Below are 71,860 nucleotides of genomic sequence, written 5' to 3'. Positions count from 1 at the left end.
TCTGCAGCTTTCACTTGTGCAGCTAAAAAATGATTTTCTCTCTGTAAATTGTGAGCAGCTCCATGGGAATCTTTTTAATATGTGTAAAGCAGGGTGAGCATAGCAATAGCAAATGCACTGCTACCACAGTGCAAACACTTTGGAGCTGGAAAACAACGTTTTTCAGCCTGTTTTATTTGTTTCAACTAACTCATCTGCAGCGTCAAAAATGATGTCCCAGACTAACTTTGAATTCTTGAAAAGCCCCCGTACTGCATTAAACTGCAGCAAGGGGACGATGAATCAGTGTGAGAGCGAAGGAAATCTGGCCCCGTGCATTATGCTCTCCTGTCCTTTGTGTATTTACGCCTTCGAGACTTGTCGTGGGTTATTGGCTGTTTGGGGAGAACAAAGAGCTTCTGCAATGAGTGCTTGCACCAATAAGTTGTCACATTGATGGTCTTATCAGGGCACGTTGCTGAGGAAGGAAGGCACTTCAGAGACTGCTGACTAACGACTTATGGTGCCTGGGTAGCAATTGACTCAGTGCTACCGGGCCTCCTTGTGCAAAAGCTTCAGCGAAGCAGCTCTTGCATTGTGACTGTGGGCTCTTGGCTGGCCAGGAAGGCCAGCTGCAGGGCGATGTAGCTGCTGGTGGGACACTAGCTGCATCTCCTGTGTCAGTGCTGGCAGGACACTGCATGTCCTGGTGAAAGCTGTAGGTTAGAACTGCTGAGACTGGGACGTGACGCTTCCTAAAAATGCTTCACTGCAAATGTGTATTTGATATCAAACGTTGAGATGCATTTGCAATGTATCAGTGAAGCTTTGGGCAATGATGATTCTTTAAAGCTTTTCATTGCTGAGGTTGTACAAAAGCCCAGCCTTTCAATGACTGCCATGTTGCCTCTCAGCACTGGTGGACTCCATGCCTTCTTTATTTTGTTTACTTTACTGCTTCTGCTGTTTTCTCATAGGATTTGGTAGGCATGCACTAATTTTTATGTATGTGATGTATCTTCTGTGATATCCTAGATCTTCAGAAACATCCTGGTAAACTTTCAGCAGTTGCGCTTCAGGTGTTCTTGCACTGTGAGCAGCCTTAGATAGATGCTTTTCAATATTCTTGGTTTCTTATTCCACTTACCTGCAGGACGTGACTGCCTTCTGGCATGCTGAGTAGTCTTCCAGCAGAAAAAGAAGAAAAGGAAAGACAGTGTAACATCCAGGTGTTTTACTCTTTCTGCCCAAATATTATTCTCTGTTACTAAGTGAAGCAGAACTCTCTCAGTTTGTAGGCTTAGCATTCCCTTTATGCAAGAGCTCCTTTTGTTATCTGGATCATGTTAATTTTTCACCATTCTCTGAACATAAACTATGAAAATTGTCCCTTTTCTTCCTCCCTACCTTGTGAATCCCAATTATAAGTTGTGGGAGGGTCATGATCAAGAGATACAGGATACAAGATGTTGCATTATAAAGGTTTTACTGACACTCATTTGGGATGACCTACATAAGTCACTGGTCATGTTAATGCTTTAGAAAATTAGAAGGAATTAATTCGTAAATGAAATTAATGGAAAAAATGACCATGAATTTTAATAGAAGTGTAATATTAACAGGAATGGAACTCATTAAACTTTGAAATATGAGGCAGCTTTTTCATCCACCAGACTCCACAGCTGTGATTATAACTGATGGTGATTCAGAGGTGTTGCATGGGCTGCACAAAGGCTTTCTAACTGGCCCATGAATAGCACAGAAGTAAGGGGAAAGGAGGGAGATAGTTGCAGGGGAATAGCAAAGAAAATGAAGAGTGAGGGCAAAAATACTGAGCTTATACAATGCCTGTTCTCCAGTTCGTGGTGAGTTACAGTGTCGTCATCTGCACTACCCAGGGGGTTGGTTTCTCCAGTAAGAAAGCTGGAGGAGTTTTTCTAACCTCTTATACCCTTCCTTGTGTGTGCAGTATTATATGAAAAACATTCCACTGTAGGGTCACACCACCTGACACATTCAACTGAAATGTATGTGCGTGTGTTGTCTATCTGCCTATCTAGCTACTAACAACTATCTTTTGTTTCTTAAAAAAATAAAGCTCATCTATGTCTTGCTAATTTGTTCGGCTTCGTGACTGAAGTTAGTTTCTTTTCTGCTCGTGCTTTTCTTGTGTGCCTGGTTGGTGCATAGTTCTTGTTCACTTAATATGCATTTATACACCTTACTTTGCAATTGAACTTTTACCCGTCACGGGCTGAGAGGCAAGTTACATTGCCGGGCCTCAGTTAATTACCAGTGCCATTATTTTTTTATTTGCAGTGCCTGAGCAAGCAAGAGAACAGCAGGTTAAGTCATATTTGCAAGAGATCATGACTCAATTAGTCCTTATGAGTAAAAAAGGAAAAAAGGAATAATTAAGGGTATGGCAGTAACAGCATTATATGCCTAAGTGCTAAGGAACCTGCTCAAAATAGAAGCCCAATAAAAGAACGAAGGATTAGAAGGGATGTGTATAAAGCCTGAATGCAACAGGGAATTTGTGCCAGAGACTCTTCACACAGAGGAATTAGAGTTAAGGGAGCTTGTTAGAGCAGGACACAAAATCTTGGCTCCGGTTTTCCAAAATCAATGGACTCAAATGCCTTGGTTTTGGAGGGTTTGTTGGGTGGCTAGTTTGATTTTGGTGAGAAAGAAAAATAAAAAGCGCCAGATATTCACTGTCCACTACAATCAGAGAGGCTGAAAAATGTCAAAGTTTTAATTATAGAATCATAGAATGGTTTGGGTTGGAAGGGACCTCAAAGATCATCCAGTTCCAACCCCCCTGCCATGGGCAGGGACACCCTCTGCTACACCAGGTTGCCCAAAGCCTCATCCAACCTGGCCTTGAACACTTCCAGGGATGGGGCATCTACAGCTTCTCTGGGCAACCTGTTCCAGTACCTCACCACCCTCTGAGTGAAAAATTTCTTCCTTATATCTAATCTAAATCCCCCCTCTTTCAATTAGTTTCAAAAGTTTTGCTTATAAGATCTGCTGTCTCTCACTAGGAAAACTGTTTTTCCCTTAAGGTTCAGCTCTACTTCTGCTACCTCCAGCTATATATAGTTATACCAATCCATGTTATTGTTAACTACTTGCCTCAGAAAGTGCCAAACTGTAAACTCAAGAACTGAATGGATCACTGCTTGGGATTGGATTAATTGGTGATTTTGCTCTTCGCTGGATGTACTTACAACCTGGTGGTTCTGACAGTCTGGACTCTGATGTAAAGCTGGCTACAGGCAAAGACGTGTAGCTCCCCTCGAAGCAGGAGAGCTACAGCAGTTGGAGCCAGTTGAAAAGCTAGTTTTTGGGGTTACAGGTCCTTCCCTGAAAACTGACTTGTGTACAAAAAAAAAAAAAAGAAATAACCCCCCAAAAACCACAGACCTCCTTTTCCACTGAAGAGGCTGCTCTGACTTGTCCTCTGCTTCCAGGCTGCGAGGAAACAGCCCTCGGCTGTGGTCTGCTCCTCCTCACACTGCGGATTTTTCTTCCAATTTTGTCAGCTTGCACACTGATCGGGGCAATCTGTCTCCTTGTGCAATACACAGCTGCTTGCCTTTGCTACAGACTGCTGGCTGGGAAGATAAGACGTCCTGCACGAAGGGAATCCAGCCACTCTTGAACCCGGTGCCTCCGGCTCACTTCTTTGTGGCACAGTTTTGCTCTTCATTCTCAGTTTTTTCAAAACTTCCATACAGCCCCCGTGATGTGAGTGAGTAATCGGACTGGCAGCAATACACAGTTGGATAGGGAAGCTGAGTTGCACGTCTAGTGCAGCAAAATACTATGCTGGCACCATCCCAGTCTGCGGCAATGACTAGATGGTGGGTTCTTTTAAGCGTGGATGCATTACAGTGGCAGAGCTTGGGTTTAGTTTGTTGGGTTTTTTTTCCCCTCTGTGTGTGTGTATACAGATCATCACAAAAGGCAGATGATGGTGAATGTGATTTTTTCGCCGAGTGACAGATCCATCCAACGACAAGACCCTGGAGGAAGTTGATTCTGCGGTGGAGAATGGCCACTCTGCTGTTGCCATTTGAATATTCAAGTGCCAAGAAGTTTATACCCCATAGTGCCATGTAGCATACGTAGGGAGTATGCTTCTCCTACTGGGAGAAACACAGTTTGGTGCTGTGGCGTTCTACCCTAGCACTGCCATGAAGCAGGGGTTACTATTTCGAGAAAAATTAAATTTTTGTGCAAGTGGATTGCAGCAAATTAGCATGTCAACTTTTTCTATGGGACAGGAGTTTCCAGTAACCCATGAGGCTTCTCAAAGCTCGTGCAAGGGAAGGACTGTCCAATAATTTTTTTTTTTTTTTTTGCTGGAGCGGGTTTCAAATTGCATGTGTGTCGTTGCAGCTGTTTGCAAATATTTTCTGAAAACTGATTAAGCTGTGTGTTCCTTCATAGAGCCTGCAACCCCGTGGCAGGTGAGCTCAGCGCAACCTCAACCAGCTGAGGGCTGCGGTGGCTGCAGTAAGGTGGACCTTTCATGTGGATCTAAACAGGCCTGAGGGTTTGGTCACATTGGCTTTTGTTATGAAAACATTGGCAACAATCTCTTCCCTTGACAGACAAAACACAAGCGGACCAACCATACACAGAATTAGCCATTTTTCCATGTAGGACCTGGAGCAGAGGGCAAATTATTTTGTAAGAGGACACGGTCCTGAGTTGGTGGGTGCTGAGTGGGATCTTTCCTCTGATACGTACCTTAGTGGAGGAGGATAAAGAGTTTTGCTTACTGCGTGTGGGAAATGGAGTAGAGAGGTGTCTAGCGAGAGTGCTGAAAAGTGCATTTCCTCATCCTCTGTTTCTTTAAACAAGCAGCAGGATGCTCTTGTGCCTCCCAGCTGGCCTTCAGCAGGGACAAAGCATTGCTACTAGAGAGCAAAGGAGGAACACTCGTGTCCCAGAGTCACGGCACGTGATGGAGAGCCCTGTCAGAAACGTCCGCTAGCCGAAAGCCAGGTAATGGGATGGGGATGGGAGAGGCTGTGATTCCTGCTGCTCCAGAAGAGCAGGAGCCTGTTGACCTTCAGGGGCAGGCTGCCAGGTCAGCTACGCTCCTTCACCCTTGAGCTGCAGATCAGGAGCTGGAGATTCATGGCTTCAAGGGATGGGGTAGGTCAGCTGGCTTTTGTTGCTTGCACGAGGGGCTGTGCTAAGGGTATGTTCATGACTGGAGAATTAGGGGTTAATAGGGCACAGGGAGGTGTTTTAATATATGGTTAATTAGTTATCATGCAGGCTGATTGATTGCCTATCTATTAAATCTTCAGTTGATGGACTTATAAAATGTATTACTCATCTGTAAAATGGTTGTAACAGCTATAAATCATTTAAGAAACCCTATAATTCATTTATGAACCTACTCTTCAGAGTAAAGACAGAGTGATCTTCATCTTCCTGCCTTGTCTTTTAAAATTACACGTATGATGACAGAACCTCCTAAGAGCATGTCTGCCATATAGCGCAATTGAATAGAAAGGACCCCATGTGTTTCATAGGGGTGAAACTTGTTTTCCTCTCCAAGTTTTGGTCCTTGTCTTTGTCAAAGTTATCACGCTGCCTTTCAAGATGCTCTGCAGTGTCTGCTGCAAACCCTTGGATGGCTGGTGGAGCCGACTGGAACACAGCCGTTTGCTCAGTCTGCAGGAAATAACTGCGTTTCGGGGCCGCTACACCGTCATGAGAACCCAAGTGTGTGGCCAAATGCCAGGTGGTCCTTTCCAGTGGAAGCTCGTGGGGTTCCTGTTGGCTTCCGGGGAATAACGTGAGCTTTTGGCCAACCTTGTCTCGGTTTGATCAAGTCGCGAGTAGCTTGGTTTGACCTGGTGGTACTGGAGGGCATCTCTGGGGTCGCGCTCACTTACATCATTTGTGGGGTTGAGCCATGCTACCAGGGACTGTGGAAACTGGGGAGTCAAACGTGTTCTGAAACCCTCTGTTTCCCAGTAACCCCACTCTGTCTGAAGGGGCGAGGGCTGTGCCAGCTCTGGGCCACCCCGTCGTGCCCCTGCTTTTGCAGAGACCCGCGGGGGACTCGCAGACCCTCGTGCTGGATGGGGCCGCTGGGCTGGCGGTGCAATTCCACCTGGTTTCACGGCCGCAGCTTCTGGCCCAGTTTGGCTCTTCCTTCGTGCACTGGGACTCGGACCGGTGTCACTGGTTGCTGGTGGTGGGGGTCGCTGTGTCCCGGCTGCACCAGTTGCCCGCAAGGCCTGGAGTGTTGGGGGGGGGGGGTCTGCCTCTGCGGTGGGGCCTCAGGGAAACTCATTGATGAATCTTTTCCCTTTTTCCTTTTTATTTTTTCCCCCTTTATTTTTCTTTTCCTCCCAATTCACCTAGAAATGTGCCACCCAGCCCTACCACCGCTGCTGGGAAGTGAGTGCCAGGGCATTTTTGAAAAAGAAATTTTCAAACGCTTCCCTCCCACTCCTTTACTTTTTATATTAGCCTCTTGGAAATTGGAAATTGAAATATGTTTCCTCCCTCAAGTTTTCTTTCTTTTTTTTTTTTCCCTTTTCTTTTCTCCCTTACATTGCTTGAGCATTTGATGGCTGCTTTTTAAAGGCAGCCTTTAAGTTCACGAAATGAAACAAAGAGAGAAACAAACTGTACTATTTTGAGACGGGGAGGATGTTAATACATTTTTCAGAAAGGCTTTGCAGACTTCAGACAGGAAGGTAAGGACACTACAGGTAATACTAGCACAGGCTGTATCCCGTAAATACCTGTGCCGCTCCAGCACAGATGTGGGTTGCCAATAAGCAGCGGGTACCAGACAATGAGGTCCACAGACCCTATGTAATTCCATGCAATCCTCTATGCTGTGTGATGAAGACGTTTATAGCATCATGTCTCATACATCTTTCAGGAGGTTGTTCACATAGTTCTGTCCCTTGTCCTGAAGACCTTGTTCACTTGCAGAGCAATAAAGAGTCCCAAATGAAACGTGTCTCATTATGGCATATACTATGTTACGCCTCAGGACATGTTGTCGTGAAGGCTGGACATCACAACATTAGTCCAACGAACGTTGCCAGTTTCTCTCCGTGCCCTGGTAGTGCAGTGGGGTGTGCTGTCATGCAGCTGCCCGGAGGGGACGCTGACTCAGCCGGGGCTTCCTGGCACCGTGCCCCCAAACCCCATCGCCTCTCAGGATGCACCAGCACCACAAAGCAGGCGATGAGCCTGTGCTGCCCTTACTTCCCTTTCCATGTGCCCTTCCCTTCTGTCCACGGATCAACTTTAGGGATGAGATACTCAGAAAGTCAGTTTCTTCTTTTGTAATAAAAACCTGGTTTTATTACAGTCAGTGTTGCTGGCTTTGGGGATTTCATCACAAAATTCAAGCAATTTGTGTGTTTTCGTTACAAAAGAAGCTCATCCTTTCGATTAGTTAGAGAGACAAGTTTTTCATGACTGAGAGCACTGGGACCTGAGCTCCAAATTTGCTGGTGTTAGTGGCAAATTGTTAAAAACAAAATGTAATATTTCTTAAAAGAAAAATGTATTATGATGAAGCAAAAAAAGTTTAATAGTTTGGGAATAGCTGACTTGTGCTTTTTTGAGTGCTTGTAACTGGTATAACTGTTCCTCCCTACAACAGCAACCACAGGGGTACAGAAGGATTAACTGTCCTCCGTGTCTCCTAATTCCAGTATGATTTACCCTTCATCTGCATACTTGGTATTAATGACACTAAAACCAGAAATCAGTGGGGTTATTTTTGTTGTTGTGCACCTTTTAGCTTCATTATTGAATGCTTACCAGAGAAGTGCTTCTGCAAATGTTCAAATTAGCAAGTACAGGTCTAAGGATAAGGGCCCCTTTTTCTCCTGGCCCATGGCTTTACATCACTGTGTAACCTCCTCACCTGCATCAGAAATTCCAGCATGGAGTAGCTGCTGCAGCCATCGATTTCTGTTCATCCTCAGATCTGCGTCCAGGCATTTCTAACATGGTCATTACTTCACTGTCTGCTCCTTTTCCTCTTCAGCTGAAAGGATGTGAAGTGGGATCAATGCTTTCCTATTGTTGTTGTCCTGTCCTCATGTTTTGAATGCACTCTTTGCAAGGATAAACTGAACACCCTTACAGCTGAATACCTCCAGCTTCTCTCCTCTGTCTGATTCCCAGCCCTGTCCGATAGTGCTTTCTGTCCCATGCGCCCCAAATCTCATGAGCACACAGCAGCTTCCCTTCTGCTTCCTGCTGCTCTTGGATCTGCACGCTCCCCAGCCCTGAGAAGCCAAGTCCTGCTTTTTCACGCGAGCTGAGCTGCCCCTTGATACGAGTCCACGCACACATCTCAGCCGTGTGCCCTTGTGCCTCGGCTGACCCATTGCGTGTGTCCCACGGGCCTGCATGAAGCGACAGGGAGAGGCTGGTTGCACCCCACGACAGTTTGGGATTCGTGCAGCCTGCATGGGGTCTTGGTTCATGATCAGATGCGTTCTGACCCTCTCTGATGTTGGTGTTTCCAGATGGAGCCCGCTCACTCCAGCACAAGCCTCTGGAGTTAATTACCCTTTGCCAGGGCTGTCATGGGTGCAAAGCGGTTGTTATTCACGGTGAACTCTGCCTTGCCGGTCCCCTGCAGATGATCCCCTTATCTGCCATCCTTGAGGCAGTTCAGCACTGAGGGAAGTCCTGAGAATGATTAAAACAAAAAAAAAAATAAGCCCTGAAGGCAGGAGCCTCCAGCCACGAAAGACTTCAGTTATAAACTCAGCTTGTCCAAGCACCTTAAAAATGTCACCAGGCTCCACAAATACTGCTGCCGGGTGTCAACCCCGATTGCTTGTCGCAGGAAAAGCAAAGCTTTTCCCATTTTCAGAGTGATGCCGTTGGAGGGGTTGTAGGGTCGGAGTGGACCTCATTAGCTACGTGGAGCATCAGGGAAGTCAGAAGGGATGTGGGGACGCAGGAGGCCAGCAGGTGCAGTGGCCCAAAAGTTGCAGTAGAGCCCAACTATGTTGTGACTCCTGATCCCCTGACTCGTTTTCAGCAAAGGGAGATGCTCCAGCTTTTAGAAGGTATTGATTAGTGGGGGAAATAACACGCGTGGCAGCGCCGTCCGTAGGCTCTCTCTGCGAAACTTTCCAGCCAAAACCAGGTCAGGTTTAAAAGCCTAACGTGTGCACTGGAGTGCAAAGGCAGCGAGAGAGATGGCTCGTTCCCAGTAATGATGTTTTAACCAAGAGGAAAGAGCCACACTCTGTGTGTTTAATGGCTGCCAGCTGATGGGGGATTTCGCTACAGCTGTGTTTCGCTCCACGATGCTCTCGCAGCATTTACTTGCAGAGACAGCACAATGAGCTGCAGGCAGAGGCTGGCAGGGGGGATGCTACAGCAAAAATAGCTAAAAAGTGTAATTTTTCTTGTTATAATTCTGTTACATTGCAGTAGCCATTATCCACACACAAAATGAGAGATGCTCCCCTGGCCTTACAGGCAGAGTAGCTAAGCTGGAGGAGACCATTATCTCTGTTTTGTGGACAGGGATCTGATACTAATACAACAAATGACTTGCTACGGGTCTAAAGAAAGTCTTTACCACAACTGTGTACACAACCAGCGCCATGTTCTCACATCTTGTCTTCAGCACAAACATCTTAAAAGAGAGATTGGCCAACTTGTTTTTGCCACATGTCAGTTTGAGCAGCAGAGGTGGTGGCAATTGGTGCTGACAGCAGGTATATCCACTGACGGTGACAGGTCTCACCTCTTTTCTGGGCTGTACACCCCTGTGAAGTAGCGTGTGTAGCACTGCAGGTACCCAGCCCAGCAATTTGGGTTCCTCCAAGATTTTACTCTTCCCTAATGTCTCTTGCACTACTGCCTCAGCGAAAGCCCTCTTCAACCCTGCTGGAGATGTGCAGTCAGAAGTCAGGACGCCTTCAGCAGTCCCCTGGGCACCTCTGGCCCATGTGGACACCTCCTGTGTGGCCAGCAGCTGATGGTCTGGAGAGAGAAAAACACGTCTCCAGGGGCCAACTCTTCCTCTCCTGAGAAGGGTATCTAAGGTAACATGGTTTTCTTGCTGTGGAATCCTTGTCTCTGTCTATCGTCTATAGAAAGAGCTTAGACATTTAATTTTTAGATCTGTTCTACATTTTTCTGGAAAAAAACAGTATCTGCTGTATTATTGGTCTCAAATCCTGCTGGGCTGCACCAAGACACTCAGCTGATTTTCTTCAGCAATAGTATTAACGTGTAATACTCTCCAGGGGATACTGATAACACAGTCACCATACACACATCAAGGATGCTGTGCTGGTTCAGTAATTCGTATTTACTGTGTGCTTTGATCTTTTTGGAGAGAAGGTCTGACAAAGAAGCAAAATATTGTGACTACAGCTGATAAAGTGAGACAAAGGGAATGGCTCAGGATCTGGCTTGCTACAGCATTTTGCTCAAGTCTATTCTAGGTGGGCTTCAAGGGAGACTGCATCACTACAATCTCTGAGGGCCTTCCAGCAGTGCATTAGGAGATGCTACCAACATCTGCTACTTGTGAGTTATCCTTCTTTTCCTCTTTTCCCAGACCTAGAAGGGTACGTGCTTTTTGAAAAGAAATATGCAGCTTTATATCCTATCTAGCATGTGCCTGGGGATCTAAGATGCTTAACAAATAAATGCTAAAACTCTTCACATTGTTATGCTACTTTAGAGTGGGTAGAAAAAGATGGTTATGCCTGTGGTATGCCAGGTGGAGAGCCACAATACCCAGAAAGATTGTGAAAACTTGTCATATGTGCACGTAGCATCAATGTCAGAGTCAAAAACACGCCCCAAATCTCGTAGTGCCTCGCTGTTGCTTGTCAGGGATGAGCTGGGGAGGCACATTTGGCAATACATGGCTTATACAGGGTTATGGCTGTTCCCCAAAGTGTTCCAGGGAGATGCCTTGCTTTCTGTGAGCCCAGATGCAAAAATACGATATTGGGATCATTGGAGAAGGTTTTCAACCTTCCCTTCTCCTTCACTAGACATGTCGTTGGGGTGGCTGCTGCAGTGGTTTATACAGCCTAGCTCTACCTGTGGGATGGAGCCATTTTCCCTACTGACATCAGTTTTTCTTGCACCAATCTGCAAATGAAGTCAGGGCTGGCAAGAAAATGCTGACAGAAAACGCTTGTTTTCTTTGGTCTTGTTCTAAGCAAAGCCAACAGTTTGCCACATCTTTGAATGTGCTGTTCATTTATCAAACAGATCCATGAGATGGCTGAAATTTTTCAGGGAAGTTGAAGGAGGCTCAGTATCTTATAAATCAGTCAGTTTTGAGCTGACGCTGTGAGTGATGTTTCTAAAATGCTAACATCATCTCTAATTTCTCAAAATTAGACATAATTTATGTTGTGGTTGCTCACTACTCCAACAGTTTAGGAAAACACTTTACAATTAACTCTGGATGATAAGATTTAATAAGAGCTTTCACACATTTTTATCCTACTCATCTGTTTTGAGTTGTAAATGCAACATTGACTTTTGATTTCTTCAGTGGTTGGACAGCTGCCTAAATAGTAATTGAGAGTTTCGAGTATACAGAAATCATGAAATGAAGTTTCCTTGGATTAGCAGCAGAGATAATTTTCTGTTGTGGGACTATATTTCTCATTTAGCCCATAGCCATGTTTATATTATTAGGAAAAAATTACTTTGCACCTGAGCTATAGCTCAAAATTCCATTGCCCACCTGCCACCTATGCCATAAGTCATAAGAGGAAGTTTGCTTAGATCAACAGACTGTTGGAACAGGTTTCCATTTCTACAGTGATTCCCTCTGAAATCTTTGTATTTTTTTTTAAATTTCTCTGTGGTTCATAGAATCATAGAATGGTTTGGGTTGGAAGGGACCTTAGAGATCACCTACTTCCAACCCCCCTGCCATGGGCAGGGACACCCTCCACTACACCAGGTTGCCCAAAGCCTCATCCAACCTGGCCTTGAACAGTTCCAGGGATGAAGCCCCCACAGCTTCTCTGAGCAGCCTGTTCCAGCTTCACCACCCTCAGAGTGAAGAATTTCTTCCTTAGATCTAACTGAAATCTCCCCTCTTTCAGTTTAAATCCATTGCCCCTCCTCCTGTCACTACACGCCCTTGTAAAAAGTCCCTCTCCATCCTTCCTGTAGGCCCCCTTTAGGTACTGGAAGGCTGCTAGAAGGTCTCCCCAGAGCCTTCCATTTATTATAAACAAGAATTTTCTAAACCAAAAGGATCCTCCAAGGTTAGAAGAGGTGTATGCAGGCTGGGGCTCTGTTTCTGTTACCATTAAAAAGTCATTGATGACTTTGTACCTCTTTTTACCTACTTTTTCCATCCTTGATGCCCATGATCTTACAGAATAGTTAGTTGAGGCTCTTCAAAAAGAAATGGCCTTTCTGGATAGGTTATCTCACTTTGCTCCAAGAACAATGCATGCAAAAAGAAAAACAAATAAGCTCAAACGATCCATCCTGTGTTAGCACCACCGCTTGGGAGAAGAGCAGCTTTTCTCCTCTGAGCTTGGAAACGCTTTTCTTGTAAGTTCATGACGGTACATGCTATATCTCAGGAGGGCAAATGAAGGTTATAAGGCTGTAAAAATTCTCCTGTTCTGAACTACATTCCAGGCTATTCAGGAGCAAATACCTCTGTGCTTGAAGGAAAAAGGGGATTCTTGTTTGTCCTGATTTCTCCATCATAACTGATTTGAATGAGGGTCAGGTTAAGGCAATCTGGGGCGCTTAGAGACCCACTGGGGACCACCACCCGTGGCTCTGATGCTCTATAGTGATCATGGCAGTGAACTCTCTTCCCATTGTAAGGGGGAACAAGAGGTGCAGAGAGGTTTTACTGTATCTGTAAGAGTGGCATCAAGGAGAGTGGGAGCAAGAGGGAGGACAGCTTCCCTTGGCCATGGGTTATCTTCACTACTGGCTTCAAGTCAATCTCTCTTTCCCATTCTTTGTCCTTTCCATCTGAGAGGGGTGGACCTTGTGCTGAAGGATGGGTGTCAGTGGAGCCCAAGAGCATTTAGCTGTGCTGGGAGGAATGGGGCACCGCACACTGCTCCAGGCTCTCTGCATGCTCCAGACAACATGCAAATGACATTTTCCACATTTTTCTTTTTCTAGACTCGGTGGAAAAGACAAAAATCTCCTATTCTTCACTCATTGTGTATGCAGGTGCTGAGGAGATCACGTTGTACTCTGACTTATCCACATTTACTTGGCAGGATGAAGGCCTGGAAATAATAAGTCTTTAACCAGGGGTTCAGCTTCCCAAATCCTATGATGAGTCCCTTCCCACAAAACAGGAACAAAATCTGACCTCCTGTCATGATAGACATTGTCATTTTCATAATTTTTTTGTTATATGGCATAGCAAGTACTTCTGCCTCTAGTATTAAAGGTTGTAGCTCATGTACCTTTGAGAAAAAATTATAAGATCAATCATTGTGGGACTGGCCTATAGATATCAAGATGCTAGTTTGAAAATTCATATTCCCCAAGAGGCCCGTTCCTTAATGGTGGGTTTAATAACAAATGAGGTCTGAAAATGGTATTCAGACAGGGAACTGTCTTCTACATCAGCTCTTAAAAAAAAAATCACGTGATTTTTTTAAAGTCATTGTAAAGTGACTCTCCCACCTCCATGATATTGCTCTAATATCTCTTGGAAAATATAGTATTGGCATTGCACTGCTGCTTCTGCTCCGAGCCAGTGATGCAGGTGGCCTGATGTGCCACCTCTGAGGCCAACAGTAAAATATCTTGCATGTAAGTGGGGGCAGGATCTTTAGAAAGTTGACAGAGGGAACCAAAACTGAAAATCTGTCCCTAAAGCCTTGGTTTGGCAGTGAGACTGCCCAGCCCCTATTGCTTTCCTCTGACTCCACCTCAGGTCCACGGCTGTCCCTGCTGATTTTCCTCTGTTTGTTTGAAGAGGATGCCAAACTCGACTCAATTCTCAACTTTGAATTTGTCCAGGTCAGAACTTTTCTGGAGTCTGCCAGGCTTCCTTTGTGCCTCTTTTACGTGCCTCTTACTCATGGCCAGGCCAGGTAGAACGTGGTGCATTTGCAGGGCAGACCCCTGGGACCTGCCTGTCCCTCCAATTTGATGGTTCCTGGGAGCTGTAGTCAGGCAGCAGGCAACGAGGCAGGTCCTAGTTTGCACTATATGACAGTTGCACCAAGAAAAACCCAGGCCCAGGCTAGTAAATCATATTTCAAGGTGACCGAAATAGAGCTTTTGGGTCCCCCGAGGATCTGTGTCACTATTGGTTGTAATGAATGGTCTAAAAGGGGATTGCAGGCAGCAAACGTGACGGCGGCATAAGATGATTAAGAGCAATAAAAACTGGAGGAGAATTGACAAAATCAAGAGGGACCTAATAAAGCTGGATAAATGGGCAATGCAGCAGCAAATGGAATGTAGCGTTGCAAGAAAATTGACGCCGGAAAGAACGATGTTAACTCTTTTTATGCATTCTTGAGTTCTGCATTTTGCCCTGAAGAGATCCGGGCTCGTGACAGACAGAGCCTGGAGATGGCAGGTCACGCAATCTGCCGAGGCGAGGCAGAGCTGGGTGGTAGGAAGGGAAAAGGAAAATGTCAGAGACAGTAGTGTTTGCCATGGTCATTCATAAACCCAAATGTAGAGCAGAGGGCTTGAGCAGGTCATGCCTAAGGCCAGGCTCTGAACCCCATGGATAAATCCCCAGAGGCCAGGCTGTTAAGTGAGAGAGAGAGAGGTGCCTCCAGAGGGCCATGGCGTCATACAGATGGCCAAGGCAGCGGGAATGAATCACTATTTGTCAGCTCCATTAGTTAGACAGAGAACCTAGATGGGTTGCTTAAGCCAAACACTCAATTTTCAAGTGGCTGAAATTAGTAAAATGACGTACACTCTTTGTTATTTTTTTTCTCCGAACCATTTGTTCTCAGCCACAGCTGAGACTAGAGGATTGTTCCTGGATGGTAAGTCCTTCTGTTTTCTCCTGGCAGCTGTGGAAAAAAAAAAAATGTCATTAGAGGAACAAAATGAATAGTGATAAAAGCTCTATGCACTCAGACCGGCCTTGGAGCACAGTGGGACTGGGAACACTGGTGAGGGCATATGGGATCTGTCCTGCCCCTCTGCCATTTCTGTCCTTATGCCAGGACAGTGGGTAGAGTGTGGGTCCCACCAGGACTGGGGCTGTCACTCTGAGGTGTCTGCTGGTGTGGCAAAGCCCAGTCCCCCCACCGTGGCAGGCTGAGCAACCTGGCTGTAAGTCACCAGCAGGTTTTATGTAGTGCCACAAACATTCATGCACACTGCCAGGGCTGGCCTTGAGGAGTCCCAGGGCGGGCGAATGAGGACCTGATGATCAGCATGCTTGTTTCACTGCCAGCCTGTGGCACCATACACTTCTTTTTGGCTCAGAGTCTTCTCCCCATTCTACTTTGGGCCAGGCCTGCTGAGCCCTGATGTGTCATAAATGGATCTTCTTTATATCTCATCAGTAAAAACAGAGCGTTCTTCAGTTTCGTTTGTGGGAGGGTGATAGATGCAAGTGTTGGCTGTTTGCATAGAGATTTCACAGACTGCAAAAACACTGTCACCTGTTCCATAAAATGGGGAAAAAAAAAAAGAAAAAGAAACAGGCTGCCAAGTGCCTACCAAACACCAGCTGGTGAGTGTCACAGCATCAAGCTGTCCAGCTATTGACTGTGCTCACAAGCTGAGGCAAACCTGAGGCTAATCAGGTATCCTGATGGTGCCATGCAGGTTAGGAAGGTGGGTTCAGAGCCCTCTCTCCCTGCAGGCTCCCCTGGGGTGCCAGTGCAAGCACCTAACAAAAGTGCTGTTGGCCCTTTCCCCACCGCATGGTACACAACCCGGGCAGCTGGTCTCAGCTACTGCAGAGCCCATCTTGTAGAAGCCACTGCTGGGGGCTTCTGTGGAGCAAAACCAGACCTTGGAGCAGCTTGTTCTGCAAAAACCGTCAGTAAATGCAGTCGTTGTCCTCAAGTCGAAGGCAATATGATGCTGGACTGCATTTCTACCCCTCTTCCTACAATGGGAGAAGTATACCATTGAGGTGTCAAGACATGAAGAACTATCCAGAGGCTTTTTGTAGACTGTGACTAAAGGGAGAAAGAGCCAGTAATGGTCTGAAAATACCAAAGCATAGCTCTACAGAGGGTCAAAGTCATTTGTGTGGATTGCAGGCTTGTATGGCAGCAAGGCATACTTGCTTCATACTTCCCAGGGAAGGCCTTCAGCACAGAAGGTATTGATGCAGTGGAAGATTGCCTAGAGAGGTTATAGAGCCTTAACAGTTGGGGGTTTTAAGAATAAGCAGGCACCTGCTTAAAATATATAAAACTGATGATTAATTCAGACAGGGAAGTGGTGGAATAGATGTCCTATCTTCCTTCCTGCCCTATGTTCTGTGATTCCTGTTGCATCGAGAGGCAAGGGAGCTCTCAGAAGTCTCTCAACAGCAGTTTTGTGTCCTGTGCGCCACTTCCTTGACCACGGTGGCTGCAGATCTTTGTCTAGTGTTATAAAAATCGATATGATATATGAGAGTAAGTGCTACGGGATGAGTAAAAGCATCATTATCACATAATTTTCAGGGCTTTTTCTGCAATGGTGTAAGGCAGGTTCAGGTGGTAAGCAGAATCCCTGGCATATGATGTTAGTGAAGACACGCATTTTTCATCGCGTCAGATGAGCAAATGTTGGAGAAGTCACTGAAACTTTTTGTCCTTGCTGGCTGCCTGGCTCTCCAGGGGTGCATGACTTTGTACAAGTCCATGGAAGCAAGGCTCTTGTCTTAAATCGGTGCAGCCTCAGATTAGGCAAAGGAGAGACATCAGTGTTCTGGCCACATCTGCAACAGAAACTGAGCACAGTGTGCACGTGATAAAAATGTGGTAACTAGGTAGTTATGTCTGCACATCTGTTCTATGGGTGATTTGAGATGGAGAAAATCCTTAGGCAAAAAGAAATCCGCAAACGCCACTGCAAACTGTTCTGCTTTCAGAAGCCTTTTGCCACCTTCCACAAAATTTGTGTTAGTGTCATTTCCCTGGCCCTTAGACAAGATAAGATCCAGGCTCGAAACTCTGATTGCAAAGTAAGAATGACCATAATTAGATATTGCATGTTACAGTCTGTCATGTCTCTGAAGGTGTGAGATTCTGTCAGGGCTGTGTAACTGGTTTCCGAGCTTCTCAATGCCCCAGCCATAACGTTTCAAAAAAATCAGCCAAGATTTTCTTTTGATTTCAGCATGTTTGGAATAGAAAAGTAACTAGTGGGCTGCACTTGGACTGATCCACCGCTAAGGACAATGTCCAAGTGAACAACCGTAAAAGAAGCAGACAATCTGCTCAAACCTGTGAACTGAAGGCTTATCTCCTTGACACAATGCTGATGAACCATTTTTTCTTGACGCTTAAGGTGTGTAAAGCCACAGATGAGCACTGACTGCTGCGTGCAAAGTAGTCAATAAATTTCCGTCAGACTTTCCCTTCTGTTTAACTTTTATTAAAAGAGGTGCTAAGGTACTGTACTTCAGCAGTACATCATATTTATTACCAAAATTAACAAATATACAAAACTTATACATGTAATTTTCTTACATCCATTTATTGGTCTATAATACTGCATTTGTTCAAGTAGGTTATCTACAGTATGTAAACATCCCTTGGATTGACCTCACACAGATTAGGAAAGCCCATCTAACCCATGTAGTTACCAAATATAGCTTTTCCTTTTTTTTAAAATTTATTTGGCTTTCATTGGTAGAATCTAATCTTCACATTTGGCACATGGAAGAGACATCTACAGTGCAAAAGAGGCAGATTTTCCAGTTTTCTTCTGAGCAGTTTAGCGGAGTCATGGTTTTAAAGAGCCAAGAATAAATTTACACAAACTTGATAGGAGATGGATTAGTGTTAACGCCAATGACTCACAGATCAGCCATTAAACTAGAGCAGAAATTCAAAGCCTCTTCCCCAGCCCTCTCAGCCAGGTGGGAAAAAAACCCTCAGCCTTGCTTCTAAAGGATTAAAAAAGGACTCTGTTAGCAACAGAGAGAGGAGGTTTAGTTTACAAAAAGCCCTCTGAGATTCCAGTTTCAATTTTCTGCTTTGTGGGATTTTTTTTTTTTCCTTCTTGTTAGCAAGCAATTTTTTTCTTTCCTAATGGGGGAGAATAACCAGTGGGGAAAAACATTTCCGTGCTGGCAATTTCTCAGCGCGTCGGAGATTACAGTTGGAGTTTGCAGATCTTTGAACCCAGACATACAGAGCTCAGTAAGCTGCCGTGTACAAGGGAGAGAGAAAGGGGGAGAGACAGAGTCATGTCATTATATTCCAGGTGTGGAGCTTTCCAATTTCACTATAAAAACCAGGAAAAAACTTCCTTCCTTCTGCTTCTTGCTGTTTCAAAAATGTGACTTAATTTAACTGAGTAAAGCTGATCCAGAGAGACAGACCTTCATTCGCACCCTTCTTCCCATTCCCATCCAAGCACCGTATTGCTATTTTTCAGGAGGCCTCACCCATGTCCATGGAAGCATCTGATGAGAATGGACCTAACCGGACACCACTTGGCACGGAGACGCCTTGGCCGCTCGGCGTCCGTTACCACAGAGCCCCGCTGCTGTCCGTGGCACCGTACATCTCGGCCAGCTTTTTGAAGCGCGGCCCCCAGTCCGTCAGGTAGTCGTAGCTCTGGTCTGAGTCCGTCGTCACCGACTGCAGGGAGCTGAGCGACTCCGCCACCGAGCCGTTCCCTTCAAACATGTACGTCTGCAGGGAGTCAAAGGGAGGAGCCCACAGGTCCATGTCAGCTTCGTAGAGCTTGGCGAGCACGTAGTTGTGGACGTTGTTGTCCGTGACGCACGCCTGAGGCACGTAGCGGGAGAGGCTCTCTATTTCGGGGAGCATGTCCTGCCGGCTTTTCACCGCCAGCTGGGCTTCCCGCGGGTTCCACATGGCGGCGATATCGAAGGCCTCCGTGTCCTCCTCCCCGCCGCCCTCGTCGTCGTACCTGACGATGTTCTCGTGGATGTTCTCCTCCTCGTCGATGATGTACGGCTGCTTCCGCTGGCGCCGCATGGAGAGGATGAGGAGCACCAGCACTGCGGGAGGCAACCAAGACACAGGGTGGTCAGCGAGGGGGCAGATCTCGCAAGGGCTTCAGGCTCCCTGCTGCCCCGTTTTCCTCTCAGGGCACCCAGCCAGCCCCTTGGATTTAAAGACGTGTGGTGTTTGCATGTGGACGGGCACCGAAAACCCTCCCTTCCGTCAAAATTAGTAGCTCGAGGTCCTGCTAATCATAGACTCATAGAATCATAGAATGGTTAGGGCCGGAAGGGACCTTCAAAGGTCATCTAGTCCAACCCCCCTGCAAGGAACAGGGATATCTCCAACTAGATCAGGTTGCTCAGGGCCTCGTCCGACCTGGCCTTGAACGTCTCCAGGGATGGAGCATCCACCACCTCTCTGGGCAACCTGTTCCAGTGTTCTACAACTCTCATGGTAAAAAATATTATCCTAATATCCAATCTAAATCTACCTCCCTCTATTTTAAAACCATTACCCCTTGTCCTATCACAACAGGCCCTCCTGAACAGCCTCTCCCCATCTTTCTTGTAGGCCCCCTTGAGGTACTGGAAGACCGCTATAAGGTCACCCCGGAGCCTCCTCTTCTCCAGGCTGAACAGCCCCAACTCTTTCAGCCTGTCCTCATAGGAAAGGTGCTCTAGCCCTCTTATCATCTTCGTGGCCCTCCTCTGGACCCTAATCTGTGCGGTTCCTCACCTTAATCCGGAACTCTTGGTGGCACTTAGGACACGTACATCCAGCAGTGCTTGCAATGCACTGTGGCGACACTCTAGCTACTTCTGAGCTAGCCAGATGAGGTGTCAGTAAGAGTGTACCTGCAGCAGCACGCAGCTCCATAGAGGTATTTTTTTCCTGCTGCGTAGCTGGGTTTCCCAGTTGGCCTTGGGGATGCCTCTTGGGCTGGGCGCTGCACGTGGCATGGATAGATGGATGGTGCTGAGGCACCAGGGTGATATGTCTGCCTACAAAGCGCAATGCAGAGCTAGCCTCACAGTCTGCTCCAAACATCATGTCTTGGGCCAGGTAGACCTACTGTCAGTTGCTCTACGCTCATGGGATGCAGATGCTCCTTAGCATGGGGAGAAAGGGTCATACAAGCACCAGAGCCCTTTACTATTGGAAATGGGCCATCACCTGGTGACTATATTTCCAGGGCTAGAACTCAGCAATGGTTTTGAGTGCTGAAATTTTGAGCTGAGGTATCTAGGCTCCTTTGAGGAGCTTTTAAAGAATTTTTCCTTTGGGTGCTCCTCAAACTGGGTCCTCTGAAATTTCAGGGAATGTATGTTTTGAACTAATATCTCGTGACTCAAGAGAGTGAATGAGGGAACTGAAGTTCTTCTGATACCAACAGCTAACAAAGGACACAGAAGGTGCGGGCGAGGAAAGGATGAAAATTATTTGTGGAGGCAGGACACATGCAAGATGCTCAGCCCCTTTATAGCAGCACAGGCACCATTTAAATGTTGTGTCTCAAGAGAAAAGGAAGGATGTGGGGATATCTCGTGCTAAAAGACGTGAGGTGGAACTGGGCTTACCACTCCTGTTTCCTTTGGGAGCACATAATCAGAAACTGCTGAGGATGACAAAGTAATCTGTTCTCAGCCACAGCTCTCAGCACTTCCTCCTGGCATACCCCTTCCAGGAAAGCAAGGCCATACCACACACCCTGGCACTTCTGATGGCCTCCAGAGCTTTATCCCATCGTACCCTACCAAGTGGATCCCTGAAGAGGCCCAAGTCTGCAATCCTGAAGGCCAGGTCAGTGAGCTTGCTGTGTGCCCTCCTCACTGCCCTAAGGATCTTGAACTCCACCATTTCATGGTCACTACAGCCAAAGCTGCCCTTCAGCTTCACATTCCCCACCAGCTCCTCCTTGTTGGTGAGAACAAGGTCCAGCAACATTGGTTGCTCTATCACTTGGAGAGGAAGTTATCATCAGTGCATTCAAGGAACCTCCTGGATTGCCTATGCCCTGCTGTGCTGTCTCTGATCCCCTCAGAAAGGAGTCACCTACAACTCCAGCCCATCTTTTCTTCCTTGTGGAGGTGGTCGTGACACAGGGGTAGACCTTTCTGACCTTGGCAACTCCTCTGGTGTAGATGGACCGTCATCCACATCATTCATTGACGGGCCTTCCACATCCAGAGCCTCACGCCTGTTGTACAGAGGCACTTGGGAAGGTGTATATCACATACATATGATATATCACATGTATATTATACACATGTAATATATACATAGATGCATGTTTGTGTGTGTGTGTGTCCTTCACCTTCAGTAGACCAGCAACCCCCTGGCCAGAGCCAAAGAGTTTGTCCCCTCCCAAGAAGAAGCCAAGGGTTTACCTAGCAGGACAAAGATGCAGGCGAGGATGGCGATGAGTGCCCCTCTGCTCAGGCTGACGGGGAGGACGTAAGCCTCCGCGTTGCAGGACATCACCATGCCGTCGTCACCGCAGCTGCACACGTGCACGGTCAGCGTGCCCGTGCTGCTCAGCGCCGGGCGGCCGTTGTCGCTGATCAGGATGGGGAGGTAGAAGGTGTTCTGCTCGTGTTGGCTGAAGCCAGAGCGCCGTGTCAAAATCCACGCCGTGTTGTCTAAGAGCAGAAAATAAACGGGGAGAAGAGCTTATACACAGAGCAAGTATGTTCAGCAGAGAAGGAAGGTTAAAAAAATCAGTCCTAGACTCACATCCATTCGTCTTCTCTCTTTCTTCTTTGTTTTTTTTTTTAATTTTATTTTTTTTTATCAGTTTGCCACTAATCAGCATTTTGCCTCTGCCTCCCCTGTTCCAGTATCTTGTCAGGCTGGAGCTCCAAACCTGCAGGGCATACACACCTTAGGAGTTGCCTTTACCTCTTCTGACATAACGTGCCCAGAGCAAACTTGCAGCCTTCAGATTTAGCTAAAGGAGCTTTCAGAAGGCAAGACAGTAACGAGCAGTTGAGGGCAACTTGTTGTCCCTGTTTGTTCATGCTCAGCAGCTTTTTGAGACCTTGCTCTTAAGCGCTGCCACCAGTTTAGAGATGCTGATGTATAACCCTCGTGGACATGTTTAGGTGCTCTTTATGTTTTTTTGATGCATGGAATGGTCATCTGCTTGAGGCAACGAGAAGACAAAGAAAAAAAAAGAGCTTTCTATCCTAAAGCAGCAGACAGTTGAAAATTTGCAACTAAGCATTTTTCAGTGAAATACATGTAATTTCATTGGCACTTTTGCCATTGAAAGAAGTCAGAATGCTTCATGTCATCATTGTCAGAATTGTTCTGCTTTGATTTGACCCTTCTGCTTCATTTAGTGTCACCGCCTGGTTTTTATAAGAACTTAAATCAAAAGGAACCAAAATGATGCTGCTGGAACAAAATAGTAAGAGAAGGATCTAACAGCCAGTCACTGTTGGTCATTTCAAGGGAAATTCCTACCTTTGTGGCTTTTTCCTGCATATTCAGCATGTTTTTTAAAATGTCAGAATTTCCCAGTAGCATTTGAATTCCTGTCTACCCTCTCCCTCAAATTCCTCAGGCCGTGCACCAAGTTTCCTAATCCAAAAGAAATTGGATTCAGGAAATTGTTCTTCTCTATTCTCATCTCAGGAACGCCAAGGCAAAAAATCTTTGGAGATCAGTGATGGTTATGTCAGTGTTGACTTTCAAGCTTTTTGACCTCAGAGACTTCTGGAGTCTTCAGTGTGATCTGGGCCACCAGGGAGTCTAAAGAAACTTGCAGGAAAACTGGCCCTGCTTACAAACGTGTCTGCAAATCTTGGGCCAGCAAAGATAAATGGGGAACACCGGTACTTCTGCTCTTTGGCAGACCCACATGCACTGATGCTGTGGGATTTTTGAGAGCCAAGGTTCATGCAGTTTCTTTTACTACTTAGTTTTGTTTCCTCTTCCCTTGATTCAGAAGAGGTCACAGTCTGGCCAGCTGCATCTCCAGGCTGTTACCAACCTAAATTTGCTGTGCTTGGAAACACAGGATGCCCATCAGCTGTTCCCAGGTGGGCTGGCACAATGAAGCTGCTACCTGGAAACGGCGAGAAACCTTCTGATCACAAGTAGACTGTGAAAAAACCCAAAATATCAACAAGGGATTGTTCCATTTCCTTATTATTTCCCTGTCATTTCACTGCCAAAATTTTCATCTGGGGTGATCTTCAGCGCAGAGACGCAGGTTGCATGAAGGTAAATCAGCTGTATTATCTGCTGCAGTCTGAGCATCAGGAATGATGTGATGGCTTTTAGGAGTGGAATCAAGAGTGTTATATACAGCTAGCTATGGAACATGACCAAACTCAAGCTAGACTTGCTAGACTTGCCTGCTGGACTTAAATTATGCTCCGAGTTCCATACTTCGTGCTGCAAATGTTATAGCATCAGACAGTACTGGTGCACAGAAGTATTGAGACCTTGGTCTCCACAGTTCGTGAGATTAGTTTGAATTTGTGACAGGCTTTTAAAAGGAATCTCAGGGTCTTTTAATTCTTGCACATCAATGACATTTCAAGCCTTTACTCTGAAAGAGTAAAATTCTGAAGTGCGTGTGCACGTCTGTATGTGAATATGTAGTGAAATTGTAGTGTCTTGCCAAATCATGCGATCCCAAGAGTTGAGGAAAAACCACCAGGTGCAAGATGAAATCCCCAAATTTGCTTAAACCTGATCACGTGCCAGTGTTTACTGATTCACTGCCCTTTGATACACCATGCAGCTCTGCGTATGTGCGGTGGGTGAGGACAGACATAGATAATTTTCCAGAATCTGTCCCATAACCCAGCAGAGAGCAGCACCCTATGGCTCCCACAGCTCCTGGGCGAGGGATGTGCTCCGAATGGGAGCCCTCGCCTCCTGCAAACCCCCCGCTCCTTTCTCCTGGGGCACATGCAAGTGCTTTTTCTCCCTCAGGCTGTTTCTGTGCCCTCTAGTCTGTGCTCCCCAGCTACAAACACCACATCTTTTCATCACTGGGCCTGTTTTAGCATGGGAAAAAGCAGCCTGAAGGGCAGAAAAATGGCAAGGTGCCTGCATTTATGCTGTGTCAATGGAAATGTCTGAGTCATCTTAACGGTGTAATAATTTGGTGGCATTTCCCTTTCCTGGGTGAAAACTCACTCTCTTTATGCTGACTTACAATAGAAGTCACAAATTCTATTCAGGTGATGGCAAACCTTAATTTTATGTAAAATTGCTCTTTGTGAGGGAAAAAGACTTCATTTTTCTGAGCTGGTCATACTTTGCCTGTAAAAGAAGTCACAGGCAGCTAATCTGACTGAAGCTGTGGAAAATCAGCCAGTGAGAAATCTCAAATGTTTTTAACCATAATTCTTTTTTTTTTCAGGCCAAACTCAAGTTTCTGTAATCAAATATTGAAATATATATATGTATATATATTTTTTTTGCTATGATGTACTGACCATATCACCTAGGTCTCAAATGTTCTTGGTGATAAAATTCCCTTGGTGATAAAATTCTCGTGGTGACTCTCAGCATCCCATTTTGGCCCTTTGGTTTTGTTTTGCTTTGTACAAGGCAGGCATCCAAATCAGTCCTAAAGAGTCACTCTACCTGTGATAGCAATACGCTGGTGCCAAAGCTTGTTCTGTGACTCATCAAAAGCCAATGTGATTTGATGTGCTACTGCAGCGCGGAGGACATGCTGGGATGTGATGCAGCATGGCAGAAACTGGAATACACGATTTTATTCCAAATTCGCTATCTGCTAAGTCCCAGCATCAAGAGAAGAGGGCTTGTGAGGACATGAAAGCCTCATTATATTAAAAAAAAAAAAAAAAAGAATGCACAATATTTTTCCATCACAGCTTAAAACACAGCATCTTTGGCTCGCAGAGGGCCGGATGGCAGCACAGAGCTACAGTGCTGAGCAGATACTGAAGATTGCAGCACGGTGGGTCCCACGCCTGTGTGATCAGCAGGAGGTGAAAGCTGTGCTTCCCATGGGCATGCAGACTGGAGTCTTCATGTGGTTGTGAGAGCCAGCCATGGAGAATCTCCTTCCTGCAATTCTCTGCCCAACTGGAAGTGATGTACCTCGCTGGAGAGGTCAGGGGAATTAACTGCTGTGTAGGTCCAAATCTGAGATGGGAGCTAACCACTGCTTTCCTCACAAAAATTGTTTTCTTTCTGTATGTGTCTGTACAAGAACTGAGGGTGATTAGCCCAGAACCAAAGAGGGTAGTGTCATAGAAGGTAGAATCATAAAAGGTAGAATCATAGAGGGTAGAATCATAGAAGGTAGAACCAAAGAGAATATAATCATAGAAGGTAGAATCCGAGAGGGTGGAATCATAGAAGGTAGAAAAATAGAGCGTAGAATCATAGAAAGTAGATTCATAGAAGTTAGAGTGATACAGGGTAGAATCACAGAGTGTAGAATCATAGAAGGTAGAATCATAGAGGGTAGAATCATTCAGGGTAGAATCACACAAGGTAGAATCATAGAAGGTAGAATCACAGAATGTAAAATCATAGAGGGTAGAATCATTATGGGCAGACTCATAGAAGGTAGAAGCATAGAAGGTTGAATCATTGAAGGCAGAATCATAGAAGGTAAAGTCATAGAGGGTAGAATCATAGAGGGTAGAATTAGAGAATATAGAATAATTCTGGGTAGAATCATAGAACTTAGAATCACAGAAGGTGGAATCATAGAAGGTAGAATCATAGCAGTTAGAATCATAAAAGTTAGAATCATAGATGGCAGAATCACAGAAGGTAGAATCACAGAAGATAGAAGCACAGAAGGTAGAATCACAGAAGGTGGAATCATAGACGATAGAATTGTAGAGGGTAGAATAATACAAGCTAGAATCATAGAGGGAGACAATGAAAGAGAGAGGGATAAAAATGCAACAAAGTGTGTGGGGAGGCTTCAGGGATACCTCAGGAAAAATGTTTTTTCGATGAAAAAGCAACAGCATGCTGTGGAGAAGGGCTCCATACTCTGCAGTTGGTGTCTTTTATGCTATGTTTGGGTAGTGTTGGCAGAGGCTTCTTCATTAGCCTCTGTGTTGCTCTTTCAGGTGCCTGCAGTCACGGGTGGGGGCTTATGGAAGTGTGACAAGTAGGCACGTGCGGGAGCAGGGGTAGGCACTCTGCTTGGAAACTGGCCGTGGATGCTGCAGGTGCCTTTCTCCTCTTTTTATTCTGGCATTGTTTGCTGATTTGTGGTATTTTACACACTAAGCTCCTGCTGAAATCCAGGCCCTTCATATTGACTTTCAAAGCTCTGCACCAGGTCACTCAAGGTCATCCGTCTTTTGAGCTGAAGGCTGCTGTGGACCTGACCTTGGCACCGTTCTCTGCCCACGGTGATCCTCTGTCAGGAGGTGTCGTGCGAAGGCCTGACACAGCAGGGCTTTCCTGTGGGCTCCGAAACCACCAAAGCTTCCTCGAAAGAAGCAAATTCCTCTGGTTAGGATACTCAAATGCCAGCGCTTTGCTATGAGTCTTCCCGCTGGTGTTTCAGTTTCTGTTTCGTGCATCTCACACAGACTTTTAGCTGTACCCCAAGTCATGCCCCTAAGGCTCGGCATCTCCTCCCTCCCTCCCTTTCCTAGGGAAACGAGGATGTGCAAAGAGGAAGAAAAAAAAGTGCTTGGGGGAAAAGATTGAAACAGTACAAGAACCTTCCCTTTCTGTGCCTGGGAGAAAACACGAAGAGTACAAAAAAAGAGCAATGTAATTCCCTTCAGATCTGTCTCCTAGTTCCAGTTGCTATCCTACCTCGAAGCGTTTCCTTTTGAACGAATGCAATTTCCACTCTGGTAATCCGAGATGCCTGCAGCCTGACCACAAGACCTGAATTTACACAGAACACTGGCACATTTTCTTGAAGAAGAAAAAGGGGCCTGTTGCTAGAGAATATTTAAAGAGAAGAAAATATCATATAACCCCCAAGTGTATTAAGTAATATGTCATTTTACCACTGCCTTTAAGGAGCAGGTGTCACTTGGTATTATCTGAAATGGCAGTCTTATCACACACTGTAGGTCGCAGCCTCTCGAGTCCAACGCAGGCATTAGAAATTAGAGTAGCTAACTGTCTGTGTCCACTCTGATTACCTTGATTGTCCCTTAGAGTAAAGTTGGGGTTGTTGGCTGCCTCCGGAGCCAGGCTGTAGTAGAAGTGCTGACCCTCCTGTGGGTCATCCCTGTCGATGGCACTCACTGTCTGGATCAGCTACAGAGTACAAGAACAGAGCAGAAACAGGTGAGAAGCAAAATATATATGTAACATAAATAAATAAATGAATGGATAACACATATATATGTATATAAACAAAAGCAGCTGGAGCATTTGAATAAAACTGCCTTGCTGAAGGACAATAGATGAATCACAAAGAGGCTCGAAACCTTGCAGGCTTCATTTATTTTGCTGTGATCACGCAAATCACTTTCAAACAAAGGAGGAGATGGTCAGTTTGGTTCAAGTAACAGACACTTTTCTCCCATGCATCCTTCTGTTGCATGTTTCTTTTCTTTCTTTTTTTTTTTTTTTTGAGGGCCCAGGGTGTGCAGAAGATGTGTTGTGCGTTAGAGAGCGTGTAAGAAAGCCCATACTTATTTTCAGCTTCATTTTGCAGGTAGAAAAGGCTTCCAGGTTGACTATTTTATTGCTCCCTTAATTTTAAATCAATTAAACTCTTCCCAAGATGTCAGTGGGAAAGAAAGAAAGGAAAGGTAACTGTGCAGACGCTCTGCATATGCAATAAAGACGACCATGGAACTCAACTAGACAATGCTAAATCCAGAAAGAGATTTATCATCTCACCTACCGAGGCTTAGTAAAGCAGGTCTAACAGCTTGAAGCACAGTCAGCTCTCGCTTTGTCTGAATAAACATTCTGACATCTTTTTTAGACAAGGAATAAATCTTCGCCTGGGTTATTGCGTGCAAAAGTTATTTTTGGATTCAAAGGCAAACGACAGACCCATAAAGTCTTATTCAACGTGTTAAAACTGATTTTAAAACTTTTCAAAACGTGGCAATGGAATTTGGCTTTCTCCACGGAAAGCAGCAGTCCAAATTAGCTGGCATTTCTCGGAAAGCTTATTATTCAGGCCACTCACTCTTCAAAGCCCGGAAAAAGACTAGGTAATGATGTCTATTCCCTATATTATTAAGGATCTCCATAAATTAGTGGGATGAAATTATCCTATATATGATAGTTGTGATGACAGTTGTCCTGGCAGTGAAGAGCCATTTCATCCTGCTTCACAACAAGCTGGGAGAAGCTTCGGCGAACACGCAGTGATATTGCTAGCATAATTTTTCCTCCACAAATCACGAGTGGTGCGTCTGTGTGTTTCAACTATGTGAATTTAAACTCAGCTGTGCATGAGGAGACACAAGTCCCCACTGTAGACCCTGGGCGGTGGAGCACCAGGTTGCCTCCCCACAAGCCACCAGCAGTAGAGCTCGCTCCAGGTCCAGCGAGGGAGAGCTCATGTCCGTCTGTGACACAGGCAGACCTTGTTCAAGAGCTTTGATGGGGTTTTGGAAGGGACAGGAGCAAAGAGGCATCACTGCTTGCTTGAAGGTGTGGATTTACAGCGTGTGGAGCTGGAAGTCCTGTGTTGTCTACAACTCTGTCACCTCCAATTCACAGCAGAACAGGTTCTGTTTGCCACCCCTTTGAAGCTGATATAGTATGTTACGTCCAGCTCCCGTAAGTCCTGGGGTGTTTAAGACTCTTCTAAATAAGATCTTTTACAAGTAGGCCTTGTCTGTCACATGTGGCACTTCTCATAACACTTCTCCTCTCTTCGTTGCTGCTACAGGACACGCCGGGTGTTTGCCTGCTGGCACCTGCCCAAGGGAAGGCTTTAGTTCAGCCAAGAGCAACAAAACTAGTGAAGGGTCTAGAGAACTTGTCCTGTGAGGAGCAGCTGAGGGAGCTGGGACTGGTCAGTCTGGAGAAGAGAAGGCTCAGGGGAGACCTTATCACTCTCTACAATTACCTGAAAGGGAGTTGTAGGGAGATGGGGGTCGGTCTCTTCTCCCACATTATGAATGACAGGACAAGAGGGAATGGCCTCAAGTTACACCAGGGGAAATTTAGGTTGGATATCAGGAAAAATTTCTTTCCAGAGAGGGTTGTGAGGTATTGGAACAGGCTGCCCAGGGAGGTGGTGGAGTCCCCATCCCTGGAGGTGTTTAATAACCGTGTGGATTTGGTGTTGAGGAACATGGTTTAGGGACCCTGACAGTGCAGGGTGAATGGTTGGACTCGATGATCTTGAGGGTCTCTTCCAAACAGATGATTCTGTGATTCTATGAAGCATATTGCACCGTGAGCCTGCAAACTACTGCGGGAGAAACAAGAGGTGCTAGATGCGACGCTAATCCTGGTGCGATGAGCTTGCCTTTGGAAAAGCTGCACAGACAGCTGCTGGCGAGAGGTCAGGTGAAACGTGTGGTTAGCTGAGCCCGCTTTCCAACGCTCACCCTTTCTGGAACGCTGTCTCCACACAGGACAGCATCCCCTTCCCAGCCCCTGGCATATCTCACCTGCCCCGCTCTGGCGTTTTCACAAACAAAAGCTTCGTAAAACCTTGCAAACTCCGGCGCGTTGTCGTTCACATCCAGGACTTTCACTGTCACGGAGACGCTTCCCACCTGCGAGGGGTTGTCTGGAAGGAGGAGGCACAACGTAAAGAAAGGCAATATATGGGAAGGGGCTGCTCCCCACCCTGCCCAAGCACCTTTCTCGCTACCGACTCGCGTTAAACGACATTTTTGCATCGGGAACTGTGGTCCCCTATGGGTTGTGTGACCCAGAGTGCAGTCGCAGCTACTGGTCTCTGGCTATCCTGGCTTCCCATCTAATCACATCTGTTTCAAACAAATTTTGTGAAAGACTTCAACCTGGATCAGTCCAGTGGGACTATTTCTGTAACAAAAGTTGTAGACAATGCCCCGTAATTTTTTTGTATTGCCCTTTCACTGGGCAAAATTGTTTGTTGAGCCTTGGTACTGGTGACACGAATTAGGAAGGGGATCTTTTAAGGATAGCCTTGTTATTTAGAATTTATTGAAAGTGTTAATTCTGCAGCTGAGATATGGTGGTTTTGCTCGGAGTTTGTGTTCCTTGAACTCAAAAATAGTGTCAAGTCTTTGATACTTTGCACAGGGGGGTTTAAAATGTAATAACAAATGAAATTGTACAGAAAAGCTTTCACTGAAGCTTAAAATTGCAATGAAAATTTTACATTCTGCATGACATCATTTGTGATATTTCTGTCCTACTGGTTCATTAGCTTGCTTTGTCAGTAAATCCGGACATCATTTCACATATCTTCACAATTTCCAAATTACGTAGCCACAGAAGATTTTTTTTTTACTGTGTATTTTTGCCCCAAAACATCTTTTCCCCTTTATCTAATTAGAAAATGAAACTCTAAGCAAAAAGAAAAAAAAAAATCATTATTAAGAGGTCAGAAAAAGTGAAAAAATCCAGAAAATTCTTAAAAATTGGCATTCTTATCTTCTTTTTAGCCATATCACTTCTTGCGTTTATCTCCAAACATATCTCCCTTTATAGCAAGAAATTAGATGTTAATATAATCAATAGAGAACTTTCTTACACTCCGGAATTTTCTTAAATATTCATTGTACTATATCCACAACATGTGTCACATTGTATCTTTGAGATAATACTTTTAAACCATATTGTTTCTCATTAATATATAATTTAATCCTTTAGCTTCCCACATATCCATCCATATCTTGCTAACACACCTGTCATTGTGGCAGATGAACATGTGCACTTACACTCTTAGTGATATTGATCAAACTTTTAAAACCAGTAGCTTTTTTCAGGAGGGCACGACTACGACGTTTTTGAAACTACTCACTGAATTAAAATATTGTGCTGCACACGTGCAGAGCAAAACTGACAGGACTGGTGGAAGATGAGTCAAAGGAAGAGGTGCCTTCGTCTCGCTCTCACCCTTGAGTGCTGCTATGGGGGCAGCTTTTAGAGACTCGTGTGTGTTTGTGGAGTTACATGGAATTGCAATGGCCGTTGGTGGCTGAAAAGAAAAACTAATGTCAAAATAGATGGGGTGAGAGCCATCACCAACTCCTCTTTCTACTAAAAAGGGGACAGAAAGGCATCGTGTGCTGGAACAGCCCATGAATACGTGGCAGAGTCACTCCGACTCTTGTGAAATATTCCCTCTGCTAACTTCCAGTTGGCTGATTGCGTTTTGGGCAAGCTTCTTGAAACTTTTTTCCTCTCAGACTGCCCCATATCTCTGGGACAGCCTGGCTGTACAGAGGGTTCTCTCAGACATGAGGAACGACTCAGCTACTGGCAGCTAGCTTCTGAAAAGCTGCTGCCCCGCAGCAGATGAACTGAGCTCCTGAGCAAAAGCTATGTGGACCGAAGAGATTTCAGGGGAAGATTGGGTCAATCTTCTATTTTATTTGCCTACATATCCCAAGCTCCTTTATGATGCTCACATCTGTTAGTATTTCAAACTCAGGTAAATTTTTTGTGCTGACACTATGAAATGATCAGCATCTCCTTGTTCTCATAGTCTCGGCAACTACCTGGCATGGATGAATCCTGAGCTGAGTTTTAGCTCGCTGTAAAATCCAAAAGCACAACGAGTTCAGCACACTAGAAGATCCCAAAGCACTCTGGTCCAAATGATTTATGCAGCAAGCAGATGGTGATGACATATACTTGCTGCTGAACCAAGGCAGATTTCGACCAGTGACCTAGCAGTGTGGGATCACTGCTGCTTACCAGTCCCTGCACCGTTCAATCCTCCCAGGTAGGACTGGCAGCTCTGGCAGCTGTGCAGCCTTTGCAGAGTACGCTTGAGCTGCCTAGCCCTTCTAGAGAGAGACAGCTCTTGCACAAACACATCGGTAAGAGTTTTAAATAAATCCCTGGAATACTAATGAATCGAAAAAGCAGCACTCTGCATTTAATTGCTGGCCTCTACTCCTCCCTCCACCCTGTGAAAAGGAGCATAAAAAATAAATAAAATGCAGCATTGGCTTGTTGATGTCAGAAGAGTAATTCAGTAATACAGCTTCCCACTCTGTGTGCATAAGAACATGTGAATTGCTGAATTCAGGTCTCTCAGCCTGCTTTGCCTATTGTAGCTCTTTAATCTATGCACAGGCTGCTTTCTCCTTACTCAGCTCCACGGCCAGCACAGTGATGTTGTGCCAAGAAACGTCCTCCCGGTCAAGAGGTCTTGCAGTCATCAGTGCTCCTGATGTAATGTCGACATAAAAGAACCGCCCTGGATCACTGCTCCTGTCAATCGAGTATCTGCAAGAGTACGCATTAAAAATATTATGCAATCCTTGTAAAAACTGTGTTATAGCCAACAAAGCACCCCATCAGTGGGAATACTGTCATACACCGCGGATTCATGTTCTTCCACAACCTGGTTAGCTGTGTGCTCCATTGACTTGCACGAGTACAGAACGGGATGCTGGAAAATCGTGTGGTTAATGGCATTTAACAGCGAGTACTACTTGCGTGGAGCTGGAAGACAGGAAGATTTAGAGGAAGGAGCCTCAAAGCAAAGCACAGCTCGGCTCGGGAACGTCTGCTTCACAGAGAAAATCTGTCAGTGAGGAGTGCGTTTTCTTTTTCTAAGCAAAATAATTATGCCCCTTCCTTGGGCACAACTCAGATAGGCTGAAAATGTCTTCACATCAGCTCGTTCTCTGGGCACCTAGGCTGGTGAGGAGGAACTTTTCCCTTCCTCATGTTTCTCTCCTCCTTGAGGGGAATAAACTCCTTCTGCATCCTGGCCCATCCCACTGACTGGGCCATGTCAACACGGGGGGATGATGACTGGCTTGCTCGTATCACCCAGCCAGAAAAACAGCTCCCTCTGCGAGGTTGATTCATCACAATTACTGAACCTGCCTGGCCAACATCATCTCAATTCAGTGCTGGGAACAAGTGAGAAGCAGGGAAGCGTGGTGGTACCTGCAGGCCAGAAAACTCAGGCAGGGAGGCAGCTGATTGACAGCTGTCACTGCTGTACTCGGCCAGAGAGACCGTTTTTGCAGGGTTTTTTAAAAACTCAATGTGCTTCATCACCTTGCTCTTAACAGCAGTTTGCAAGAATTTTCTTCCCAGCTAGCTATGTTAGCACGGTAAGAGATCCTTTGGCAAAAGCCATACATGTGCCTAAACGCCACAGCCTGGAACAGAGCCCAGACTTGTTCTCATTTTTGTTGATTCTGTCTTTGAAGTTGATGGGAATCAAAAGTATTAGTCATAATGGATGCTGAATAGGGCTCATTATTCTGAATTTTCTCCTTTCTGCACAAATGCATTCACTGGAACAAGCATGTTAGCCTGATCTTTATATAGGGATTTATTAACCTGGGATATAAAATACTACTGAGCGATGTTGCTGGGAAATGCTCTTACGCTTTTGTTTTTTAGAAAAATCAAAGAGGGTGGGATGGCAGGTTTGCTTCTCTTTCCTTCCCAGTCCTTCCCATCTCTCCTTAAATAGGGAGATTTCTGAGGAATTTGATTTATTTAGGGAATAAGTACGAGTGTTGCTATATTTTGCTATAATAATTATTCTTGTATGAGGGCTATAAAAAGAATTTTTGACAGTTTAAGGCCAACGAGTATCTGAAATGGAATATGGTCTTGTGATTAGTGGTGCGGTATTAATCACCTGTGTCAAGAGGCACAGGTGGAGTCTTTGTCTGGATTCTCCACATAAGTTCTCCTGTTAATAATGCCTGCTCCTTCCCACTCTTTTCCACTGTGCTTGCTAGGTAATCTTCCTGAATTGCTTAACAACAACCATGGCATATTTCCATCCACCAGAATTTCACAGTGTGGAAGTCTGGATACTGACCACTGGGAAAATTCAAGAGCTTCCCCATGTTTAGTGAGCCCTTCCGAAATGCGTCCTGGCTCTTCCATGCTTGAAAAAATGGCAAAAGGAGGGGTCAGATCACAGTTTTAATTTCAGTTGGATTTCATCTGATGTAACAAAATGTGTATCTGGGATTTTGTTTTTCTTTTCTTGCCTTGCCCTCTGCAAAGTGAACGCAGAGCAAGCCTAAAGCATTGCCAGACTGGTACTGCACAGAGCTGGCATGGATGGAGGAGACCACGTACGAGGCAAGGAGAAGCAAATCTTAACATCTGTATTTCAGATAGCCCTTCAAATGGTGTCTATTCTTTTTTTTTCCCCCGTTTCCTCTACCCCAGTCATTTACATTTGTAGGTACAAGGTATGGGGGAGGAAGGAGGGAAGAAAGGAAGGAAGCTGGGAAGGGAGGAAGATGGGAAGAAAAGGAGGAAGGAAATTGGGAAGAAACAGAGTTACAAAAGAGTCTACGCATATTTGCAACTGTTTTTTTTTTTAATATATTTTTTGTGATGCATTCTGTGCTTTATGGAGTGCTATTTCATCAAGGGTAGTCACTGGAAAGCTCTGAAGAAAACTAAGAAAAACCTCATTAAAAATAACAATGAACACTTCTACCCTCTGATAGTCTGCAGAATTATTCTTATACTATTTTAAGCAGAGTAGCACAAAGCTGTTTGCGCTGCCGTGTTTGGATAATGCTAGACAGTAATCAACAAAATAGGTTGCAAGTGGAAAAAAAGGTTTGGGTAATGAAACTGTGATGCAGACAGTGTAATACTTAGTTTTATTGAAGAATCTGAGACAATGGCATAAGAAGTATGATAACCTTGTATTATAGGTAGAAAAGATAGGTATATTAAGGTAGCAGAGATGAAAAAAATAATTAGAGCAGCAACACAGAAAGCAATATCATTAAGAACAGGCTTTGTGCCTGCTCTGATCTCCTAGCTGAAGCCCACAGAGTTGCTCATATAGATTTCACTTTCTTCAAAAACTCGGAGCACTCGATGTTTCGACTCCCTCCTGTATTTTCCGGGACTGGTCCCGAACGCAGGCATTTCAGAAGCTGGGTTGACACAAGGTTAGGCAGCTCCACACCAAAAGCACTTCTCAGATGAGAGAAGCAGCCAACCTGCTGGGATGATTACCTTGCAGTCACCCAGAGCTTCTGCAGGTTGTGAAAATTAGTGTGTGGGCTGGCCTCAAAGCCGGTCTTCTCTGCTAAACTGGGCTGCCTTGGCAGCCACCACGGAAAAGAGCGCTGTGATCACACAAATCTGCTCCTTTGGCTCCTTGCTGATTTGCAGCTACGAAGTTCCCGTGGCTGTAAATACATCTTTACCTTTCCTAACTCCTTGTGGGAATACCTAGCTCTGCAGCTTTGACCAGACACTATATAATTCAGTGGTTCATGAATATTTATTAGCCTGCACCCGATCCACTCCGAAAGTAGCTGTGTATTCGAGCTGCTGACAAAAGCAGGCTTTGAAACAGAAGGGCCAGAGAGGAGAAGCAAGCTGAACATCTTCCCCTTGGTATGGCAGCTGATTCTCTGCAAGGCTGCCACGTTTTGCACCAGCAAAGACACAAGACTGGGGGGTTTGTTTTCAACGCACACTATCGGGACATGCCTGACCCGTTCGTTGTGATGCTCGATGCAGACATCCTCCATACCACAGGAAAGGTAAGGCTGAGCTCCTGCACTGCTCTGGCAGTCGTAGCAGAGCCCCTCAGTGTGTGAGATCTGGCTTGACTAAACCCACTGATGACTACCATGGGCTAAAAAGAGAGTTCCTCCTGTTTCAGCCTCATCCCTGCCCCACCAAAAAGAGAGTTCCTCCTGTTTCAGCCTCATCCCTGCCCCACTAACCAAAAGTATACCAGGCAGTGCTCCTGGGGGAAGCCACAAAGAAAGGACAGACCTGATGGAGTTGTTGGTCACATCTGGGTCCTTGGCAGAAATGATCTGTATGGTGGTTCCGATCTCCACGTCCTCGGGCACTTCCACAAAGTAGAAGCTGGGCTCAAACACAGGAGGTTCATCCACATCCTCCACGCTGATGTGGACAGTGGTGGTGTCACGGAAGGGACCCAGGTTCAGGAACCGCATTTCCAGGTGGGGGTTGGCACCTTCTACTTTCAAGGTGTAGCTTTTCTTGCTCTCAAAACTTAAAGGCTGAAGAGAAAAAAAATGTATCTAGCATTAGGCAAACTGAGCCATATGATGTAAGCGATAGAATTTTAATTTTCAGAAGTAAAAGATGCCTCTAATAGAAACTGATGCTTCTCTTTTTTAAAAAAAAAATCTTTACCATGATTTTTAATCATAAAAGTAGCAAAGATAAATATTTGCAGATAGAGACAAAGCATCGAGTGACAGTAGTATTAGAAATAACACTGTCCATATTTATTTATTTTTTAATTGACAGTTGAGCTGAAAAATCAAGGACAGATATTTGCAGGTCACTTCAGAGTACATATTCTTTCATTCTTCTAGCTGAAATGAAAATGAAAACAGCCACAACACCACTGTGCTGTGATTCACAGTGTGTTTCATTCCACTCTGGAAGACAAAAAAAAGCAGAGACAGTATGGGAGCACATGAAAAATAAGGTAAAGATACGAAGAGCTGGTTGCTCAAAGAAGGGTCCTGGTGGTGTGGACAAGGATGCTCACGCATGATGTGGAGGTCCCAGTTAGGATTCTCTTTTTTCCCTGGTGAGACCAGACTCTTGTCCCCAGAGTGCCTGTCTGCCAAGCTGCTAAAGGGCTCCAGTGGGAGCAGGGCACATGGTCAGCCTCTCTTGTGGGATCCTGCTCCAGTTTGTATTAGTAATTCATCCTTTCCAGAAGTGGGGTGTTTTACCTCTTCAGTAAGTGACCTAAACACATGTTCACAATCCAGATGTGCTGGGTGCTAGGATTTGAACTTCCTCTCTGTCTAGAGAAAAGTTTTATTTCAAAGCACTACAAACTACCCCAACCTCTTCCTGCAGGAGCCTTTCCACTTTGTATTAAATACTCAAGTATTGTTAGCAACAAGGTGTGGAAATGGCTCTTTTTTTTTCTTTTCTCTCCTGAGATAATGGATAAAGGGTGGACAGCTTCCTCTGTTAGTAGTTTCATGAACTCGATTTCCTTTCTAGATAAAACTACTTATTTGGTGAACATGGGTATAGAAATAATTGATGCTGGCACTGAGTTTTTTAATAAATAATTTTTTCATCTCCCTTCTCCCTCCTTTTCACAGATCTTTGAAGAAAATCAAGCCTCTCCAAAACCTGCTTAGACCAAAAATAGAGAATTCTGTATTTAATGTGCAATTTACCAATCTTGATAAAAGACAACTAAAAGCATCTGCCAGTCAGCATGACAGTATGGAAAGATCATTCCAAAACATACAAAAATTTTCGCCAGATGAAGTACCCCTTATAGAGGACACAGTCATACTTTCCAAGTTGCAGTTAGAAGTTCCAGGCAATCCCACTGCGGTTAAATGGTCACAACCCTTTATCATCTGGGGAGTTTTAATGCTGAAAACCAGCGTAACTGGATCTCCTTAGCTGGCACAGATCCTGAACAAGACAAACTTTGAACCAGGAAAGAATTGGTCCAATTCTGAGGGTTGTCCAGTGGGACATACTCCGTTTTGTTACATGGATGGCTTTATTCAGAGTCCAGTAAGACCACTGCCATTCCCACTCAACACCTTTGCTTTTCCTATTCAGTTTTTTCTTTTTGAAGACCTACCACCAGACTGGGGCAAGGAGATGGGCAGTAAGACAGTGAAGGAAGAGGATGCCAAAGCAACTGGAAGTCAAAGGTGCAAAGATCATTACTGCAGCAGTGAAGTCCTCCTTGGCCAGCCATAACCCATCTCTTTCGTGCCCTGCTCAATAGTGCAACCAGCCAGTTCTGCAGCCATGAGATGTGTATTAGTTTAAGCAACGTCAGCAGAAGTTTCACATGTTCAGGCATGGCAAGAGTATATACCATAGGCCTCACAACACCCCCTGAATTCAGTGGAGGCTTCAGTACTTGTCTACTACCACAACAGCTTCTTTCTTCAGAAGTGGAAACATTGCAGTGACATCGAAAAGCTCACGCTTTCACAGTAGATTTACCAGTACTGATGTCCTGTACAGGAATGCCTGATGAAAGACTGGAGTTCTTGAAACTGTGAAACTAAAACTCACTCAGCATTTAGCACATGGAGGTGAGGAACGAAGACTGGAATGGGAACTGGTTTTCTTGTGCTGGGGGAGATGACAGTCCAGTATTAGAGATGCTGTGCAACGAATACAGTATGAACTGCGCAACCTGGGGCAGCAGGGTCATCTAAAACTTGCTCCTGCTGCCCTTAGTGCCACCTGGTAAATCAGTGGCTACTGCAGGCATAGTACTTGCCAGCAAGGGTTTAGCTAGAGCTACAAACATATTACCCACTGCTGCAGAGTCATTATGGTCTACCAGCTGCATATTTATGCATTGTAAAAATAGCAATAAAATATATTCACATGACCAAGCAACACTTATTGTCCATCTGGCAAGGAATGTGCGATGTGAAGCTGCCTAAACATACACTAAGAGGCCATTATATTTCATGGTTTCTCATGTGAAGAAAACTGCATGAGAAACATTGCATGTACACTAAAAAGCTAAGTTATAAAAAGAGCAGTTAAATCACAGAAACACTGAATAGCTATAAAACTCAACTACTTTATGAAAAGACATAATCACCCAGAATGATCGAGTTAGAAAAATGAGAAAAATCAAGTGTGCTAGGCCGTCATATTTTTTGATGCTCCTGGGTTCAGACCTCCTCAGTTTGCCTTGGACTCCTTCCTCGTCAACCGTGGCTTTCCCTCCTGATCCTCTCACATGCCAATGTCTCAACATCACTGCCCCCCTCATCAGATTTGTCTTCCACGGGTGGATTCAAACCTCTTTCCAACACCAGTCCTGTGGGGAGGGCAAGTAGGTTGCCTTCTCCTGTGAACCAAGCATGCTGCAAAACACAGCTGAGAGGAGAGGCATCCCATGGACACCTCTACTTGTCCTCATCCTTCTTCCTCTGGTGCTGAGATAGCCACGGGGAGGTGTGCCAGGCAGGTGGGATTTAGCAGGAGTGGCTGTGAGAAAGCGATTGAGCAGGCAGCAGCTGGGCAGGAGGGCAGCACGGGGCTCCCTGGGCATCGGGCTCCGTGCTGGCTGGGTGACCCACCACCCTGCCTCCTTCGGCAGCGCGAAAGCGAAGGCAGGGAGAAGAAAGAGGCCGTCACTGGTGTGTGTACCAGCCTGGCAGGCAGGGAGCTCCGAAGGAGCTGTAACTCTTCGGGAGGCACGCAACGTTTTGTGGGATCAGTTGGCTGAGATAGGTGGCCAGGAGATCGCAAGTGATGGTCTTATCTGTAACTGTAAATTCCAACTGTTTGATGTCCATAACAGAAGCAGGATTAGTGCTAGTTGTGTTTAGGAAATCTGTCTAGAAAAATGAAAAGTTTTGCTTTCTTGCAAAGAAGATTTCCTTGTGGGTTTAGAAATTCTCTCTCTCTTTCCCTCCATTTTTATATACTTTTCTATCAACACCAGTTGATTTTTTTTTTTTTTTCCCAGTTGAGTGGATCCAAAGGACAACTTTCCTAACGTTTGGCTACTAATCATCATAATATTACAAAAAGCTACAAGCATACATAGAATTTTACAAACATTTATGTGCAGTAGATGGATTGAGCAGTGTGTACCTGACGCCAGTATGTATCTGGTGTGATTGATACTGTAAATTTTATAACTCCTGCTCCTGACATACATGAACATCTAGTAAAACTGTATTCATAATAACAAAAGTCAAGCTTATTGACCCATTTACTCCAAGGAAAGGATTTTCTTTCATCAATAAATGAGTGAAAAATTACATTAAAGTTTGCATTCAACATCTATTTCATTCCAGCAAACATGCTTAACTTTAGGGACTAGTGTGCATAAACAAGAGTTGGAGAAAGGTGAACATAAATACATGCTTAAGTGCTTTGCTGTAGGGCATAGAGGCTTGCAGGGTCAAATCTCTCCCATGTGTTGTTCCATTTTAGTGCACAATTTAGTCCCAGGCTATTTAAATGGAGACTATACTTCCTTATTAGTGCACTAGACACGCTTAGGCAGAAATATGGTTACAATTTCATAACCTAGAAACAGAGCTGAACTACTAGCATTTCTGTAAGGTTGTAGAATAAATATCCTATAGCAGAGAATCTAAACAAAATACTCCATGCCTTTCTGCATAGCCTGCGGTACGGAGTACGAGCAGTTTCACAGCTGCCATTTGAGAGACAGCTTCTTCTAGCCTAATTAGCATTTATGGATCTTGGAGCAGCAATTAAAAAAAAAACTGCCTGGGTTTTATTGGTTTATAAATAATTCTAAGGCATGCTTTACTATTGTTTGTGGGACACCGGAGTGAAAAATGTGTACAGTTCGAATGCAAATATTGATCTAATTTCTTGCGTTGTAGGATAATTAAGCTACAGAGGATATTTAAATAGATAAATAGTGAATCAGAACATTCCTTCGGTGGGAAAAGACAGGTTTATGCTAATGATGTCCCCACTTTTTAAAGGTTGCCCCTAGGAACGCAGTCTGCTTTCATTTTTCAGCAATGAATGTTGAAGAAATTGTGTTTTATAGCAGGAAAGGGGCTAATGTCAGGTAACGGGAACCAAGTGACTGCAGGCATAAGGGAACGTTGCACACATAAAACGTCACCGGGACTGCCAGTCATATAAATTACCATAAAAAGGAAACTTTACTACCTTTCTCACAGTGATGATGCCAACTTGGTAATTAGGATCAGTGTTAATATCAAAGACATCCAGTCCATCTCCATCCACGAGGCTGTATTTCATCTCCGCATTGATGCCTTCGTCCAGGTCCTTGGCAACCACGCGGCCCACCGTGGAGCTGACGGGAGCAGACTCCAGCACACTCATCTGATAATGCTCTGGCACGAGCAGCAAAGAGAGAGGGGGAAGAGGGAAAACAAGCTGTGAAAACTGCACAGCAATGCAAAGAGTACATCAGGGCAGGCCACAAAACTGCATAGCCTGCAGGGAAACCCTACACCTTTCCCTTTAAAAAGCCCCAGCTAGACTGAATTGCCTGGAAGAGTTTTATTTAGGTGTTTGTGATACCAACAAGGTTGTTCAATGGGTCCTTTTCAATACCACAGTATACCTGAAAATGGGAACTTCGACTAGAAAAACAGGGCAATTAACCCCAGTGCTGCTGCAGCCAGGATATAAAGCAGGATATGGAACAGATTTAATAGGACAGGCATCTTTTATTAGATCAGCTTGCAGAGTGGGAATAAACACACAAGTTTTGAGCACCACAAATCCTTTCTCAAGTCTGTATAAACTTCTTTTCCACCCTGAACAAGGCTTTGGGAGCTCAGAGGCTTGCCTGTTTCTTCCAAATTTATCAGTTACTCTATTAAAATATAATACCTCTCCCTACAAACCCTGTCTTGAGCACATGTGGTGCATCGCTAATTTGCTATGGCAGCAAGCCTGAGGAAAGAGAGAGGTACTATTTTAAAAACGTGTTTTAAAAATATAAATGTTGTCTCTAAAATACTTCCCTGCCATAATACTTCATGTTCAAACCTTCCCTGCTGCACTCTCTCTGTTAACTCCACCAATGATTGAGCTTTACAAGGCAGAATAACACCAAGGGAGGCGTTTGACCTGTTCCCATTTTTCTTAATCAAGAGTTTGATAACAAACAGTTACAATCCACGCCACTTTCAAAACAGGATTGGCAATGGTGTGCTCAACAAATTGCTCTGACAGAAGAAGAAAAATGAAAGTTGATGCTTTTTGCTGATCTTAGTGGAGCGCTTTGATTTGGCAGCGCAACATGTAGAAACTGAGGGAGAAGAACAGCAAGAAAAAGAACTGCAGGAGTTTTCATTTCCCAGCTAGATCAAAAAAATGGCAAAACAAAAGGGACTTGAGACTGATCTGCACCACCAAAAGAATCATCAAGCTTGAAAAGTTTCTTTCACACTTTTAACATTAATATAGAAGTATGTAGGTAAATTTGCTCTAAAATATTTTTGAAAAGAGCAAAATATTGCAAATTTTGCTTTAAGATTCACTTCCATAAGTACAAAGCAACGTTTCTGGTAAGAGTGGAGTTGCCTATTTTTGCATTCTATAAACTGTGGCTCTTACATGTCTTAGGATTTACCCGTATATTGCCAGGGTTTAGATGACCCTTTACTGGAGAGCACCCTCTACGACAACGCACTCCACACTGGCAGCACAGCTACCAGACACTCCCCTGCAGTGGCCTGGCTGGAGCATTGAATGAATTATTTTTCAGCTTCCAGCACCGCCACATGTCCCTGATTTGACAGACATCCTTTTGGAGACAGGATGAAAAGAGAATCAGGGCAGCAATTAGCAGCCAAAGGCAATGTCCATGAGCAGTCTAGGAGGACAAAAGATCTCCTTCCTTTTTTTTTTTTTTTTGTAAATTAATTTCCCACCCTTTTAAAAAAAGTGCTGGTTTGAATGATTTTGGAGGTCAGAAACCTCTTCTGAAAGACAAGCTGGTGGATGCTACATTTTGACATTTTTCTGAAGGAAAGTTCCTTCTTTGATATGAAATTCTGCCCGTCTCTAATTGTCATCGTCCTGTGTTTGAAAATGGCTGTAATGAGAGCAAACAGCAGCTGTGTAACTCAGCCACCCTCTTTTTGCCCGTCCCGACGCAGCGGGTACTCACTCTGTGGAAATCTGGGGGGGTTGTCATTGACATCAGAGAGGGTGATGTTGACTGTGGTTGTTCCAGCTAATCCTCCCAGCTGTCCACCCATATCCTTGGCCTGGATAATCACTTCGTAATATTCTTTTGCTTCTCTGTCCATGTTCATTAGAGCTGTCCTAATTAAGCCTGAGATGGAAGGAGGAAAGGGGTTTGAGGAACGAAGGAAACGGTGGTTAAGGAGTACAAAACCAAGGTGGGGTGCTCCTGCTCCAGCATCGTACTCCCCGTGTCAAGAACGAGAGCAGGCTCTGCATTCAGTCTCACCTTTCCGAGCAGAGTAAAACTCACCCAAACTAAATCTAGGTTAACAGAAGGTGTGAATTTTAGAGAAGCCCAGTTAAAACGCACCAGCTGTGGAGCAGGCTGGCTGTTCACAATTAAATGCTGCCTTCCAAGGGAGCAGGAAAAGCACTTAGGGAACACCGTGTGCTACGCTGGATTAAGGCTAAATACACCCCCACAAAAGGTGGAAGTGATGTGATGAGTTAAGAGACACATCCAGACGAGTTTCCCAGAGTGTCCCTACACACGCGGTCCCGGAGGCAAGCTGGCAAAGCTTTGCTGCGGTCCTTCGGGATCTGCGCTGGGGGATGCGAGCGCGGGATTTGGGGAGACGCCAAAGGTCGGGGCACCCCTTCCTTCGGGGTAACACTACTGCGGGAGGACGTGAGGTGGCAGCAACGCTTCTCTGATGGCGGCTGCGAGGAGCCGCCGGGGCCGCGCCGCCGGGGCGCGCCGGGGATGCGGCTCTCGCCGCCGGGCGCTCCCGCCGGCCGCCTCCGCAGCGCCCCCGGGCTCTGCCTGGGCTACTGGCCTCGCCTCGCCCGAGCTGGTCGGGTGTGTGCCACAGGGTTTGGATGCTCCTCTTTCTTGTCCCTTGGGCGAACGCGCACCTCGCCTTTTCACCCGGCTGCCCGCGCTGGATCCTGCCCTTCCCCGTGTCCCTCTGCCAGGATGGAGGCGCGCAGCCCCGCGTTTCAGAGCTGGCAAACCCCCTGTCCTCCCAGGGTGACCCATTCCTCACGCCTTTCCTTGCCCACACCTTGCTCCCCTGCAGCACTCCTGCCTGGCACGGCCGCCCAGCATCCTGCTCGGCCGCACCGGGGTGCCCGCAGGAGAGCAGCAGTGGTGGTGACACAGACCAGCGGATGTACAGCCCGAGGGATGCTTTCCAGGGCACTATAGGGCCTTGCTAGACATGGGCAGTGGCCCGTTTGGGGTGCTCTCCTGTGTGGGGGCAAATATGTGTCAGCCCCAGGCACCCTCCCAGTCGCATCATGCAGTACTTGCACATCAGGACACTATTAACTTGAGTGATCTGCATTTAGTCCTTATTTTTAGCAGGAAGATAGTGTATGGGTTTAATGAAAAAGCAGTAAAAAGAGATTGCAGTGGCAATTATCACTGTATGTGGAAGGGAAGAAATAGTGACCAGTTGGGAACAATTCGCAGCGCGCTATTTTAATCTTGCTCCATGGAGTCCTTCTGAGTCGCATCCTGCAAAGTTGAGTGACTCCCGTGAAGCGCTGCAGCTCCTCAACTCCCACGGATATAAATAAGATATGAAAATATTTAGCATTTTGGGAAGTATATTCTCCATATATGAATACTTTGTAGGGAATTTCCGCTCTTGGCTCTCTCCTTAATGCAGAACAGGCTAGATCTAAAAAAAGACATTGGAGTCTAAAAGCCAGGCTCTGCCATGCCTATGTTTGGGACCTCCGGTCCCTAGAGGAAGGCCAGTCCAAGACACCAGAACTCAGAGCCAAGCAAAATGGTTCACGCTCCTCCAAATAGGAACCAGAGGAGCAGCCAAGCTGAGCAGGGAGTCTCTGATGCTGCTGCACATAACTGGTCAGCAGGAAAATGCTGAGGATGGTGATGAACCTTAAAATGTTCTTTAGGGCTACAGAAAAGGCTCAGATCCTCAGATCTTCTGAAATAAAGGTGCTGGTACCATTTCTTTCACCAAACTGAGTGAGGTTTGCTCTCTTAAAAAAGGTAGTAAAGAGTAGAGGTGATGTCCTTTCTTTTCTGTAAGAGCCAGATGGTTCCTTGGGAAGTGGGAGACTCAGGGGCCTTTGCTTACTCTGCCTGAGGGGATTTAAATCCATGTTTTTTACCTTCTAAGGGAGTATGATTATGGACAGGCTGTAAAAGTATTCTGGAAAAAGGGAGGAGGAGGCTTTCAGCTTTCCTTGAACTTGTGCCTTCACATATACATTTGTTGAACACCTGTGAGGCCAGTGACAGAACAGGAACAGGAGCACTCTTCTGGAACTAAGAGATTGTGTCAGGAAGTGAAGGATAAGGACCCCAAATGCTTCTAGTAGAGGCATATATTGAAATGGGTTGCCCGCTATTGGGTGCTTTCATCTCCACCCATCAAAATAAAGGAGCTGGTGATCATTTATGCTCCAGCTTTGTTTTAGAAGAAGGTGAGAGCTGCAGTTGTGTTTTGTGGGTTACTGACTCCTGCACCAGAGTTTGCACTGGGAAAGCTGGTTACAGTCCTGTGCCTGCGATGGGGAAATGGTTTCTGGCTCGCAAGTGCACTTAGCCTAAACGAGTGCCCTGTTGCCCACTTGTGAAGGCTGAGAGTGCTTTGGACATGCCCAGAGATTCGGGTCTAAGTGACTGGGAAATTAGTAAGTGGAGAAAAAGATCTTTTCTGGGTTAAATACCAATGAAGTACATGATTTTGAGCTTAACGGCCTGTCTTCTTTCTAAGCTGCTCTACAGTGGTTAAATCTGAACTGGATCTGACCCTGGATATTGCTGCTTTGCTTTCTTAGAAATCATTCAGTACTTCACAAATCTATGATTACACCCTTGTTTGTCTGTGGCTGACAACCTGGTTCCAAAATGAACATTACTGTTTTATTCCTATTGTAAAGAGCTGAGGAAATAACACGCCACATACAAGCCTGTCTGTGGCTGGAGCACCTACTCCATAGCTGGCTAACTTCCAGGAATAGATTATGCAGGGTTTTTTCTATTTTGTCGCCTAGGGCTCCGCAGTGACTATCGTCTCATGAGTTTCTGACCTTAGCACTACAGATGCCCTTTAGAAACTGTCAAAACCTGTCAGATTCCTCTTTTGGATATAAAACCTTGGATACACACAGGAAAAGAGAGAGAAAGCAAGCAAAACGGAGAGGGTGTCCTATAGATAAATTTAAGGTTATTAACAAAAACACCCTTAGGTAAAACCACTCCAGATAACTGCACCCTGCTCTTTCCAGTCCTAGTTGGTTTGTAGATGGCTTTTTTTCCACTAAGCCTCGTTACCAACTAGATCTGCTGAAGATGTTGCAATGACAGAGGCCAACAGGAATATTCACAGCACTGAACCCCCCCAGATGCAGAGTATGGATATTCAGAACAATGCAGAAAGCACGTCCTTCTTCTGGAGCTCATCACCACAGCCTTGCTTCAGCCCTCGCACAATGCTGCTCTGTCTTGGCTCCAAGCCACAGAAACACGTTTCTCTGACCACAGCCACGGTGCACTGCCTTTTCTTTCTGCTCAAAACTTTTTCTTTCGGTTTTCACACTGCCTCATTCACTGATGAAACGACATACCTGTCCGAGAGTCCACAGAGAAGTATGGTTGTCCTTGGAGAATACTGTACACCACTCTTGCGCTGTTCCCATAGGTTGGGTCATCGGCATCTGTCGCTGTCACCTGGATAACAGAGGTGCCTGACAAAAAACCCATCAGGTAAGACCTTGTGGGATAAAGAGCTGGTATGAAAAGCACGTGGTTTAAAATAAATAGAAAGTCTTAACGAGAGCTTTCCCACGCTGAACTTCTTCATTTGACACTCACAGTGCTTGTACTTATTGCTCACACTTGTATCTCATTAGCACTGAAAGAATTAATAGGCATAAATTCATCATGCGTCTATGAGAAGATATAAAAGAGCAAGTACTCTGTGGACTGCAGTTACAGAACTGCTGATGTGACAGTACTTCGTTATGGTTTGTAGAGAGCTGGTAGTTACATACTGCTTGCTTCTTTTCCCCTTTTCTTGATTTTAAATGTTATTTTAAGGCAGCTCAAATAAGATCTACAGCTACGCTGACATGAATCACAAATTGCTGCAGCAGCCCCATGGATGCTCTGTGTTGACTAAGGGATGGAAGTCATACCCAAATAGCGAGCACGAAGGGTTGTATCTCCGAGATAATCTCTCTGTGGGACTGCAGTTTACATTGCATGGCCTAGAGTTTATACCCTGCTGAAGTGCCTTGTGGAACCTGCATATATATTTATTTTCTTCAATTGGTTTTCAAGGTCTGCTTCCTCTGAAGCTCATAATGTCTTGCAGGTGATGTAATTTATCAAGAACAAGGAGAAGGTAGGACATAACTGTCTGAAATATATGTGAGTTTTGACTCTTTAAAATGTCAGACAATGCCTTTATGAATGTGCCTAGCCTTCTACATAATGTTTTGTGTTAGAAACAAATCTAGTGATACTAGATAGGCACTGGGAAATAAATCCGAATTCAAGCTAGCCATTACCATTAAGAAACATTATTTCTGAATTGAACTTTTGTATTTGATGCTTGTCTCTAGCTTTATGTCAACATAATATTGAAGAATGAGAAGCTGAAGCATACCTGTAACTGCAGGACATGTGATTTATTCTCTGTAATGACGTCACAGACCCAAAAAGTAATAAGCATCTCCAAAAGAAAGGGAAAGGTCCAGGAAAACAGTATTTTGTGTGACTATTGGATTTGTTACATGAAAACGGTTTCTCCTGACTTGTGTGGGTAGGAAGACTGCTATTTGTCTTCTGGCTGCACTGCAATAGCAGGGCTGTCTTTGACATGATCCCACTCTCTGAAAGCAGAGAGCAAACGGTACCAGAACTTTGGGATCCACTGAACTGTGTTTAGGGCAGATTTAAATAGATCAGAAGGAGTAAAGCTGCTAATAATTGCTCTCATGTCTCCATGATTTCAAGAGCTCCTGGACAGTATTTCAGCTCCCAGTATAAACTAGCATGGGTCCCTAAAACTGTGTTATTTTCTGGATGGTTATGGATGTCTCATGATCATTACTGTTGCTACCATCTGACAGCAGGACAGAAGAGGCACGACGTTCCTGCAAGTTGTCTGAGGATGGCATGTTTGAATTACACCTTTTTCAGCTCTCCGGCTTCCCTTGGCACGTTTTCTTTCAGAGAGGCTGAGCTGATGGTGGTGTAAAGCCTGCTATCCCTCTTCTGCAGCAGTCAGGAACCTCGGGGGAAGCTCTCCTGCCCCGCAGCTCCCGCGCAGGGAGCAAAAGCTGAGTCCCAGGAGTCAGGGAATTTATGTTTTAGCAACCACCTCGAATTTGCTTATAGGGGGGAAGAGATTCCACAAAATCTGCCTTACCGACAGGTGACATTTCTGGAACAGAGGCTACGTAAGGTCCGTCCAGGAACTTCGGTTCATTGTCATTGATGTCTTGGATTTTGATGATGAACTCCGACTCCGGTTCCATCGGACGGCCCGTTCGCCTGTCCAGAGCCTGCGCCCTCAGAGTGTACTGCGACCTTTCTTCCCGGTCCAGTCGCTGAATGGCATGGATGTCCCCCGTGGTGTCATCAATTGTAAACACAATGCCAGCTCCCTCTCCCGAGAGGATGTACTTGATGGAACCATCTCCCCTGTCCATGTCAGAGTGGAGCTGTGGGAAGGAACGGGATTCAATTAGACCACGAGCCGGGCAAGCGGCTGATGAGACACCAAGCACGTGAGCATCCTGAGAATTTTGGTCTCACTGTTGGGACTCACAGGCTGGTTTTAATGAACCTGTTTTGCTGAAAGAGGCAAATACTCAATAAAGCCTGTATCACACAGTTGCAATTAAAAACCCTCTCCTGTCTTCCCATTTCTACACCCACAGCTGTGCCAGAAGAAAAGGCAGAGACACACAAACAGGAACAGGCTCTGTGCCTTTTTGAAATCTCACTCATCACAAGAATTATATTTTGCTCGGTTGAAACGGCTGTTGAAGACTCACTGCCAGGCTTGGGATAAGGTGAGGTCAGCAAAGCTGCAGACTGTGCTTGCTTACTTGGCTTAAGAGGAGTCAGATATTCCAGGGGTAGCATAATGTTGGGGCAGACAAGGTAAAACTGTTTGGGATCAAGGAGAAAGTAGGATGGGAGAGCTGCTCAGTAACTGTCATGATTCAGAAACTTTTTTTTTTTTTTTTTCATGAAAATTTTTGCATTAAAAATTAGGCTGGACTCTTACATCTTCAGGAAAGAATTATTGTCAAACAGTAGGTAAGGTAAGCAGTGAGGAACACTTGATTGTGTCCATGGTAGGCTATAGAGATGAGAGGCATCCTAGATTTTTTAAGGAATTAGCAAACAGATTTATTGCATGACTGCTAATTAGTTCTGAGCAGCCACAGATAGCTGTGAATGCAACAGAACAGAAGAAAAGTAAATGCAGTGCTAATTATCATCTAAAACAGAGAAACAAATCATCCTGGGGACTACCATTCTGCTAAACACCTGGTTCCCATGAAATGCTGGAATGACTATTATAAGACAAAAAAAACCCACTTAACTTCACTCACACTATGAAGATTCTTAACACTATGCCCACACTTCCATGCTTTTGAGGAACACAGCATAAAGACCAATGCCTAGAGATGGTATTAGTTCAGTCCCAAAAGGCAGGAAAGCAATAGACTTGAGGTGCAATAATCAAAATGAGATTTTCAAGAATGGCTCAGGTGTCAACACCATTTTCCAGTGTGATTATAATTTTGAGAGATGGATAAAGAATAGATGAAAGAAAAAATTGGTCAAAGTAGGCTAGATTCAGTTAAGCACATTTTAAAACGCATATATGAGCTAATTATCTCAAGAAATACGGTCAGAATTGTGTGTTTAATGCTTTGGTGAGCTCAAAGGACATATGGGAATAATTATGGGGGATGGGGCCAAACATAGGTAAATGTTTGTAGTGGAGAGAAAAATCTTAGAACAATAAACTGGATAGATGAACACAGGATTGGTAGGATTTGAAGAAAGAATCCAAACAGAAATGGATAATATGTGTGGAAAAGCAGAAGTCAAACCTGATGCATTTGATTACAGGCTGTTCTCTCAGTAAAGAAAGAAGAAATCTCACTGCCAAGCTATTTAAAAGTTGGTGACTGCTGGGACAATGAATTTAAAGCCACTGCAAAGTGGCTGCAAAAGCTGAAGATGAGGGTTGTGACGACTGCCTTGTCGGGTCATTGGTGTTTCATTTCATCGCTCTGCCTCTGCGGTGGCTACTGCATCCGAGAGACACCGGCCCTTTGGAGGAATGTTGGCACCTCTCAGGAGATGTATCAGCTAAATGAGAGAGAACAAGCCCAGAGAAATTTGGCAGTGGCAAACAGTTACATTTAGATGACTGCCATGTGTATTAATTCACATGCAGGCGCCGCGGCTGCAAACTGGCCTATCTTCAGGAAACACCATCTTGTGATTAATTTAAAAAAAGACAGTGGTTGTCATTATTTACCCCAAACACCCATAACTCAGAGATTATCACTGTAGGAGCTAGTAAACAGGATGCTTCCAGAAGGAGGACACTATTATAGCTTTTCAAATTGGTTCAGAACCACTAAGCAACATCTCGGGCATTTGTTTTAGTGCATCAGTGAGAGAATGCACCTACTGAGACAGATACAGATGTTAGACCTGATTGGGGAATTGGAGCTGGGCCTGATGGAAGAAAATGTGTTTTGGAACATCCACAAGTCCTCATTAAATAGGAAAAAGGGAAGAAAAAGAAAGAAAAAAAATCAAAGCCAAAGTCAACGAAAATGCAAAGAAAAAAAATATAAAAGAAAGAGGCAAAAAGGAAAAAAAAGGAAAAGGGAAAAAGAGAAAGAAAAAAAAAACAAAAGAAAAAGAAAGAAAGAAGAAAGCATCTTTTTAAAGAGCAGAAATTGTTCTGGAAAGCTCAAAAGACTTAGAAGAAGTTACTGAATCAAACTCGTGAGTTAAATTACACCTTCTGTCTGAAGCCCTATTTGGAATGAATGCAGTTGCACAGGGAGCAAACAAGGAATGAACATGGCACACCAATAAGAATTTGGGAGTACTCGAGGATCTCTGCCTAATTGTGATTTGTTAAAAGCATTGGGCCTCGACCAAGGCCGGGCAGTAAGAAATGCTTGCAGCACTTTTGCTGCTTCTTGTGTAACCTGCTCTTTCTAGGCAAAGCAAAAAAGAGCATAAAAGACTTAATACTTCCAGACTGCAATAAATCTGAAAGAATTTGGTATGTGAAGGGACTGAAGCTCACACCAGTGCAATCACAAACCCAATATCAGGATGCTGCAGCTTGGGGTGCACGTAGAAGTCGCTGTGTTGGAAAGGTGATCCACTTTTCAGTTGGCTCTGTCTTATGGGTGGTGCAATAAATCGTGGCTGACACACAAGTAGGAGGAATGGACTCTGGGGGGAATGAAGTGATAACTCCTGAGAAATTGTTAATTGCATCAACCCGGGTTGCTTCTTTTGATAAGGGTAATACAAAAGATTCAGGAAGCTGTATCTGCATCTGAACGACACATTTCCAGGCACAGGGATGTGGAAGAGGGTGGTGCTGCCGGAGGCATCTCAGGGAAGGACTCACACGGCTCTGCTAACGGGGCTGTAACTCCATCCTTGACATGCTCTTCTTTCTCTGCCCCCAGGGAGGTGGCACCTGCTGGGGATTTTTGTGAGGATAAGTGAGTGAGTCTGGTTGATCCGCAGCGATAGATAGCCCGTGGAAAGGATGCATTTTATTCATTCATTCAGCTTCTGTGATGCAAATGCCTCTTTCCTTCGAAACAGGGTTAGGGAGTCTCCGACACGGCGAAGCAGTGAGGTCTGTCCCCAGTTCAATTACTGACGTGGTTTAGGCTGCTGGGATGAATGTGGAAAATCCCTGCGGCAGCAGACATGGGGGCTTTGGTTTCCCTAGTTTCTCCTGTTAGCCGATAACGACTAGCTCTAGGAAAGTTAAAGCCTCGTATTTATCTGTGACAGGACCAGGAACTCTCTGAAGCTGGAACACTTTAAATTAGGATAATGAGCACTGGAGAAAAGCAAAAATCGAACTGACTTCACCTCAGGAAGTTTCTTTTCATTTCCCTGTTCAGAAGGTATTTTGCCTCTTGCCTTACAGTTGCATAGGAAAGTACATTTTTCATAGCAGCCTTGAAAATCATATTAGGCAAGCCTGGACCCATGGCTCACCTCAAGGTGCTTTTTGGGTTGCCTCAGTCGTGCATAACTAGCAAGAAACAGCTGTAAAAGACCATCAGAAGAGCCCTTCTCCTATGGGGAGCCTTCAGAGCAAAATAAATGCAACTGGATCTGTGCTGTGAGCTCTTTCTCTTTCTGACGGGCTTGGAGAGAGCTGATGGATAAAAGCAAGGCCTGGCAGGGGGATGTTTCAGGGTGGTATCAGTTGGAAAAGGCTCTGCCTGGAGGGCTGGTGCTAGCAGCGAGCAGTAGTCTGGGAGTCCTTCTGCACCTCTGCGTCTGCCCAAGCCCTCCCAGAGCTATTTCTGAGTCAGCCTGCAGTAACTCGGGCTGAAAAATTTCTGGCCTGCCAGAACAATTAATTCATCCCACAGTCTATTCCCTGCTGAGCCCTTTCCTAAGGATCCCTAAGACACAGGCAGCACGAAGGCAGGAGGGGCAGCAAATCATGGTGGGCTGCAGCTTCTTCCGAGAGCCTGTGCCTTCGGCTGTATGAGATGTGGGGAAGGCTTTCCCTCACAGCAGCCCCCATTGCCTTCATCCTGCTCTGCACCCAGTTTGGGGATAGAGAGGAGAAGATGAGATGAGATGTGGGGAAGGCTTTCCCTCACAGCAGCCCCCATTGCCTTCATCCTGCTCTGCACCCAGTTTGGGGATAGAGAGGAGAAGATGAGATGAGATGTGGGGAAGGCTTTCCCTCACGGCAGCCCCCATTGCCTTCATTCTGCTCTGCAGCACCCAGTTCGGGAATAGGAGAAGATGAGACGTTTGACTCCCAGAGGTCCATTCTGGCAGCAGGTCCCTGGTGCCTGGTCTACATGGAGCAGTGCAGAGCTAGGAAACCTTCGGAGCGATCCAGCGGCGTGTGGGGCTAATTGGCCCCGTTAACCATGGGAGCTAACGAGCTCTCGTGCACCCCTGTGCTACCAGTCATGGAGAGACCTCGCTCACAGCAGCTTTGGCCTTTGCATGGCAGACATGGACCATGGCGAGTCGTCTTTGCTTCCCCCTGCTCAGCAGAGCTGGGCGGCGGCGAGCTCAAGAGCAGTGCCCGGCGTACCAAGATTTTATGCTCCTAATGGCACCATCAAGTCTGGAACAAAGATGAGTCGGTTTCTTCTTGTTTTAGCTAAAATTCAGCTCGCAGTGCAAGTCTGGAGTCATTTCGGATGAAACCGAGCATGTGAAATAATCTGCCTGGCCCTTGTTCCAAAGCTGGGAATTGCATGAAAACAAATATTAATTTCTTTAATCAATAAAGATATCAAGAGCTGAAAAGCTAGGTGCAGAGATGAATGAAGACTAATGAGGTCTCATTTGGCAGCAATCACTAGTAATGCCATTGCTGTGGGAGGAAGGAGAGCGTATCTTGCTGTCAGTCACACGGGGATAAATCAGGAGGAGGTCTTTTGAAGCCCATGGATTCATTTTGATTTATACTGGTGTGTCTGAGGGCACAGTTTAGCTCTACAGGACTGTAAAATGATAAATACAAGTCCAAAATGGGCCTATGGATATGTGATTCTTTTTTTTTTTTTTTTTCCTGCAGATGAATAGCTTGGAAGGAAAGAAGGAGCCTTGATCATATAAAAATAAGCAATGAAATATGAAGGAATTGTTCTCTGACATCTTTCTTAGTTCTTGATTTGTCATATCTACTTATATGTAATCTACGCTCATCACAGCCATATCTGATCTTCTAGGCACGTAAAACCTTAATTGCATTGTTCAAACACTTAACCACACTAACGCTCCCCCCTCTCCACTTTTTCCAGATTTGTCACCTTGATGTAGACTAGAAGCAAACTTGGTGCTGCCCATAATGCTTAGAATAGCAGGGTCAGTACTTCAAACAATTCAGAGACTTTAAAAACAGCCAGAAAACAGAGAAGGATGGCTATAGTGAGGCAGATTGTGACGGCTGACATCACTGGTCTGATTTCCATCAGCTTGTTCCTCAAGGAGCTACAGAAAAGTGAATGCAAAAATACTGCCAGGTAGATGGAGTAATCCATTTTACACATATTTGTGCTGATGTGTAGCTTCTTGGGGTATAAGGGATGCAAAAATAAGACCCTGCATGGTTGGATTTAATGAGCTGTCCCTCTGCCCTTCTAGATCTGGAGTAATGTCTCTGTAGTTCATAGAATCAACCTGTGGCCAAGCTGTGGTAACCAAGAAGATACTCTGACCCTAGAGATTTGCAGAAAACAAAAACTGAAATGTCAGTTTTCAAGAGAAACTAGCGATTTAATTCGATTGAATTTCAGCTTCCAGCTGACTTGATCACAGGCAGAAGCATGATCACAAACCCTTCCTTTCTTTCCTAATCCTCATATGTCAATATAACCTTGCTTTGCCTTGACGTTGTGAGAGTCCCTGGCAAGATCACTGCAGATTTTCTAACACTGCCTCAATTACAGATGATGATTGGTGCAGCAGATCTCTCTGAAATAGGCAAATATATTGACAACCCCTTGAAACAGAAATTCTTCCCAACTGAAAGGGACACTGGTCAAAAGCTCTTGGGAGCAGAAGTGAAATGAATGTGGACAAATTCACTGCCAGAAAGAAGGTAAACACTTCCCACGTTTTGCCACGGTCCACAGGTGCATACACTCTGCCAGATCTCCTCCTGGCACGGGGCTTACCTTCCCGACGTAGAGAGGGTCGGTTCCCGTGTACTCCTCCAGAACGAAGAACTGGTTCCACACCCAGCTCCGCTTCATGCGCTGGTGCAGCCTGTCTGACAGGTTGTCTTCTTGCCCCTCAGTGAGGGGCCTGGCACTTCCTGACAGCACAGTTGTGGTAAGGTCCATTAGTCCCCAAAAATACAAGGAGACGCCAAGTCCAAGTAAGTTCTTTGCATTTCTCATTCTACCTGAAGTCCACATCCGTATACTGGGACTGACTTAAAAGTCAAAACAGTATCTCAGGTCCTTTGAGAAGAAAGCAGATCCTCTGCGTAGTCCTTTGAAACGTCCGAGAGAGATCCTGGTTCTGAGAATGGCAGATCTCCTGTAAAGTTAAAGGAAATTCGTAAGAGGACATATTTTCCCCTCAAGGTAAAAGAGTTTCCTCAATAACAAATATGCTATAAAATATTTAATCTTCTATAAAAAAAGTATAATAATAGGATGCACATGTTCTGAAACTAGAAATACTATTACCATATAAGCTGCAGAACTGGAGCCTTAGAAACATCAGGGTTTAGTCATTGAGTAAGAGTTCTCTGCTAACCTGGCTGCGGTGTTGCTTTATGGCATTGATTGGCATGAGTTAAATGCATACTCTTTAGAAATATTTATGACCAGAAGTCCTTAGAGAATATTTAAAAACAGTTCACTCTGGAAAACGATAATAGCTGGTGCACAGTTTTTGGCGACCAGTTTTCTCCTTCTCTTTGGAAACTATGTCATTGTCATCACACACACGTGCACGCACACACGTCTATATAAATACAGATATTGTAAACCTTGAATATCATTTCTAGCAGCTCCAAGTTATTTCTAACTTCAATTATTCTTTCAGCCTCCCCGTTGCTTGAATTCAGGTTTCACACTCTGCTGCCTCCTCCCTGAGGAGCTGATTGCTGCTACAAATGCAACATTTCTAGAATTTGAATGGTCAGTTAATCATTTTATAACCCACAAAAGGTTTCACAGTGCTGACGGTCACATGTTATTGTGTAGTATGTCCAAGCAAGTCAAGCTAACACATTTTTTTCCTCTCAAAGACCTGTTTAGGCAGAAGAATGCTGACCTCTATCAGAGGACACTTTCTCATCAGTCTGGGATCTTTTGTTGTCATGAAGTCAGTTTAATTGGTGACCTCACGCCAGGCTATGGGTTGCAGCAAACCTTTCCTTCACCGTTTTGCTGTGTTTAATTATGTGGTGCTGCACTCAAGTCACTCTGTCAAAACAGTCCATACATCCTCTGTGGGCCTAGTATTTTTGCTGCTCTTTTTAAGAACTTTTTTTTTCTATTGTCAGGACAAACGAACTCATTAGGAAAAGTGTATAGGGCTCTGAGGCTTAAAGCAAGTAGTTCACACTTCATTTTACTGCTGTTCTAGACCTAAGTCATTAGGCTTAATTAACTGTTTTATCCTGTGGAAATAAAACGTAGCAGGAGATGTCTGGCAAATATTTCTAATTGAAATCCTTGAAAGATTTCAAATTCATAAAAAATATTTTGCACAGTTACACAATCATATTTTGAAGTGAAGACTGAGACAATGCAATGTTTTCAACAGAGAAGACAGTGTTTGAAAATTCCCCAGCATCCGAGCTGGAACAACTGGAGGACTGGCTACACTTAGAGATCTACTGAAACAGAAATTCAGAATTTAATCCAAGAGTTGGCTGAAATCTGAAAAAGGCAGCTTAAGTCTGGAATAGATGTCCACAGGGGAAGTAAAGACAAAATAACTATCTATTTTAGAGTAATTTCTACACAAAACAATGTTTCCAAGTATAAAGCCCAGAAGGAACATAACTACACAGTGCTGCTAGTCCATACAGCTGTGAAGCGTAGCAAACAAAACACGTCCTTTACCTTGAGAAGTTTACAACCTAAGGCTCAGTAGATACAACAAAGAAAGGACAAACTGCAAGCACACAATGTGGGAAATCTCTTCTAAGCAGAGCAATGTACAGAACTGTTGGTTGTTTGGACATTGGCTACGCAATGTGCTGGGGCTTATTGTCTGCAAACCCAAAGAATGGGGATTTATCTAAGCAGTACAAGCCCAGAAGGACCACAGTAATCTCTGTGTGTCCATCACTTCACGAAGAAGCTGGCAGCGGTTTGCAAGAGGCAGGGACGAGGCTCAGCTTGCTGGATACCCACAGCCAAAGAGGTCCAAGAGCTGTGTGTGCAGTGGTTGCCTCTCTCTGTCCTCTGAGCCCTTAGCTCCCGCTAGCCAAGATACGTTTACACCGGGGAAAGGAGACAACGGCCTCTTCACACAAGGCACGTCCACCTAGCTCTTGGCATGTTGTCAACAGCAAGTTTTTCTCAGCAGAGTCAGGGGACATTATTGACAACGCAGGTTTGCTGGGGAGTAAAGGTGGGGAAGGGCCTCAACAAGACTTGAGGGAACCCAGAACTGCCTCTGCCATGCAACAGAAAGGGAAAGCAGAGGTGGGCAGCAGCTAAGGTCCCACCTGGACTTTTTACTTTAAGAAACTCCATCTACTGTACAAGTCAGTTACATTTTTGTCCACATGACAGAAGAGGTGATACAACGTGATGGACCGATTCTCATGGCAACAAGAATTGTGTTTGTAGGGGAACTCCCAAACCAGGAATTCAAAACTAATAATGCCAGATGTTTCCTGCAATTAAGTTCAGCCAACAAGGATCAGTGGTGCTCAGGCAAGGTAGTATCAAGTCATGGTTAAATAAACTTGGAGAATTACCAGTATACCTGTAATGAGGCAAAAGCAAAAGAAATCTGATCATCGAGGTGCTTTTTCTGCACATGTGCATTATATCAGCAGAAAGCAAAGTAAGTAGAAGCAATGAAATAAAGGCCAAGAGCAGAGACATACATGCTTCAGGCTCTCTGTGATAACAGCTTTTGTCATTTGAATGTCACTCAGCATCGCAGTGCAGCTCCACGAGGAACCTTTCTTGAAAATAGTGTGCAGCTCAGTGGCCCCCCAGGAGCAACATCCCCTAAAAGCATTTCCTGTCCCCAATGCAATCTCATTTTGGGGCCTGGCAACTATCAGGAAACTTGCCATTAAGTCTTGTAAAAGGATGTTCCTTCCTCAAGTACCAGTAATTTCTCCACTTAATGCCAGCCCACAGTGACACAGTCATACATTTTTGCAGGAATAGAAGAAAGCACTAGTGGTGAGGTGGCACACAACTTTTTAATGTTAATACCAGGATTTCTGGCGTCTCATGCCTTTCAAAAACTGTAAGCAAGCAGGCTCAAACTTGTCACATTTTGCTTCTTGCCTAAAGGCAAATAACTACTATCAATAACAGTGTTTAATCAAGAATGGTTCCTCTGCCTCTGAGGCTGAAGGAGAATGCAATTTTTTTTTCTGTCTCAGGTCCTCAGCTGGTATTAAAAGAACAAAAACCACCTTTGTTAACTTCTGGCCTGCGGTGCTGCTGTTCTCTCTGGGACTCCTTTCCTGCATCTTCACCAACACCAGGCCTACTGGTCAAGCAAGGCATTTCTCAAGAGTACAGAAGGCACTCATGTGCATGTAGGGTTTGAATTGTGTGGTAGCACAAGTGATGGCTTAGCTACAGGTGCGGTCATGGATGACTGAGTCTTTCAGAAGATTCATGAAGATGGCTTCTTCACCAGATGAGTGTGATGGATGAGTCTGTGGTCCCTTAGACTGCAGACACGACAGTTGGTTAGGATGACAGCTGTATGCTTTAGCTTGCGTTGGCTCAGTGGGATCTCTAGTCTCAAGTGGACCTTAGTGGTTTTTGCCACGGATTGATGACACAGGCTTTGAGGCAGAGCCTGTTCTTCCGCCTCAGGCTGGGTAGTTCCTTGCAGGGAGACCAGGGGAACCAGTCATACAGGAAGGCACTTGCTGGTATGACTGAGTGAGGCAGAACTGAACCTTTGATGTTCTCTTAATGCAAGAAACAAAACCAGTTTCTTAAGGACATCTGCAAAGATGAAATTTATGAGCCTCTGCTTGTCGTATGAAATACATTATAGAAACACGTTTCATGGCTTGGCACAGGGATGTGCAAAGCATTTGAAGGCAGTAAAAGGAGGGAAATCTGGTTTTCCTTGTCTACACAAAAAAATTACTGAGCCCTGGAAGACCGCATGACCAAAACCTGTGGGATTTCTGCAGAGCGTACTTTATTTTTCAAGAGCAATTCAGATGTTTCAGAACCCAGTTTGTTACCCACAGCTGAGCACCCTGTTGTAACAGGCTTAGCTGCATCTGTGGCCTGTAGATCCCTGACCCAAAGTGAATGCCTTTCCTGCCTCTGCTTTTGCGATGAATATTTGATTACCAGCTCAGTTGTTTAGGTTACTTTCTCTGTTCTTGCCTTGCAGACATTGCTGAAAATCCTTTTTCTTGTCACTCAACGGTTACAAATATGGCTTTTTGGCTTCATAAAGACCCGTGAAGATCTGATTGAACTCTGTGCAACTGGTGCTCTATGCACAGTACAAAGGAACTGCTGAATTGTTCTACACAAAAGAGTCACAATAGTACACTTTCCACCATTGCAAACACAAATTTCTCTTTTAGCCCACATTATGAATTAAAGTAGGCATATTCCAAGCGTGAGCTACGCTTCATGCTCCAGTTTTAAAGACCCCCCCCAACACGCATTTGTTCTGTAATTAAACTATTCTTAATTGAATATCTAATTCTGGGCAAAGATGAAAAGGAAAAAGAAATATCTGCCAGAACCAGCTTCTAGCATTTCTTGCAAGTGACCCATTTATCTTGTTAATTCTGAAGAGAACAGCACTTCCAAAGAAAGTATAAAAATATTAATAGTTTGGATGACCATATGGGCATCCAGAGAGTTCCACTGGGATTGAAATGTATTGTGCTCAATACATATTTACATAAACGCCGAGGATTTTATAGTCAAAAAGCTCAGACTTGAAAAGGTTTATACACAAGCTTAGTGTATTTGTCATGTTGAGCAAGTGGTCTCCCAGAACTTCAGTGGACTATTTGCATTCATAAAATTAGTGACGTGCTTAGATTTTTTTATGCCTGCTCCTTCCCACGGATTTTTTTCCGTGTGGACCCAGCAATCACGTGGAATGCTACAGACCTTAGTGGACCCCATGCAGGCACATTGCCTGAGCAGAGACAATTCACTTGCAGGAGATGTGTTACTCAGAAAGTGGGGAAGAAAGAGGCAATCACTTTTAAACTCCTTCCTCCACTTTCTCTGTACATAAATACACAAATACATGCGATATTTCTAATATATATATGTAAATGTTTCTTAGCAGCACATACACTGCACTAGGAATACGTTAATGGAAAATTATTTCTGTGTTTAATGACACATTTAAAGAGTTTTCTCTCACTATTTTGCCACAAGAAACCAAATAACTCAGTAATGAACAAAGCAGGAAAAAAATTAAATTTGAGTGAAAAGAATTCTCAAGTGAGCTATTTACCTTGTTCCTTCGATTTCTTGTGATATTTTAAACCCAAGGTGGGGGATGTGAGTATTATGCAGTTTTTTACCCCCCATTAAATGGATTATCCTTTTATGATTTCACAGATTACTTCTTGGGTTTCCCATACCCTTATTTGCTCACAGCTTTGTCAAAATATGCCTTTTTGATAACCCCAGTCAGCACCAGTCCTGTAGGAAAGCATAGGCTGGGTTTTGCATAAGGCAGACCACCCTCCAGGGATGGATGCTCCACTGAGCCAGGATCTAAAATCTCTTAAGCAATTTATGCAATCCTTGTCTCGCTTTAGAAATCCCAATGCTTGCAGTACCTAAGTACCTCTAAACATGCTGTAGTCTTAAATGTTTTTTGTACTACTTCCAGAACTTCATATGATTAATCTCTAGCCCAGGCCAATCCTACTGTTATTATTACCTATTGTTACACTTCCTGGGCAAGTTTAAATTGAAAGGAAAAATCTAGAGGCATTTGTTACTGTTCTTGAAAATAGACTGGGCCTGAACATGTATTTTTATTTTTACTTCGTTTTATGGAGATCTTCATAAATACAATGAAACTTGACAACATACCATATGGTGCATAAACATTAACTCAGAATACAATCCATTGTCATAAAATTACATCTACAGACCAGTCAACAATCTCTCCTGAGGCACATCAGTGAACTCATTTTACTCAAGATCTGAAGTCCTTCCAAGCTACAGGGTGCCGGCAGAGCAAAAAATCCCACAGAACGACAGAGGGAGTCCCATCGCATAAATCCCAGCCCTATGGTTACAGATGCATAAAGAGATCAAAAAGAATGAAACACAATCACAAAGTAAACATTTCCAACTAAAGTGATGCTGATAACTTATATTTGGTGAGGATCTGATCCCCAGCTTTCACTCAGTGGGAGGCACTGTAAATAATACTGTAAAAGAGCAGGACAGAAGGACAAAAGGGTTTCCAAAGCTCCATGCTGGTCTAACTCACTCTGCTGAAGTCAGCCTCAACAGGAACTAAGTGAGGCATTGTGAATGCATTAGAAAGATCCAAATAAACGCCAGATAACACAGCCCCTATTCAATCAAGGATGTGCAAAAATATATAATACGTATGAAAATCACACTAATTAGATTTCATTTTTAAGGAAAGAGTCCTTTTAATTCTCACAGTCTTCTGACTTCTTTTGCCATCCCATCAAGAAAAAAAGCTGTAAAAGTGATACTAAATTGTGACTTGATGTTCACGTAAACCGCAACAACCCTCTCAAATACGTATCTTTTTTTAAAAAACATAAACACCCTCCTCTCCCCCACAGTGTGACCTTTCTCACTTGCTTTGCAGCTGTACCACGAGCCTTTCCTCAGACCTGTCTCGAGGTTCCTAAGCAGTACAGGCAAAATCTTGTAGTTTCCTGCCAAGACTGAGAGGGCTGGGTGGGAGGGTGAAATTTCCTATGCTATAAAAAAGGAAGAAGGAGAATCACAGAATGTCAGGGATTGGAAGGGACCTCAAAGGATCATCTAGTCCAATCCCCCTGCCGGAGCAGGACCACCTAGATCAGATCACACAAGAACGCGTCCAGGTGGGTTTTGAACATCTCCAGAGAAGGAGACTCCACAACCTCTCTGGGCAGCCTGTTCCAGTGTTCTGTTACCCTTACTGGGTCCAGCTTATATCCATTTCCTCTTGTCCTGTCATTGGATGCCACTGAGAAGAGCCTGGCTTCATCGTCATGACAGTCACCCTTGGACAGGTCAGGTGTGGGGTGAAGTGCTGGTGCCTGCCAGATTTAGGTACTATATTCTGTCTTCTCTCAAGCCGTATAACCCACTTTTTTGAAATCTCTTGCCAAATTAATCAGTCTACACAGAATTTACCCTCAGGTACTTCAGAAACCAGCTAAAGCAATAGCCAAAACGTCAGTGATTATCTTCACGAGCGTATAGTAGATCAGTGAGTTCCTAGAGGACTGGCAGAGGAAAACCATTACACTTTTATTTGAAGGGAGAGGGAGCAGTGGGGAAGAGGAACCAGTGAATTATGGAGCCTTCATTCTAACTTCAGTGTGTAGAAAGTTACTGGAACAAACAACCAATTTTTCAGCATCTAGGGGATAATGAGGTGCTAAGGAATAGCCAACATAGATTTGTGAAGAACAAGTTGTCAACAAAACAGGCTGATTTTCCTCTTTTTGGTAAGACATCTGGCCTAGCAGGTGAGATGAGGAAAACACAACACATCTTGACTCTCATAAAATGTTTCACACAAGTCATTGTCAAAGCCAACATAGGGCAATATGGCCCAGGTGAAATGAAAATAAGTGTACCGGGTGGGTTTATGTGGTGGGGTTTTGTTAGTGGGGGAGGGAAAATAGGGATAGCCTCTGTAAGCTTGACACCAGGCTGGAAGACATTGTAAGCACTTGGGAAGATGGGGTTAGAATTCAAAACGATCTTGATAAATTGGAGAAATGGTAGGAAATCAATACCAGAAAATTCAATAAGGAGAAGTGGAAAGCACAAGCCTTGGAACAGCAAAATCAAATGCCCAGGCATAGACAAGTGAATAATGGCCTAGAATTCAGCACCGTAGGAAAGGAGGTGACCACCAAGTGAGTGGGAGCCAATGCTTTGATGCACGGGTTGTTGCAAAGGAGGAAAATGCCACTCTGTGCTGTGCCAACAGGATGTTGGGTGAGTTGCTCATGTCGTGTACATGAAGGACTTTTACTGGCATCCCCAGCACAGAAAGGCAGCGCATCACATCTTATAGGAGATATGGACAGGCTCTCACACTGCTGCCAGGAACACTTGAGAAATTTGAGCAGAGGTCTGGAAAACCAGGACTTGTGAAAAGGTTAAAAAAATTGTGTTTGCGAAGCCTGGAAAAATGAGAATTGGGGCAGGGAATAAACCAGACTTTAAAAAAGTGTAATATATACTAACAGGTATAACAGGAAGAGTGGTGATCTGCTTTTCTTCTTAGGTTCTAGAGACAGATGAAGGAGCAATAAACCTCATTCAAAGCAAGAGGAATTTAGATTGCAAGCAAACAGAACCTCTAAGGATAAGGTGGGTGAAGTATTGGATCAGATGACTGATGGAAACTCTGAAATCTCTATTTTTTCAGCTTTTAAGCAAAGGCTGGAGTGTAGCCTACTGGAAATTGTTTAGGTGACCTCTGATCTTGTATCAGAAGCCAAAGACAGAAGGAATTTAGAATAGTCCTACATTTCTATGACCCTGAAATGCAAATAAAATCACTTATTATAAATGTAAAACACAAGTTTTGAGTTCTCATTATGTCTAGTCTTCCTCTAACATCTCTTTGGGTCTTTTCACCTCTTCCCCTCCTCCTCTGTTTGGCTGAATCCACACGTGTTGTGAATTGCCTCTACTGTGCAAGTACTCAACTAAACCAGCAGTTTTTCTAAGTGGTAGAGAGAAACCTTATCAGGCATGGATAATATTTTTAAGCTTACATGAACATATTCAATGAACCCTAGAATGATCAGTGCTTCTCATGATAATTAGGAAAAAACATGAAGAAAAAATCTCATGCATTTATCATAGAATGATTAGGGTTGGAAGGGACCTCAAAGATCATCTAGTTCTGACTCCCCTGCCACGAGCAGGGATCTGATCATTTCTTGATCATCGTAAGAAATTGATCTTTCAAGGAAAGAGATGCTTAGCTGTGATTGCCCTACTGTGGGGCTAACTGGGAATAAAGCATTCATTCCAGCTGCCCTGTGATAGCCCTCGTGGATCCCACTTCTATAACAGCAATAATTTCATGACAGGTAAATCAGAATCAGAGCCTTGTATGCTGAAACGATGTTCTTTTAGATTATCCCTTCAAGCAGGAGGCTGTACCCTTGATCCCAGCATATGTACTTCTGTGGTGTGAATTATTCTCTAATCTCCCTAACCATACTGAACTGTCACCTTACTTCATGAAATGACCATCAAATGATGTTCTATTAATTCAAAAGAGGCTTCTGTTTCTGCATGTGCTAATTGATACTTTATTAAAGTCTAAGTTAGCATAAAAAAGTGCTAACTAGGCCAAACTCCCTGCAGCTTTGTCAAAAACTACTATTCCTCATTACCTTTCAAATCCCTGTATGAGGAATATAAGGACTACCTACCAGCTTTGCTCATCGATTCCTGCCTCAGAGTATAGGTCCACAGTCTATGTATCCAAGCAAAAATAATTAACTGACTCTTCCTATTAAGTGCAACATATTTTCAATAAAACAAAGTTTGAACCCTGGTGACTCCATCATAGCTGGCGGTACATGGTGGGGCACAGTAAGACACTCCTCTTTGCATTAGTCTGTTATGATGTAGAAGAGACCCTGGCTACTTCTGCCTTTTAAAAACTGATGGACACTTCCCGTAAAAGTGTTCTTTTTCATGTCCTATAAACTCCCTTTTCTGTTTACCTAAATTCACTTAAAGCTGGCATTGATTCTCCCACGTTTGGCCTATGCAGTCTTACGGCAATGCTCTACATTATTGTATTTGATCTTGGATTTGCCATGTTTCAGGGGGAAGTGTTTCGATATGCATAACCAAATTTTCCCAAAAAACGTTCTGGCCTAGTCTCTAGATTTGTATAGATTTTGCACAGGGCAAATCTTACTTGCTTTGCTCATTCACACCTGCCCGTTGACATCAGTAAGAACATTCAAGTGAACAGAGTCAAGAAGGTACATGCAGTGGCACATAAAACACACATAAAAGAATTATAACACCTAACTATATTCTTTGTAGGTACAAATGTAGCTTTGGCATTCAGATGGCAGAGTTAAACGCCTATATTACATAATTTGTGCCCAATAGCCTATTAATTGTCTCATTAGCAGCAATGAATAACTGTAGGCACAAAATATGTCAGAAGAAACTAAAATTTTATTCTGATACTATTTATATTACTGTGACATTCCTTGGGATGGAAGTGCAATATAAATTCATAGTATTACCTGTCAAAAATCTATCACCTCTTCTCCATCCACTAGAATATCTTTCCTTCAAGAAATGTTTTTGCTGCCAATCACACGATAATAAGCAAAATACAGCTTAAATGACATTTTCTACTTTTTAATGTCAGAATGATCTCCACTTGCATAATACCAGGGGACTGGGTTTCTTAATCAATATTTCACTCATGTAAAATAAAATTGTATCATATAATGTAATATAATACACTATAAAGTGACATAATATAATGCAATATAATGTGACACATATGGAAAGCACAGTGCCCGTTTTCCCTAGAAGATACGACACGCTCATGAACGTGCATCATTTGATGACACCAAACTCAACACACATGCAGCTCACATCCAGAAGTACTGGGACAGCTCTAAGGCAGGAGGAGTACGAGCCACCTTGAAGTCCATCGTTTGAGACGCACTGAAGAAATGGTCAGATTTGGTTAAACTCAGCTGCTGCTAATTTCTAGTTAAATATCAAAGGCAGAGCAATCATAGAATAGAATCATAGAATGGTTAGGGCTGGAAGGGACCTTCAAAGGTCATCTAGTCCAACCCCCCTGCAAGGAACAGGGATATCTCCAACTAGATCAGGTTGCTCAGGGCCTCGTCCGACCTGGCCTTGAACGTCTCCAGGGATGGAGCATCCACCACCTCTCTGGGCAACCTGTTCCAGTGTTCTACAACTCTCATGGTAAAAAATTTTTTCCTAATATCCAATCTGAATCTACCTCCCTCTATTTTAAAACCATTACCCCTTGTCCTATCACAACAGGCCCTCCTGAACAGCCTCTCCCCATCTTTCTTGTAGGCCCCCTTGAGGTACTGGAAGACCGCTATAAGGTCACCCCGGAGCCTCCTCTTCTCCAGGCTGAACAGCCCCAACTCACAATAAACCAGTGAACGTGACTGACTCGGGAAGCCCCAGCAAACACTTGTGTTTGTGGGAGGATTTAAATAGAGAAGTGGTCCCTTGGCAAAACTCATCCAGGAAAAGCATTGCAGGCTGCTGGAGTGACTGGGAGATGAAGAGGGCTGGGCTGTCCCAGGTCTGCGCAGAGGGAGCCTCAACACCACCAGCCAAGGCTGGAACAAGGTCTTTCTCTGGTCCTGCTATTTGTCCATTACACCCACTCTGCCTGCCTGCATCTCCCGCCTGCCCAGCTGGCAGGGACGGCACCTGGGATCCCAGCTTTGAGAAGCACCTACAAACGGCCATGGGCAATCCATGGGTGCCTGGATGCCACACTTCTCCAGCCATTTTGCCATGCAGATGAAAGACCCTCTTGTGGCTGCCCTGGGCAGAAGCTGGATGTTTGTACACTTAAAATTTGGGCAGAGGAAAGCCTTCCTCTCCAGGAGCTGCCCCAAGGGCTGTGGGTCCCTGCCTGCCCCAGCCCAGGCAGGTCTCACAGCCCCACCGTGATAGTTCCACCCCACCACCTGGGCAATGTAGCTGGCTGGGAAGCTGGAGGGATGACCCCGACAGAGCAGCAAAATAACCACTGCTCCTCGTGCTGTGTTGGAGATGGGAGGAGGAAAATGAGTATTTCCCCACGTGCAGGAGCTGGACTGCTCTGCCAGTGGAGGGTTTGAAGAGGCATTCGCCTGTCTCTGCAGGTTCCTTTAAAAAATGCAGGAGTTTTCTTCATTAACAACAATCCCCACACCCCGCTAATTTCAGAGGGTGGACTCTGGAGCAGTAGTTCCGAGTCATTTTGCTATGAAGACAAACTGAATAAACTAGAAAAATGTGAACAGTGAATTGGAAAGCAATCTGTCAAGGACAATGCAACTTTTGATTTCTAGTTTAACATTCATTCAGTATTTCAAGAAAAGCTGCAGTGTCTGTCCAAAGTTATTAATTAGCATGAGCTTCATTCACTGTAACTCTTCTTTCTCTTCAAAGAAAACCATATATTGTTATATATCCCCCGTTTTGTTTCCCCACAAGGCACATTTCAAAGCAACATGTGCTGTTTCTGATGCAATACCACATCAATCTGATTACATCGTTCATAATAAGATATGCCCTAAGATAGAGCACTGCACAGATATTTATTTAGAAGGACACCTCTGATGTTGTGCGAACTAAAGAAATCTTTAAATTCTACTGAAATAAAAGTGAAGTTCTGTGTCACTGTAATCAATCTTGATCCATTGTAGAAGACTGGGCTCTGCCCAAGTGCCGTTCTGATCTACTTCCAAATACAAGCGTCCAACTAGACACTCAAGACAGGCGGATTAGCTCTTTGAACAGGAATTTTCTGAAAGCACAAACAGAAATGTATGTGCCTAATGCCTTTTTTACACACCAACTTTTCAATTAGAAGAGTTTTACAACTTGTTTAAGGATAACACGTCCATGTCAGTCACTCTTAAGTAACGCACGGGTTTAAACTTACACTCTCCTGGAACAGACTCTGAGGAACAAATAAGGGAATTATTCCTGAGCCTTTTATATAGATACCAATGACTGCAACAGACAGCTACCTAATATTTCTGAAGAACTGTTTCAGACAGCTTGTCCACATCTGAGAGAACACAGCATATTCTTTTTTTTTTCTTACCCCCACAAAACCCACAATGCTTTCTAAACCTTTCCTCTTCTTGCTGTATTCAGCAAGAAGCAACACAAAAAATATACTTTATGCCACTGAGAAAAAAAAAATAGCGTTACAACATACCTTTCACTACGTTTGCTATTCTCTGTTCTCCTGTCATTTGCTACAGCAGCTCAGTTTACATCCTGCCTTTCTCTCGCATGCTTCAGCAGCTCTGTCCTTTTTTTAACACAACCTGCTCCAAAGGAAAAGTTTCGTTTGTATGATAGTATGCAGCAACTTTCAGGGAAAAGAAAAAAAAAAGACATCATCCCAAACTGATCAGAACACTCTTTGTCTGATGATCTAGCCTCTTTCTCAACTGATGCACCAGTATGTGAATGGGTCCATGAGGTGAGGTACACAGACGCCATTCACTAGAAAGGATGCTGGGGGAACATAAGCTACACGGGTGGGTGGTGGGAACAATAGCAAACATTTCATGTTGAGGTGGCTGGGAATGAATAATGCATGTGTTGGGGAAACAGTTGCCCCATTCTGGTGTGGAGGGGGTGGAAAGAGTGGGTGTGGGAGGTACTTTTCCTGATCCAGTTAGCATTTCTAATTAAAATCATCATCTGTGCAGACCCAGAAGACGCCGTATGAAGAGCAAACAAAGTGCAAATATCCAAGGGGGTACCAGTTACCATTGTATAGACCCACAAAGAAAGCAGCTCGGATACAAAAATAGTATTATATGTGGGCAAGCAGGTAGGCAGATATCTGCAAATGAAACCAAACGTCCAGGAGAAGTGTTATCATGCTACAATGTTCTTTTGATCTGGTGTTGTTTAGATATGCCGTATAAATGAATGCTGCATCTCAGCTGAACCACCCTTTCAAATTATTGTTAATTAAGTAATAATCCCTGAGAAATCTGTCATTACCAACAGTTAGGAACTGGTTCATTATGTTTGCCCCAGGCTACTAATGCTCAAACACAATGGCTACTAATTGCAACAAGAACTAATTTGCCTAGAATTACACATGCATTTTTTAACTATTCAGAGGAATATTTTTTGGTTTTAAACTTTGTTTTTTAACTTGTCTAACTACAGCATTGGTCAGTCAGAAAAAAACATTCCCTAATCATCCCACACAGAAATCACCATTAAGAAAAAGAAAGCTGATTTTTGTTAGCTTTGTACATTATTAAACTTTTTGTTGCAGACAACAGCAGCAGCAAGAGGTTATAATCCCTATAAACAATGCATCAGCTCCAAATCCAGCAAAAGCATTTCCAATCAATGCAATGAGCTTTGGATCAGTCCCGACAGTTTCTTTAAAAACAAGGAGGGGAGTGGGGTCTGTTGTTTTCCAAGTGTACATTATGGCTATTCTTCTGTATCAGGTTATTAATGTAACGAGAAATCATTTCTGAGATGTCAATGACCAAACTTTGACACTTATTCCTGTCAGCTGTTTTCAGTGTAGACAAGTCAGGTGGACATAAGAATTATTATGAAGTATTGTTAAGGGGATAAATTAAGAAAAGTAATCCAGAGGCTGGGGGGAGAAAAAAAAAAAAAATCTACCTGGAATTTAAAGTGATTTGCTCCACAAACACTTTTTCCTTTGGCTCAGGAGCAGAGTATAAAGAAAAAGCCTTAAAGAATAGCTGTCATTGTCATTGCATTTTAAAAGCATGCACATGACAATTTAAAAAGAACTGCTATTTCAGCTATTTCTTAAATAACCTCTTTCTTCCTCCATAATCACGTAATATATTTCTTTCACCTTTTGACTAGCACTTTGGTGGGTTTTTTTTAATAAACTTACACACTCATTTTGCAGGAAATTATATTTCAAAATGCTTCTCAGAGGTGTTTTATCCTAACAGTTGAGGTTTGGGTTGAATTAATGTTGACTCCTGATTTTTCAGAAATAGAGAGGAAGAGAGGGAGAGAAAGAGGGAAGAAAAAGAACCTGAGCTTGTATTCCAGCTCCAAAACACACTTATCTTCAATTCGCATTTCTAAATCAATCTTACAGTAACCTTTATCTGTAATAACAGAATTATTCTGATCCTTCTAAAACACATACAGCAACAGTGTATTATCTACTGGACTAGATAGTCAAAAGAGTTTCCTCCCCCTCTCTTCACCAGTTTGTTTTCAAGCCTTCAATGCCAGTTCTCACTTTTTTCTTTTTTTTTTTTTAGGTCTTCGTCTCTCTTTTTCCCCCATTAAGATGCGAATGGGCTGGTACCTCAGCCAATATGTCTATACATGCCTGAGTAGAGTTGCAGAAAAGCAGGGTCTCCTTTTGTGTGGGCCCGTGTGGCTGTATGTCATTCCGCACCGATAGGCAAGGGCTCCTCTCTCTGTGGGAGATTTCCAATAATTGCCAGAACAAATTAAACTGAGGCTTATCTGTTCCTCTCTCTTTTCAGCTTGAAAATGGAGGAACAAGACCAATTTTAACTGGTGACAATGCAGTGTAGAAATAGATTGGATACAGCTTGTGTGAAGTCATGTTGTAGACAGCAGCGGTAGGACACCGCTTTGAGGAGCAAGGTGATGTTGTGCTACATGGACTCAGCTGATCCTTCTGATCTGACAAAGAATAAAAAATGACTTGGGAGGTTAAGAGCAGTCCATCTAGTCACTATTGTCACAGCTGGAGATGAATAAAGGAGTATTTCTCATTGTACTGGAGTAGACTGGGCAGCCCAGAAAAGTGGAGTGGACTGCGGTGTGTGAAAAGGACGTGGCATATTTTGAAATTAAGTGTACAATGAATTTTGGATATTCCCCACACACATACACAGCTCCTTCCCCCTCCTCATGCTCCACCATGTACACCTTGTGCCTTAGTCTACGGGCAAGCATCACAAAGCAGAGTCTGAACTTGAACCCTTGACAGAGCAACAGGGAGAGTTCTGCCCTGTCTCTGTGGTGAGTATTTGGCAGTCTGGGGCTGAGAAGAGTGTTTTAAGAGATAACTATGTTATCAGACACATATTTTCTATAGCAAAGAGCTGTCATCTTCCTTTGCAGATGAGATAAAGTGAGTTCAAAGTGCTTTCTCCAGGCAAAGACAGACTCGAAACCACGCAAAGGAAATGAATTCTTTGACAGTGCCTGACAGACAGAAATGCAAGCCATCAGATTTGAAAGGGACCCTTAATTCTTGGGGCTGCTGAATGCCAATGAGAAATATTAGGATCTTCTCTTGACCAACATGATTACTGCTATCAAACGAGAATATGTCAAACACCTTTCAACATTCTGTTGTCAGTCAAGCTCTAAAAAGCCATCATTCCCTGTAAACTATCTTCTCAGCTACCACCCTGCTTCACTCAGGCTCTTCCAGCCCCACAGTCAGTGAGAAATAAATAGTGACAAAAAGTCCAGCGTTACTTAGTGCTGTCAGCTTTCCTTCTCTTTTTCTCTCAAGCTCTCCCATTCCTGTTCTGTACCAGAAAATCAAGAAGGAAGTTATGATACAGTCACTAATGAAGACCAGGACCAAAACTGCACACTGCACTGGAGGTGAGGCCACATCAATGTTGAGGTGTAGAATATTTGGTGTAGAACCTGGGAGAAAAGTTCACCTGCCACAATAAAGTACTGGGATCTTGCTTTTGTCTTCTATACAGATGAGTTCATTTTAACGTCATACACAAAAAGCAAAAACATAGTAAAAGAGGTAAAAACATTGGGGGAAAAAAAGAGATTGAAGAAAAGCAAAATGCAAAGTCACATTTTCAATTTGTGATGTCAATCTTGAGAGCGCCCCTTTGACCTTAACGACTTCTGTTAACTTGTGAATCTTAAATAAGCAATCATGTTTCTTAAACAGTCTGTAACTAAACTAATTACCTAAAGAGATACTATAATTTTAGATCATTTTAAAATGTCTCTGGAGGAAGCTATGCAAAATTCATATTAGGTTCATTTTCCATTAGGTACTCAAAAAAAATCAGGAAAGTGCAAATTTTACA

At 44.3% G+C, this 71,860-nt stretch overlaps 1 protein-coding gene across 1 annotated transcript; it reads right to left on the bottom strand.

Moving 5' to 3' along the window:
• Positions 1–18,668: 18,668 nt before the first annotated feature.
• On the bottom strand, positions 18,669–55,049 carry CDH20 (cadherin 20). Its single transcript, XM_086608957.1, has 11 exons — positions 54,807–55,049; positions 48,278–48,572; positions 46,470–46,589; positions 42,844–43,011; positions 40,866–41,053; positions 35,979–36,232; positions 32,332–32,468; positions 29,687–29,808; positions 27,239–27,356; positions 21,503–21,754; positions 18,669–19,168 (listed from the first exon to the last, which is right to left on the bottom strand). Exons 1-11 carry the CDS (start codon positions 55,047–55,049, stop codon positions 18,669–18,671), a joined length of 2,397 nt encoding a protein of 798 aa, XP_086465083.1.
• Between the last annotated feature and the right edge of the window lie 16,811 nt (positions 55,050–71,860).

The sequence above is a fragment of the Tauraco erythrolophus genome, chromosome 3 (assembly GCF_009769465.1).
Source record: "Tauraco erythrolophus isolate bTauEry1 chromosome 3, bTauEry1.pri, whole genome shotgun sequence".
Classification (NCBI taxonomy): domain Eukaryota; kingdom Metazoa; phylum Chordata; class Aves; order Musophagiformes; family Musophagidae; genus Tauraco; species Tauraco erythrolophus.
Note: the sequence above shows the minus strand (reverse complement) of the source record. Positions and strands in the feature narration are given on the sequence as shown.

What these genes read in the sequence shown, in the direction of transcription:
- CDH20 (XM_086608957.1), bottom strand. Translation starts at nt 55,049, where the DNA reads ATGTGGACTTCAGGTAGAATGAGAAATGCAAAGAACTTACTTGGACTT. An exon ending in TGTGCTGGCCGTGGAGCTGA is followed by an intron (nt 29,809 to 32,331) that starts GTAAGGAGAAAG and finishes TCCTCCTTCCAG; the next exon opens with ACAACCCCTCGCAGGTGGGA. An exon ending in CTGCATCTTTGTCCTGCTAG is followed by an intron (nt 19,169 to 21,502) that starts GTAAACCCTTGG and finishes TGCCTCCCGCAG; the next exon opens with TGCTGGTGCTCCTCATCCTC.